The 72089-nt window shown below is 44.3% G+C and overlaps 1 protein-coding gene across 1 annotated transcript; it reads right to left on the minus strand.

Annotated features, from left to right (window-relative positions):
* Positions 1-1460: 1460 nt before the first annotated feature.
* CPEB4 (cytoplasmic polyadenylation element binding protein 4) lies at positions 1461-39607 on the minus strand. The gene is made up of 8 exons (XM_009099302.4): positions 36801-39607; positions 27962-28043; positions 11495-11668; positions 10391-10480; positions 9807-9925; positions 8870-8984; positions 8502-8683; positions 1461-5852 (listed from the first exon to the last, which is right to left on the minus strand). The coding sequence occupies exons 1-8, from the start codon at positions 37920-37922 to the stop codon at positions 5625-5627; spliced, it is 2112 nt and encodes a 703-aa protein (XP_009097550.1). The 5' UTR covers positions 37923-39607; the 3' UTR covers positions 1461-5624.
* Positions 39608-72089: the final 32482 nt, after the last annotated feature.

Consider the following 72089-nt stretch of genomic DNA (forward strand, 5'->3'; position numbering starts at 1 on the left):
TGTGAAGGGCACTGCTGGTTCCACCACCACGGCATCCAAAGCCTCAAACCTTCCATACTACAGGACCAGATTTCAAGCCTGTCACACTTGTGACAAAACATGAACACATAAATAAGCCCATGTTGTTTGAAAGACCATTTGCACTTGAAAACAATGTATTCCCAACAACCCCAGTGCAGGGAACAGAGGGATAAAGTTTCCTAGCCAAGTCAAAGCTGGAGCTGGTCAAGGGTGTCTGGTGCTGCCTGGCTGGCACTGAGGCATTCCTGACTCAATGCACCTCCAGCCACTCCTGATCCCAGCATCCCAGCTTTCTGTTCTAACAGTCACGGCAAGGGAATTGGGAATATCTGCATGGAACCACCTGCAAAGCTTCCCATTGCTAAAACCAATTGGTTTTTCAATTCCCATTGAAAAACCAATTCCCAAAGGCAGGAGCTGCTGCACGTGCACCAGGTGAAGGCAAAAGCCAGTGAAGGGATCAGCACTGGCAGAACTAATCCCATCAGAGCTGCAGGACCTGCATTCCCGGAGCACCCACACAAAGGAATGAGACTCACCATCCACTGAGCATTTGCACCACAATTCCTTCAGTGATGGCACAACTCTGGGATTCCTTAAGCACTGTTGAACAGTCCTTGAAGACCAGATCTGTAAGGTAGAAACGCTCCACAGACTTTGCAGATTTCAAGTTTAGAGATTTTAAGTTAAAGGCTGAAACGAGCAAGTTCTCTAAAATGTCAGATGCCTTCACGTGAGACAATTAAAGAGGATTCCCTGCCTGTCCCTGCCTTGCTGGGCTCTGCCCTGGCCCTGCTCTGGTTCTCTCTCTGTCCCACTGCACGGTGGTCTCTGGTCTCTCTCTGGCTGAAGGAGCTGGGATTGTTCAGCCTGGAAAAGAAAAGGATTTGGATGACCCAATTGTGGCCTTCCAGTAGCTGAAGGAAAGATGGAGAGAGACCCTTTACAAGGGATGGAGAGACAGGACACAGGGAGTGGCTTCACACTGACAGAGCAGGGATGGATGGGATGTTGGGAAGGAATCCTTCCCTGGCAGGGTGGGCAGGCCCTGGCACAGGGTGCCCAGAGCAGCTGGGGCTGCCCCTGGATCCCAGGCAGTGCCCAAGGCCAGGCTGGACAGGGCTTGGAGCCACCTGGGACAGTGGCAGGTGTCCCTGCCCGTGGCAGGGGGTGGGACTGGATGAGCTTTAAGGTCCCTTCCAGCCCAAAGCATGGTGGGGTTACCTGTGCCTCGGTGGTTCTCTCCTCACCTGCTGCATCTTCACCTCCCCAGGGAACCTTTGCTGCATTTGTGACCAGGACAGGGCAGCAGAACTTCCCCTAAAGCCCTTTTCACCCCCCAAAGCCCAACAAAATCCCCTCCCCAAGCCCCACAAGCTTCGGCCACAAAGGAACGAGTTCCTACAGGAAGCTCAAAAGAAAAAGGTTAAGGAGAAACATTGAGTTAAAAGTTTTATTCATTCAACATCTCACATTACAAATATTTAAAAATTATATGCATACTGGTATAAATAGTCATTTGCAAACTATTTAATAACATTAATTTTCACTAGCACTTCAACAAATGAACTCTTTAAAAAAAGTAACTTGTGTTATATAACTTAGAGTAGAACATACAAAAATATGAACTTAAACGTGAAAATGACTTTAATAAAAAATGAATTACCCTTATTTAAAATGCTATAATAAATACTACAACCTCCCCATACACAGTAAAAACTATATGGAAATTCAGCCAAGTAGTACAATTAACTGACATACTTAAATAACTTTTCCTTCTGATAATATGAGCAATACATTGGGGGAAAAACATATTAGGGATTAGTAAAAACTAGACACCCACTTGCTAAAAGTTTCACTTCCAAAAAATATAACAAAAAAATCTGATGAAAATTATAAAAACTAATTATACTTTAAAATTTAAAAATATAAAAAATAAAACAGTTGAATACAATATTGTCCCAATTCTTACAATGCTATCACAGTAGCTTTAAAATAAGATAATAAAATAAAGCAAATGACCAAAACGTTTTATTCCATTTTTTTTAAAAATAATCTCAAATTTACATTAGTAGAAAGATTGATTTCTGATTCTTTTCTTTAGAAACACCAGCAAGAAAGAGGATTTACTAGAACAGTAGAAAATGACATTTTTAAATGTCTGCAATTAAAAACAAAGAATTACACTGCAAAGATCTTCCAGAAGTCTGAAATAGGTATTGCACATAACTTGAAGTTAACTTGCCACAATCCATCACATTCAAGTTTTAAATCACCTTTGAACAGAAGGTTTGAACTCTTCAAAAACACAAGGGGTGAATTATCAAGTCTTTCCAACAGCATCCTTATAAAACGCTAAATTCAGTCACTGCAAGGTCGAAATTTGCATTCTGCAGAGGTCTGTGTATGGAGAAGTAGAGACTATACCAAAAAAGCACGGGGCAGTGGGGTTCCTTTACATATAAAATAATCAGAAACACTTTATTTTACATTGCAAAAATAACCATGGAATTACTCTGTCACTCCCCGGGGGAACGCCGCTGCTCATTAATGACACCCCCCCACCGGTAGCTAATTACACGTTAATGAGCCTGGGGCTACACGGTAACCCCAGAGAGCCCCGTGCCATCAGGAGGCTTGGCCAGCACTGTTGAAGCACAGAGTAATGGAGAGAATTGTTTATGCCCTGTAAATTGAAGTGTAACCAAAGGATCTGTAAACACGCTTGTCACACAATCACAAGTGAATATTAGTAGAATAACGATTTCTTACATTAGTCATGCATACTAACATTACATGCCTGCCACCTAGCAGGCTCTCTTTTATTCTTTAAATATAATTTAAAAGAGCAGACACGGTTCTGCATCAAACACCTAACACCGATTCTTTATTAATAATAAAAATGGCTAAACATTCACCAAAAACGTCTGCATTTGTGTATAATTTTTAAAAACTCAGTAAGAAGCGGTAGACAATTTTGATGGTTCTTGACTTTTAAATTTCTACACTATATTTATGCATTTAAATTTCATGGGTCTAAAGACAAGTGTCATTTGTCACTTTCATGCTTTTTCTTCTTTAATTCTCAACTTTACATATACTATTTCTTAAATTATATGTACACCAAATACCTGGTGCTGGGCTAAGATGTTTAAGCAACATGCTTTCTTTTCTCTGCAGATTCTAAAATAGCATTGCCAGTGCACAACATCCATAATTCAAAATGTATGCAGAGCACTGAAATGTATAAAAAGCAGAATATAAGAAAATAAAATTTATTAAAATTATTTATATTAAAAAATGAAGTATATGAAGATCTCTCAGTAATAAAAGTACAAAAAGCTACTCTTTGCAATATGAAAAATTGAGGTATTGCATAAAGAGATATCCCGTCAGTGAAAAGTGTGCCTAAAAATGCTCACTGTTGGAAAAACAAGATATACAAAAGTAGTGCATAACAAATATACATTATGTGCATGACAAAATAAGTTAGCTACAAAAACACTGTACCGAAATTCAGCAGGTCATGTACAAAGGGAAAAAATTATTATTCAAAGCTAGTTCTCAAACAGTGTTATTTTCTTGTAATGGAAACCCACCTCACCTGTTTGCTGGGTAGGATCGGCACAATAGCACACCCCAAGCCACCTACAAGCATTAAAAAAATGAAAGGAACATTCCAACTAGAATTATGTACTTCAGAGAAAAAAAAGTCCCTGACAATCTACACAAGAGCACTCTGCATTTGCATTACTGTTGTCAATATTTTCAGGGATTTCAGTAAAAGCAGCTCCCTTGCTATACTTGACTAATAGACAGCAAATGTCTCCATTTTGACCTTTGGAACTTGGTAAGGTATCAGTTCATTAAAGCCTGTATTGAACAGAAAAACTGCTTCTCATAAAGATAATGGGGGCTGGGGGAAAGGGATGAGGGGGGCTTTGAAGGGAGCAGATGTTTTCCAAGCAGTGCCAGGGCAAATCTTTGGTTTGGGAGACTCTCGGGTGGTCCCAGGCCCCTGGGGCCGGGCAGAGATTGCCACAGAATCACTTTGTTTGCACACTGCTACATCCTTGGTGGAGAAGTTGGCCAGGGCATTTAGTTCAAAAGTACTACAAATAAATTTTCAGAACTACTCCTTCATTCATCTGTTTCAAACTAAACCCTCTGCACCCGCTCGTCAGCGTTCGCTTGGCGTGTCCTGGGCTGATGCTTCTCAAGGCAGGGCTGAGTCCCAATAAAGCCGGCGTTAATTAGCGGTGTTGGCACTTCCACCTGCGTGTCTTTATCTCCCCACAATTAGTTCTGAAGAGCTGGGATCTGAGCTGGGATTCTTTCTACAGGAAGAGTAAGAAAGGCATCTGCACGCTTGCACCATTCCGTGCACCAAATCCGGCCGGCGGTGCAGAGCAGGGTTTGGAAACTCCTTGGGTTCATGCCTTCTGTTACAGCTAAATTTGAGGGGATCGAAAACTGACTTTACAGCCAAGATGGGAAACCAATAAGCAGCCAATTTGAGTTTGTGTGCCACAATGGAATAGCAAAACTCCAGTAAAAATCAGTGATATCCTTGAGGTATCTTTAGGTTTTCTACTTTTTCACGTCAAAATGGAGAGCAAAGGCTGGCCCCTGATGAATGTTAGTATATTAGGATATAGAGTTATATATAGCCATCAAAAATAAAATCTATATATTTATCCTTCAGGAGAGGAAATGCCAGTTCACTAGTTGTCATTACTCTAGCTTTGGTAGGATATCTAGGGCTGTAACCAGACAATTGAGTTCTCGTAAAGAAAAAAAAAGTGCACTCCCCCCTCAGTAGTAACTTTACTCAACTTTTACATTCAGGAATTCTTAAAATGTAATCATTTTGATGAAAATATAGTAAGCTCTGCCTATCTCGTTAGTAATTTGGATGTGGGTGGTAGCCAGAGGCACGGTCAGATACACACCGAGCTAAAATTTCAGCCTCAAAACCCTTAAAATAGTTTAAAAGAGAAAAACAAACAAAAAAGATCATTATTATAGTGCTGCTTCAACTTTGCTCATGCATTTCTGTTGCTTTAAACATGCTCTTTCCTGTTGGTAGGTAAATGCTAACTTCATCTGTTGCTGGAAAAATCCAAAAAACAAACAAACAAACAAAAAAAAAAAAAAAAAAAGAGAGGCAAAAACAGGCTTCCCTGGGGGAAAAGTGTCAGAACAGACTGATAGTGTTATTGTTACACGGTTATTTAATAAAAGTATTATTATGTTCTTTATTAACAATAATTTAATTAAAAAACCAAAATACTCTATTGTTTCAATTCTCTTCTCTTAATATTTTTTCTCTCCTCTAAGAAAACGTTGCAGGAAATTAAGTGTTCTCTCGGTAGTAAAGACAAGAGAATGCAACTCACTTGCAACATGTTATCGATACGAAAAGGAGTTCCCAATACAGTTTTCAATGACAAGATTCTATAAAATACCCATTATAGGTCATTCTTTCATTAGACTATTGTTAAATTACAGACTACTACAAAAGGACATGCTGTGAGTGAGGGGCAGGGGTGGGGAGGAACAGAAGAGTGCACTTAATTGGAGGCCTGCAAATGAGCGATCCTTTAGTTCCAGCGGAATGAAATATGTCTCGGGCGGTCCCCTCCCTCCTTCACCAGGGGCTTGTGGAACTCCCTGCCGGCCCGGGAATGGATAGCAGCCCAGCAATATTCACAGTAATACTGCAGACACGTCACGTTAGCACAGAAGAACGGGGCGAACTTCCCGCCGCAGCGGGCGCCCTGACACTCGTCACACAGCTGATCGTCCAAGACATATGGCTTAACTTCCACCTGCAGCCACAAAACGAGACAGTTGGTCATTCTTCAGTGCAAATTCTTAACCCCTCACCTGTGTTTTAGCAGGGCAGACAGCAGTTCTGAAGTAGGGAGTGCTAGAACCAAGATTTCCCCCTCGTGACACCTGAACGTGGCTGTTGAACACCCCAAATTCCAGGCACTCCAACACTTCCACCCCCTGTCTGATCCTTCAGAAAAACCCCAGAAATCAGTGCTGACCATCAGCCTGACACCTGCTGTCACTGATTTACAATGTATTGACTGACACCAAAACCTTGGATAATTATGGGAGTTATTTTGGTGCCCAATTAAGCTCTGTCCCTTTCAGGCAGGAATGGAAACTGTTTATACAACACTGTAACTGCTGATTAAATATGCACATGTTTCTGAATTTCCAGCGTTAAGACAATTCATTTATTTTCTAAATAAATACTTCATTTCTGTATTTTTTCCGTGGCTTAGTCCTCTCAGCAAAAGGAAATCCACCTGATCTCATTGGGATCAAATGAGAGGCTTACAATGGGACTGATGCCCTCCCACGCTTGGCATTAAGGGCCAGGTGATGGGCAAGAATTCAGAACAGCAGAAATAAATATAGGTACAAGTTCCTGCTCTGGAAGGGTTTGTGAACCTTTTCTGAAGATCACTGCGTGTGATGTTTTCACCATCATTTTCAAACACCCGGGCTGTGACTGGTGTCTCTGCTGTTATCTCTGCATCTGGCCTGGGGCTGCTCCCCTCTGCACTTCACAGGCCTCGGACACACCTCAGGCAAATAAGGACGTTCACAACTTGCTGGGTTTTTAAACCCACCCAATTTTATCACAGTCCAGATGGCACTGCAGTAGTTTGATGTCATTTTGCTTACAGGACACATAAACTGCTCAGACTGAGCACAGCAGCCTTTTTAATGACCTGTTTTTCTCCTCTTTCAGTGCTGGAGTTGCATTTCCCAAAACCCTGCCCTGCCAACTCAGTCCATTTGTACAAGAGCAGAAGCAGGCAAATATTCCTAACACCACATTCCCCATGCCCTAATCTGCTCTGCAGTGGGAGGTTGGGGATTTTTTGAGGAGTGCTGCCTTCTCCAAGTGCTAAAAGGACAAAGATGCCACACAGGCCTCCTTCATGTGGTGATTCTGCTCCGTTCCCTCTGCTCAGCCACCTTGGGTGGCCAAACTGCAGCTCAGGTGGCCTTGTCACATTAATTCTGTGACAGGGCTGGAACTGCTCCCTGAGCTGGGCACAGAGGATCTCCCAGCTCCAGGGAAAGCCTCAGTTACAGCAGTTCCATCAGGCCCACTCAGGGTGGGAACCCCAGCCACTGAACCCTTCCTGTGCATTATCTAAGGGCACACCCTTGAGCAGCACCTCCTTGCCTAATTTTACAGGAAATCCCTTCTTGTTACTGGGGGGTTTTTTTTACTAATTTTATTTTTCTTTTTGCAGAAAAACAGTATTGGAAAACTTAAAATAAATAGAACCCCAATAAAAACTAGTGTTGCTGTATTTTTACCTCCCTCATGCGCCCAATTTCTCTTATAATGAATCCTCTCTGAGCATTATCTCCCCACACAAAAACTGCACCAAAAAATGAGGAAATAGGGAGTGGGGGAAGAGAAGGAAGGGGAAATAGATTGCAAAATTTTTTTTCAGAATTTACAAGTACTTACTTAAATTTGTAGTCCCACCAGCTTCAATGGACCTATTCACCCAAGTGTCTGCTTATGCAAGCACAAGTTGCACAAGGGCAGCCCAAATTATTTGTTCAAAGCTGTACAGAACTTATTTCAGAGCCAAGATTAGAACAAAGACATTCCAATTCACAGGCCCACAGTCAAATTGTTGTTACAATTCTTCTGCTTTATAACCAAAGCAGAAGTGAAAAGATAATGGGCTAATCAGCAAGTTTGGAGGTTTTCCACTGTATTAACTTTAAAATTAAGATCAGCAGTGACAGTCATGTAGGAAAAATCCAGAGACAAAGGATGAATTACAAGAGGAGATGTGAGCATCTGAGTTTCCCTAAACTGTGGTCTGAGTATCACTGTAAATGGCAGTTACATTTTAGAGAGATGAAGAGGGCAGAAAGCGAAGTGCTGATCCATTTGGCATATTGCTCTGATTTAAAATAATAAGGAATACAATAATAAAGGAAAGAAATAAGCAAGCACAGCCTCTGCACAGGCTGTGGAGGGTGACTGCGAGGCTGCAGGGCACAGTAACAAGCTTACAAGGCATTACCAGGATGCTCTTGGACACCCAGCACACACTGGAGGGGTTCTGCCTCTTCTCCCAAAGGATGCAGAGCAGGAGTAAGAGCTGCCCCATCCTTGGCAGGCACCTCCCTCCCTGCATCTCACAAACACCCCAAATCCTTGCAGAGGGAGCATCTGAGGAGCTCAATATTCTTGGAAAAGGCCAAGGCAGCTGCCACACTTCCCACTACACTCAGCAACTCGAGAAAAGCCTTTTTCACAGTCACCTCCCACGTGCCAGCACCACCAGCTCCCCAGCACTCCGCATCCACCCCGTGCTGCATCTGAGAGGCACTAAAAATGGGATTGCCCTGGTGTAACAGTCCCAGCCCACCTCTGAGGCAGGGAGGGCGTTTGCAGAGGAGCAGGGGGGAGCAGGCCTTACCCGTTTATCAATCTCTCCGTGCTGCAGCTGGACGAAGCGGGCGCTGATAGCAGCAATGTAGCTCTGTTGGTTGGAGAACGCCACCCGCCCGGCCCCCTTGGGGTACTTCAGCTCGGGGTCGGTGTCGATGCCGGCGTAGCAAACCCCTCCGTAGAGCCGGTCCATGATCATCGCCAGCTCCACTGCAGCACAAAGCAAAACCAAACAGGGCTCTAGGCTGGCTCCTTGCTCTCAAAGCACCGCCTCAGGATGGTTTGTGGCCCCCACTGTGTCAGCACACTCAGTATTCCCTCGCTGCCAGGCTGGCTTCCCCCAGTGCTCCCCAAACCAGGCTGCACATCCAACATGCCCAGTGCTGCAGTGTGTACCTGCTCGTAAAGGCCGAGGAACACCACCAACAAAAATGGTTTTTCTTGGGTCAAGAGGCTGGGAACCATCCATAACAAAATCACTATCACTAAGGTTCCAAGGCCGGATCTGAACCTATGGACAAAAAGCCTGGTTTTTTTAACCATTCACAATTCAAAGTGTCTCAGTAATACAAATTACAACAGTGTCCTACAGAGAAGAAAACTTCTTAAACAGCTGTACCTTCTAAACTCTACTTGTTCAGCAATCAGTTCTCAAAATGAAATGCTAACGAGCTCTCTTAAGACAGACCATTTGGGGATGCTAAATTTCATCACTTCCTTGTTACCCAAATTTCTGGGGGAAAAAACCCCTCACCCTCTGCTCACACATTTACTTAATCATGACTGAGCTGTGCTGTACAACTCTCCTGGTCACACAGATCTGCACTGCTCCTCTTGTCCCAGCCTTATCTCAGTGCAGCAGGCTCCAGAGATGCCGGTTTAGCTCCTGTGCTGCTTTCTATTTGGTTACAGCTGACAAAAATTTGAAGCACAGGACTAGAGCAGAATTCTCCCCAACTTCTGACAGTCTTGTGTCAGCCCCCCAACCATTCATATATTAATAATTCACAGTTCAATGCCATAGTATGCTTTTTAGAATTTATCTGTTACATACAACACTCAGGCAATATGAATTCTACAAGTTCATCATTAGCAAGCAAAAAATACCTGTCTGGAAATACATCTTTTTTCTGATAAAAGTAAGCATTGTAACTAGACTAAAAAACTTTCTTATGTCTAGTTCAAAAGCAGTAAGTTGGTCTTTTCTCTTCTTAATTTGACACCTTAGAGAAATTTTAAAATTAACATTCTGAAGACAGAAAAACCTGCATGTTTAGAGCCCAATTTGTGATTATCACCCAGGAATTGTGCAGGCCCTGACAATTCCACCTACCGGTTTGTCTTTGATAGTGGGGCTGGAAACACAGAGATAGAGCTTTCCATCTTCTTCAATGCATGCATCAATCAGTGCCTGCACAGAGCTTTCATCTTGGAACAGCAAAAATGCATATCCTGGCCAAGGGAAAACACAAACATCACTGCTGCTGTCTGTTTGTCTACAGGACCAGAATTTAACTCAGAATTAGGTTTAACATCATGCTGCCACACAGGAAGGGAAAAGATTTAAGGTGCTCTCAGTACACATTTCCAACCCACAAGAGCTCTAGGTGATCATCTAAGGGACAAATCCTTCCCAGCTGCTGTGGAAGGCATTTAGTGCCTTTAAAAAGCTGTTACTACATGTACAACAACAGGGAGAAAGAGGGAAAATGGAATAAAGCAAAAACAGGAAGTTAAGGAAGAATTCTTTTAGTGAGTAATAACTGCAAAGCCATATTTGAAACTTCAGCAGTTTAGAACAATCCCAAGGATTAAATTCTTCTTTCCACTAAACATTGTATCACTGTCAGACCAATCTTGTGCTTTATCACAAAAAATTATTCTAAAATGCTCATCTTACTGGTTTGCAGAATTTACCTTTAGGAGGAAAATAAGATTTGCTCTCTGCCTTGTGTGGCCAGTCTACAATCAAAGGTCCAAAGCGCCGAAAACTTGCAGTGATCTCATCTGGAACAGGGGAGAAGGGAAAAGGCATGAGCTTAAAATAAACTGAACTTAAGGCATTTGAAAGACCCTGATTTCAGGTAGCTTCATCCTACAGACAATCATTCTGTGACCCTCCAGGTTCAGCACTGCAGTAAAGTGCTCAGTAGCTGATGGGGATCTTTGTGACAAGGCAGAACATCCTTATAAAACAAGACAGGCCAAAGCTCTAACTGTTCTTTCACCGATAATTGTAAATAAAAGCTCATAACCCACTAATTCTCAGGAACTGAGCCACTGCATCTATACTGTTATAATCATCAACTGCTCTCATGGGTGACATGAAATTCAGGTTACCATGTCACAGCACTGCATTAGAAGCTCTGACACAAAAAAAGTGGGGATTAAAACAATTCTGTGATTAAGAAAAAAACTTTTCAGCTTTACTGTTGCATTTCTTCTAACCACTATGCCAGCAGGCTCCTACAGACAGGACACAGATCTCTGGTGAAAGGAAGCTTCACAACACCTGCACCTGACCTTTTGATTTTATTTTAATAACGACTGCAGTGTTCTGCCACATGTATTTGTGTGATAAACCACCACAAACCTCTGGTGCCTCAGGATGCCCTGCAGAGATTCTCTCCTGTCTGGGTTCTCACCGTGCACAGGTCAGGAGCCACCACAGGACAAAAATCATTGCTGGAATCAACCTCAACTACACAGGAGCAACCAAACACAGAGCTAGGACTTGCTACCCCACACAGACCTTATAAAACTATGAGCAGCTTCTCCTGCTGCTGACTTCTGAGGCCTGTGCAATGGATTTATGAGTTTCCACAGGTGATATTGTTTAATTTTGCATTTTTGTACTTTTTATCCTGCTGAAGTCAGCTGTGGACACATTATTTTTTTCTTCGGTGGCAGAACAACACCACGGCCTTAACTCACAAGAAAGATCCATTTCCATATCAAAGCTTGGAGAACAGCCACCCCTGAGCTGGCAGACCAAAGGGGAGCCCTGGGTGGGGTTTTTACCTTCATCGATGTCCGGAGGCAGCCCCCCCACAAAGACCTTGCGGGAGTAGCGTTCCACGCGCTCCCCGTTCTGGTGGGAGAAGCAGTGGGGAGACCCCAACCCGCTGTGCAGGCTCTGATCCCCACGCCCATCGTCCAGGAACCCATCCTCCATCGGGAACAGCGAGGACTGACCTGAAGAGGGGGTTGGAAAAAAAGAAAAACAGGGAAAAAAAACCATACTAACAGAACAAAGCGCACACTGTTGGAATAATTGGGGAAAATGCACCAGTTGCTGCATCAGCAGAACTGGGAGTGATTTGCCCTCTGAATGAGCAGTTATGTTCTCGATTTCATTGCACCCTTTCAGTTTCCAGCATCATCCAGCAGCTCAAATGCTTCATTTCAGAGGAAAAGCTCCTCCTCATAACAAACCAGGATTTCTAAAGGGTGCTCGAGCTGACTGCTTTCCATAATGTTTGGTATTTCCAATGAGGTTTCTTTTTAAAAGTATAAAAAGGGAAGGGAACAGCCAATTTGGTTTTTGGGGCTCTCACAATATCAAGCCCTCTATTCCATTTTCCACTGAACAGTTTCTTCCAGGGAACAGATAAAATTTCAAGGTGAAAATGGGAAAACAAGAATTCTACCAGTTAAATATATCACACATTTAAATTACCTGATATCAAAATATATCATAAACCACCCACTAGTAAATAACAAAAATAACCCAAAGAAAACATTACACTGTCGTTTACTGCAAAGACTGAAAATTTTGTCCTCCCTACAACTTCACTTCAGTGTTACAAGAGAGTTTTGTTAATGGCCTCACTCTAAGAGAAAATGTTGTAAAATGAGAAATGTTCCCCTTGCAGTCCAGCATCTTTCTATGATAATCCTTTATCAGAGAGTTCCTTAATAATATTTCTTTCAAATAAGGTTCTTTGTTATAAATGCCACTGTATAATATCATAAGTAGAGCACAGGAGCTGTTCTCTGCCATGAATTCCCTCTTTAATTCCAATATTCAAGAGCTACACAGCAAACTGAGACTTCTATTCATTTAAGGAGCATTTTAGGAATAAATATATATATGGAGAGTAAGTAATGAGGTGTACTACAAGTTCTAGGATACATTTCCTTTTGTCTATGATGTGATACACTGTTTTTTCAGGACTCATCCCAATCTACCACAGCAATGTACTGGTGAGTTAATTTATCCTGGTTTTGCTTCCTCCCCTTGAAAGAAATTGGTTTTAAAAAGGAAAACATCTTGAAAACAGAAAATCTGACCAAGATACAGACATTTTCTGTGACAAAAATCAAACAGCTAAGAAGCTGAAAGGAAAAAAGAAAAGTAGCAAAACACACAGTCCATGGAATTTCTATGAATAAAAAATGGAAGGCTCGGTCAGGTTGCCTTATTTGAAATTTCAAGAATCTTTTACACGCCTTTAATAAAAATAACAGTCAAGTCTAATCAGGCCTCTCTCTGTAGCTGGGCAAACCTCATTCCTACTATGATAAAAATATTGTAATATTGTCTTCAACCTTGTTTTTCCCTAGGGAACTGCTGCACATGTGATTTGTTTCATCTCTTAAGACCCCAATCCTGCAGGTATTGTTGGGAGGGAGCAATTCCCAAACCTAACTCCCCTTTCCAGGCTCCTCAGCTGCTGCTGGAGAACTCCACACACACTGAACCCAGCAGGTCAGACACTCATTGTGCTCCATCAGCACCCAAAATTCCCAACATAAACTCCTCCAGCATTGGCATTCATAACACACACACACACACACACAAACACAGCAACACAGCCCCCTAGGGTCACAAACCATCCAGGTGATGTCCACTGTGATCATTTCAGCTCAGGTACTCCCTAATCCACTGAAAATGCTGATTTATGGCATGCAGACTATGTAAATGTATGTGAAACTGCTCCCTTATAAGCCCAAAGTTTGGACTTTGCCCTCTAGTAAAAACTGAATGTTATTTCTCCCATGAGACATTGTCAACATTAGAAAATTAAAGAGGAATATTGTTACCTCGCCTTCTCCCATATGTCCTTGCTGCATGTTAAATGAGAAAGAAAACAGCCTTTCAATCATTGTTATAAGGACCAAAAGACCTCGTTTTATTGCCTTTATACTGACTCAGTGATTCTCAAGGCTTTGCAGATCCAGGTCATTTAAAATAAGTGTTCACAAGCTGCCCCTCCCACCCCCCATGGCCTCCTCAGCCCAACTCTGTTACTTACTGATAAACCACGGTGACAGGAGCCTGACCAAGGGGATGTGGATACTCCAAGAGACTTTTGGAAGCAATTTTAGCCCCGAATTTGCACATTTATTTATTTATTTGAGCTATTCCTGGGGGTGTGCCTATAAGCAGATGGATCTTTCCTCATGCACCAGGCTCTCCCTGCCTTGCCAAGCTCCAGAATATTCCAACACTGCTCTCCAGCCGAGCTGGAGGAGTAGCCCTGACACAAGGAAAGGGAAAATCTGGTGTGACACTTTATGTTTTGAAATCAGGTTGCTTTGCACAACCCACGAAATCCTTGGTTCAATTCTGACTGGCAAATAACCAGCTGAAAAGCTGAAAAATCAAGGAGAAAATCGGGCCACTGAAGTTGCCTTCTGGACTCAGCAGTGTGTCCAACAGGATGGATTCTCTCACCCTAACCCAGGACACTGTGCTGGAATAATTTGTTACTCACTCATTCCTACTTTTCATGTTTCAGAAGAAATAAATTCTACCCCTACAAACAACAGCGTTTGCTGTGCTGGCTTGCAAGAACCCATTGTCAGAGCACAGCCAAACTTTCTAATCAAACTTGCACATTCTTTCTCTTTTAATCTCATTAAAATCTCTTTCTGAAAGCAGGCCAACTGTTTTCAAAACTTGGATTCTTCCTGGCAAGTGCTGTGAGAAACTCTGAGCACATCATGTGTTTGATTTTGCTTCCCCATTCAAAATTGAGGCCGGCAATTAGTTTAAGCATTTAAATATTTGTAAACCACAACAATACAGGAGTCATTTCCTCTTTCCAAATAAAAATTGTATCAATCCAATTTACTTCATGATTATTTAACATCCATAAGATCATTTCAGTCCTCTGGTAGAGACTCACAATTAACACCAAGAACACAAATTAACAAACCCTGGTCTTCAGACTGGAGCATATTCTTGAGGCAAAGGTTTTATGGGAGAATCTTAAAGGCTGAGGGCCTTTACAAGTATAGTTTTTCCATGGTAATTTTGAATTTTGAAATGCAGGCGGCTGATAGGGTCCTCAAAGGAGAAATGTAAGGAAATGACAGAGCATCAGCAATCTTGCTGTGTCCCTGCCTGAGCCCAGCAGCCTTTGCACGTTTTGGAGCACATCAAGCACTCTCAAAGCCAGAAAAATCCTGCTTGTGGTTTCTGAATTACTGACAAAACCACACAGCCTCCTTCCCTCTGTACACTCGCTGCTGGCAAAGGCACCCAGACACGACTGCACCGTGGATGTGAGAGCACAGCTCGGGCCAGGGGATCCTCACAGCCTCCCCACCTGAGGCACTCCACACAAGAGCACTTTTCTCCTTTACCAGGACAAAAAACACCCCAAAAAAGCTCAGCCACCAGCTAGGAATTATTTCCAGTGCCAAATACTAGGTTTGGAGAACCAAATACTATGATATTTTTTTCCTCTTCCTCTTCTTAATTTGCCTCTTGTTTTCAGCGTTTGCTTCACATCTAAGCCACAAAATACCAACATCTGACATTTCAAAACATTTCTGAGGAGCCACAGTTTATAAACTGGCCCAGCACAGCCCAGATACAAACTTTCTCTGCTCCCTGCATGCAGGGTTCATCACACGCCATTAATTTCACACAATGTGAAACTCTGTGAAATACAAACAGCATTGAGGCAAGGAATGCTCTCTTGGCAGGCCAGGAAGGCAGCTGAGTCCCCCCTTCTGGCTTTCAGAAATTCAGATTAAGAGAAGGCATTGCTACACCAGTACCCAGCTAAGCTGCTGCACAAATGAAGCCTTAAACTGCCACCAACACAGGAAAAGGTTTAATTTGTAGATCACAACACTTTCTCATGCTTTGCTGAGAAATGAGACAAGTGCAGCCTTGGTTTGGATTCCTCAAAGCTGCTTTTCCCTTCCCCATTTCTTCAATGCTTCAGAGAATTGCATAAAGGGCCCAAGATTTATTTATCTCTTGAGATATCTGAGCAAAATTTTGCTACAAAACCTAAAAATACAAAGTGTTCATGCAACTGGTTCAACTGCTCATTAATAACCAATGCAGAGATGTTTTGCCAATAAAATCAGCCTGAAAATTAAAATGCTATTAGCAGCTGCTTCAATTATTTTGTCCCTTCAGCCCTCCCTTTATTCTGTGTTGGAAATGAAGCCATAGAGAAAGTCAATGATCTTTTGCAAAAATCTGCTGCTTTTACTTTCATTTTAAGGAACATCAGGAATAAGCAACCCACTCAGATTTTTTTTAATCTTCTCCTCATTCGAGACATTTAATGGGCTCCTGGCCCCTTCCCTTTCTTTTCTTAAAATTCATATATTCTGTGTCTATACCTCCAATTAAATGTGTTGAGCTCTCCTCCCTCTCAGGAAGAAGCATCACAAAACCTGTCAGCACATTGGGTATAACCCCACAAACACATTCTGCTGAAAAACCCTGAAAAATGCTGCAGGGATCCTAAATCACTCAAACCCCAAACCTGCTCCAAGTTTGTGCTGCACAAAGCGTGCCCAGGTTGGGCACCTGGTTCTTGCTGATTCCAGGTGTATTTTGTATTTGTACCATCAGCAGCTGTTTGTTAAATATTTCATAAATGGAGAAAAGTCTCAGAGGCCAGATTTTCTTTTTTTTTTTTTTTTTTTTGAAGGGGTCTAATAAGGTTTTATCTATTGTTACTAACATTGGAAAGTAAATATGACAAATATCTGAGAGTTTCAGGCTTTCACTGAAACTGGAAAAGTGATCTGGGGCCAGGCTGTCTTTTGTTTCCCTTAGGACTTAACTTACAGAAACAGAAGTATCAAAGTTCCACAGGATTATTTCTAAAAGTGAGCTGGATATCCTTGAATCTACCAGAGAAAACATTTTAACTTGCCTGAATTTTACTTTTAAATTCTAGAAAAATAACTGCAGCACAATCTGTTTTAACCATTATACCAGCAGAGCTTTTTTCCTACATTTTTTACACTCAACTGTACTTTGCAATTATGTTAAGATTGCCAATGCTGTGCACAAGGCCATTAAAAACATGAACTCCAGTATTTTAGTACCTTTTCCCCCCAGTACTCTCTGAGGGCAGGCAGGGCTGGTTCTCTCTCCAGAGGGAGATTTTATCATCACTTTGTATTTCACAACACATTTCACATGGATCACATGTTTGCCACAGGTAAGAGGACATTTCACAAGAGGTTCTGTAAGGTCACCTCGAGCCCTGTTTCACCAGGCAACAAATGAAACATCTCCTTAACCAAACCAAGGGAAGAAAAGTTAAGAAAACTCTAAAGAACATCTCTATTTAATGCATATTTGGTTAAATGAGCTCTATTAAATTTAGAGAGCCAAGCAGGGATTTTGCAGAGAGCTAGATAAACTTTGTTAAATCAGAACATAGAAAATCTCATCTACCTGCATGTATTACACACATAAATATTGCTTTCCATTTAATAGAGCCTTACAATTTAATTCAGCATAAAAGCAGATAATGTCATGAAAAGTTTTGTTTGTCCTCAACTGCATAATGGGACCAGGGGGAATGGCCTCAAACTGACAGAGGGAAGGTTTAGATTAAATTTTGGGAAGAATTTAATCTTCTGTGAGGGTGGGGGGCCCTGGCACAGAGCAGCTGTGGCTGCCCCATCCCTGGAAGTGCCCAAGGCCAGGTTGGACAGGGCTTGGAGCACCCTGGCATGGTGGAAGGTGTCCCTGTCATAGCAGGGGGATGAAACTAAATTATCTTTAAAGTCCCTTCCAACCCAAACCACTCTGTGACTCTGAGGTTCTAAGGCAAGCAAAAAAAAGTTCTCCTTTTTTATGCATTCCTTGATTTCAGTTCTAAAACACAAAAGGATCAGTCACCACTTCCAGGAGTGTTAACTGAGACATTTGCATGTGTGCAGAAACGTTGCCCAGTTCAGGCACTTAATCTCATTCCAGGCAAATTATTCCAAGCACATGATGTGGAATTACTGCATGCTGACTGTGAACAACAGCCCATCCATGGCCCCAGCCCAGGACACCTGATCCAGGAGAAATTCTCTCAATACAGAATAAACTGAACAAAATGCTAACAAATCTGCACTGACAGTGAATGTATTCCATGTCAGAACTCTGCATTTTACAGTCCCAGCCATCTCTGACACTGTCAGATGAGATCCCTGTCCTAAAAATGGCTTTCCAAACCAAGCCACTAAAAGGGAACATGAGAGATTCCCTTTTTTGTGGATTTCAAATGCTACCAAACTTCAAAGAGTGAAAACTATTCCAATAATATTTTATTAATCTTAAAACAGTCCTACAAAAATGAAGCAGCTCTGTGTGTACATCTGAAGAATGTATATTTGACAGACTTTCAGCAATGTCAAAGTCAGCATGAAACCAGCAAAGAAGCCTAAATTTTGCTGCACAGTAAAACCAAGGATTAGCACCTTTGGAATTACTGATTCTGCAAAATTAAGCAGCAGAGTTGCCAAAACTTGTACTTTTCCTCTTCATTTACTTTTAAAGAAACACAATGTAAAAAGAGATTTTAAAAAACATGTTGTTAAATACAGCTCTACCTTATGTCCAAAATGTCCAAACAAATGCTGAAAAACAGGAGTACTATTGTAGATGCAAATATTATGCTTTATTTCAAGTAAAGCCAGATGCCTGAAGACAAGTATTTACCATTCCTTCTGTCAAGAACAGGAACAAAATGAAGTTTCTGTTATTCCATAGCATTCAAGTACAGGTCTGACTAGAATCTTTAATTTTCAATTCCAGGTCACTGTCACAAAACAACTGACAGACAAAAAGCAAACAGGTTTCTTTCCTTCAGAAACCCTGTGGAGAATCATCCTGCAAAATCCTTTGGTAAGTAACACTGTTTTACCTGTGATTATGTTCAATTAATTGGGTTCACATGGTAGAAAGGTAGAACCTGAGTGAGTGGCAGAAAGCAGATTCTCAGCATAAGAGCTGCAAACAGGGAGTGTTGACAACTTTGTACATCAAATAAGCAGGGCTGGAGAGGGGCTGAGAACACTGAAAGAAAAGTGTCTGTTTCCAAGGCTTGTGCAATGAGCTGCAAGGTTTTAGGGCTTTCATCTGCCTGAAGAAAATCTGCCCCACTGAGAGATTGGAACAGTGACAGCCAGGGGAGAATTACCCTTGGGGAGAAGCCCCCAAACTCTTCTCCCTTTCTGGAGACTTTCCAAAGCCACCTGGATGTGTCCCTGTGTCACCAGCTCCAGGTGAGTCTGCCTGGGCAGGGCTTGGGCTGGATGATCTCCAGAGGTCCCTTCCAGCCCCTGGGATCCCCTGATTGCCAGGCTGCAGGGGCAGGCAGGGACAGGAGGGAACATCCTGCTCCAACCCTGCCACTCCAGTTCCAAACCCACCTCTGCTCTGCCAGGAGCTCAAGGTAACTCCTGGGTTGGGCAACTGAGCCAAAAAGCCCTGGACATGCTTCCAGAATTGCTGAATCCCAGAATCATTGGGGTTGGAAAGGCCTCCAAGGCCATTGAGTCCAAGCTGTGACTGATCCCAGTTTTGTCACCCAGCCCAGAGCACTGAGTGCCACATCCAGGCCTTCCTTGGACCCCTCCAGGGATGGGCACTCCACAGCTCAAGCCTAAGGGTGAAGGGGAAATGGGATAACTCTGGAAACCCCGAGTTCAGTTTGGGGGAGGGCTTTAAACCCAGCAGCAGTGTCACTGCTTTGCTGCTCTGTCACACCAACAGGGCCCCTGGACTTAAGGGACCTCCAGACAGGATTTTCCTCCATTTCCACAACCACTTAACTACCCCTGAAATGTGACAAACCCAATTCAGTCTCCTTCATCTCAAAACTACAGAAGCTTCAAAGGTAACTTTGAAGTTTCTTTGCTATCAAACAGCAGAACACAGAGAAATCTCCTAAACCCACCTGCTCCAAATCCTAGACACAGCTCCAGCTTTGTCTACCAGGGATCAATATTTGTTCCTTAATTCCAATTATATTCCAGTGGGATACTGCAAATCAATTTAAGTGGGAGCTTTAAATATTGTATGTATTTGATTACAGCTCTTCTCCAGGATCCCCCACAGGGTGTGAGATAAGAAACCAAAAGCAGAGGAGCAAATCATGGAGCACAACCAGCAGCTGGAGACTGTATGTTAGTTGGAATTATACAGCATTTCAGGAGAGCAGGCACCCTGCTGCTCGTGGCACTGAGCTCTATTTTATATTCATGTATGACTGCTGGAGAATAGACACCAAGTTATAAAAACATCCCATCTTTTGCCTCAATACATCTTCCAGTTTATGATATGGAATAATTGGCAGCGTTTATCTTTTGAACACTTCAAGTATTACTGTATTCACTTGAAAAATAAGAAATGAAAGGCAGAGTTTGCAGCTGGGAGAAGGAAAAGGAATCAGCTTCTCAGCCACAAAACTACTTCAAACGTGGTAACTTCATTAATGACAGAATTTCTGACAGGAGGAAAGGGATGTCATATGCTAAAAATTGCTAGATAAAATTTTTCTTGTAAGTGACAAGAACAATTTATTGAACCTAGCAGAGAATTTACTGAACAACTTATGAGAAGGTGTAAAACCTTCCCAAATCTCTGCTGTCATGGTTTGTCACTGTGCTCCTGGCCTCTTTATATGCAGCATTTCCCCCCAGGAGCTCTGGTATCTGTCCACCCCATCAGCAATTGCTGCACCAGGAATTCTGTCCAGGCTTTTTCCTGGATCACCTGCCTGTGACTTGCAAGAGCTGGATTTACACTGCAAGATCTAAACCTGCAGTTCCTTAAGTACAATAATAGGTTCAAAGCAACTTATTTTTGTCTGTGGAAGGAATGATCACAAGACAGCCTGGAATGCAACACGAGGCCTTGGTTCCTTTTTTAACCATCCTCTTAATTCACTCCCAAACAAGAAGGGAACAGGAACACAAGCAAGTCAACAGAACCCATGAGGAAAGGCTGAGGAAAGTGGGATTGCTCAGCCTGGAGAAGAGAAGGATTTGGGGTGACCTAACTGTGCCTGAAGGAGCCAACAAGAAACGAGGAGAGGGACAGTTTCCAAGGGATGGAGTTCCAGGACAAGGGGGAATGTTCTCCCACTGCCAGAGGGCAGGGTCAGATGGGATACTGGGAAGGAATTGTTCCCTGGGAGGGTGGGCAGGCCCTGGCAGAGCTGGGGCTGCCCCTGGATCCAAGGCCAGGCTGGACAGGGCTTGGAGCAGCTTGGGACAGTGGGAGGTGTCCCTGCCATGGCAGGGGTGGCAGTGGATGGGCTTTAAGGTCCTTCCCAACCCATTCCATGGTCCTGTGATGAAGCACACTCAAGTCTCTGCACTGGAACGTTTCCCCATTTCTCAATTTTCCAGTGAAGAGCACAGGTAGGACACTCATTTTCCAGTAACATCTGACAAAACTGTGCTGCACACTTCCTCACACCCAATCCAAATGGGAAGAGAAAATGAAAACATTATTTTAAAGAATCCCCATTTCCCCTGCCTGGATTCAATAGTGCTGCACAGAACCAGGCACCAGCAGGATTTATAGAAGTACATATTTATCTAAGTACATATTTAATAAGTATCCCCACATTCCATGCACAGCATTTATCCTTTTCGCACACCCAATGTGAGTGCTGAGCTGGGATTCCTGCTAATGGGATTTCTGAGTAAAGCTGAAATACCACTCCCTGCACCTCATTTGACATGTGCCTGTGTGGAGGCAGCACGTCCCTGCTGCACTCACCTGACAGCCCAACCATCAACACTGCAGTGGAAAAAACCTGCCCTCACTGCTGACCAACCTGCATTCCAACACACAAAGCATTAAGCCAAGGATGGAGAAATCCACTCTAAAATGTGTTTTCAAATTCACCTCAGCAATAGTTGCTATCATTCCAGCTAATGCTGGATTAAAATAAGTGGGTACTCAATAAAAAAATTTTATCTGCATAGTGATTCTTTCTTGAACTATCTTAAATAATTGATGCAAAATTCAGATTTTAGTCACTCTTGGGTATAAGCAATGACTGCCCACGACAAAAGAAGTTATGACTTTCTTAGGATGAAATTTTTCCCTTTTACACTCACACCTCAGCACTCACCTCCTTATTTTCACTCAAAACTCATTCCCTTTCTCATTACACCCATTTCTTCTTTAACTCCACTTTTAAGAAAAGCACTTCAGGCTTTTCTTCCTGCTTCTTTCATGCCATTTCAAGGCTCACAAACATGACAGCAGAGATCATGCAAAACGTGGCTAACAAAAGACTCAAACGATTCAACATCAAGGCAAAAAGTGAACAAAGTGAGCAAAAAGCAAAAAGACAGGTAGTTTGAGCAGTTTGGGCAGGGAGACAGGAGAGTTCAGTGTCTTCTAAAACAAGGAACAGACACCACTCATGAAATACAGCTCCAAATTAAAGGCAGCTTTGAAGATGGTCCAGAATGGTCAGAGATTATCAAAGCAAGAATTTAGAAAAAAAAAAAAAAACCAAACCAAAACCTACTTGGTGGACAGTGATATTAAACAAAGCAGAAGATTAAACACACTTCTTAAAAAAAAAAGGGGGATGGAATTAATTTCACGAGGCCACAAATATAAAAAAGAAAGCAAGAAAACCTTAGAAAGGTTTTAATCAGATTAGCAAGGCTGCTGTCACGGCATTCAGAACGATTTTGTTGGCTGTACCACTTCTGAAGATCAAATCACCGAGGTAGACACGAAAATATTCAGCACTATTTCAATGTTTTGCTGTGTTTTAAAGAGCTCTGACTGCCACATCATTTACAGCACATACATTCCAAGGAAATATCTTGTCTGAGAAGTATGAGAGGCATTTAATTTTCCACCAGGCTCTGGAGATGGGACAGCATGGCAAGGGGCTGGGGAGAAATGACTGGACACAAAAACACAGGTCTGCTCCAGTGAACTGCACAGGAATCCTCACATTGATGCCCAAATTGGATTAAGATCAGAAAACCCTGGGATTTTTGTACTGCTCTGAGGTGGCAGAAAAAGGAATTTCCTGGTCTCAAAGGGTGGTTCCATCAATACCCTGTGGCTCTGTTTTGGACAGAGCACAGATCAAGGTTCCCCACCTCAAAATCCTGCAGGGGTGAAGTAAAACCAGAGTTGTTTGATGATTGTTTGATATGTGCCTTGTCAAAAGCATCATTTTATAACAGGTATTATCAGAAAGGTTCAGCTGCTCAGGAATTCTTGTCTGGCCCCATCCCCTGGAGATATTTATAGGGATTAATGGGATCCCCTCTCAGTCTTCCCTTCTCCAGACTGACCAGGCCCAGCTCCTGGAGTCTCTCCTCACTGGAGATCTTTCCTCCCTGTGTACTACCTAAAGGCCAATTCCCCCTTTTCCCCCACTTTTTTTTGCAAGTTTCAGACATGATTTTTTTCTTCCCAATCCACTTTTACCTTTCTAATCCTCACCAAATCCAGCATCTTTTCTGAAGAATTTTGTTGAAGCCACAAACCCAAATGTCCATTGAAATGACTGGAAGTTTGGGAGGTAATGAGTGTAAAATCATACATTATGTATGGCTTGTATCCCTTACTTCTGTGGCAGGTTCAAATCCAATCTGTGAATCTGATCTCAGTGTTTATTAATAGAAGATCTTAGTTCCTTCCTTGTTGCCCAGGTGATTTCATTCTCTTACAAGAGTGTTGGCTGTTTCTATACAAAAGCTGTGATAAATCCCAAATATTGAAATGCAGGCAAAATTCAAAAAACACTCCACTTAATTAAAAAATTAAATTATTGAGTATTGCCCCCAAATTTTGAATATTAGCTGCATTTGGAAAGAAAGTGGGTCCTTGCTTGTTAATATTTTAGAATATAGAATAGCAAAAGTTGTAATACTTCTACTTTAACCCACCTGAAATTAGTGGATTGCAACAGCAATGGGAACAGCTGATTTCAAATAAAATTCCCACAAAATTTCCCCCATCTCAGCTCCCTCAGCAAAGGCTGGGGTTCAGTGCTATTATACCCAGTTCTGCAATATTTTGACATAGTAAAACAATTGATTTTCCTCTGAATTAATAAGCACTCAGGTCTGCAAATGCCATCAGCCCTTCCTGGCATGAGAGGTAAAATTCAGGAAGATGCTGAGAATGAAACATTCACACAGTAACTCATCAACAGTTTCCAAAGAAAATGAAGGCAAACCTGAACAGCCTGAAAGGAAGGGTTTGTTCGTTTTATTTGAAGCTGGATACATTAAAAAATTGCAAATGAGTAACCCTTAGGTTCTGGCCAAGGAGATCAACCCCAAAGTCTGAGGTGCAACCACCACAGCAGCTATAAAAAAACCTCAGAGTCTATTATTTTTCATTTTAAAAGAGGTCAGATTTTGTCCTGGGCATATATAAAGGACCCTAAACTTCCCTAAAGACAACTGGGATTGACTCTCAGCAGGTTCTCATTAATATTCTGGATCACACAGAAAACCAAATGTCCCATTCTACTCCATTAATATAAATATCCTGCATAATCCATACAGCTTGAAAAAAAAATCAGTTCAGATTCCTATCCAGTATTCAAAAAAGCTCTCAAAACTATTTGGATCCCTTTCATCAAAGAACATTTTATAAGGTTTACATATTTTCTTCAATTTTGCCATTGTTTTCCAGGTTAATATCAAGGGGCTGATGATTTAAAAATACAGCTTGGTCTCTCTGCTTGCTCAGAGAAATCCTGAATGGTGCAACTTTGCAGCATTCTGGCTTTTCAAAATTAAAATTTAGGGCTGCTGTCCAACCTTACCCCGCTCCTAACCCTTTCCTTTTGTGCAGAAGTGTGCTCAGTTTTTCAGACTGTGTCACAGCCACAGGATTCCTGCAGACACTGAGCTGTTCACACCCAGATTTTACAGGAGTGCTTTGCAGTGCTGGAAGCAGATGTCCTGGCCTGCTGCTTTCATCTATCCCACCTTGCATCATTTCCAGGCAATAACCTGATATTCTGAACTGATGTATTGGATATTTCAGCAGCAAACCAGTCATAAAGCATTTAAAGACATTTCAGTGTCACTTAACAAGGAAATATTTAGTCAATCTACTGCTATTACAGTAATGCTCAAATTGCCATCTGGAAGACCCAGATTCAAAAATCAGCTCTGGATCCCAGGCTCAGCTCAGGGAGGCTGAGTTCATTGTAAAGAAGATGCAATTAAGTCTCCAGGGAAAGGTTTCTGCAGGCTGACATTGGCTGTGCAGCACGCAGCACACTCACTGGGCTGGATAAAAATAACATATTGAAATGGCAGCTGCTCAGCAAAGGAAGAGGATTTGAGCAGGGATAAAAATATACCTTAAAAGAAGGGGAGAAAATGGTAAAATGCCTACTCAAAACATTAAAGGTAATGCTGAGTGTACTGAATCACTCTAAGATTCACCTTTTAACCTCATGCAGAAAATATTATTTATTTCATACAGCAAGACAACCTAAGAATGTAATTATTAATGACCTAAACAAATCCAAGGCTAGCACAGCTTAATCACCTCAGTCACAAAGAACACACTATGGATGGACTTTGTTACATTTGGAAGAATTCCTACTTCTGATTTTATTACAGAATTCCCACCCTGCTGCTCTGAACATATCATTTATAGATGGAAATGATGTCCCAGAGACAGCAGGTTCCAAACTGTGACTGATGCCTATTACCCTGCCCATTCTCCCAGTTGTTTTGAAGGGGCATTTTACACAGTTCCTCTTTCTCTGGCAGTCCATGACAATATGAAGGGGGTGCTGTCAGTGTTACACACTAAACTCAAGCTGAGGCAGGATTAAAACTCTCACAAGATAGCAGTGAGACCTATTAGAACATCTGAATTATTTCCATGCCATTCTGAGCTTGCTCTCCACAGTATGTTTTATTACTGTCTTGCCCAGGCTATTTTTAAAGTCTCAAACCCAGAAGCTTTTCCTTTCTGAGAGTATCCAACTTTAGTTCAAAGCACTTGCATGCACTGATTAACCCATTTAAAATGCAAACTGAAAAACTTCTTATGGAGCTGCTGATTTAAATGCAGGTGTTTGAAACAGAAAACAAGATTTGAGCTGACAGCCATAATTTGTCCTATTTAAAGATTTCTATATCCGAGGTTTAAATAAGGATGGGGCAAGAAAAGAGAAAACATGAGACAGGATCTGTGCTAGCAGATGGAAAATAAACACAAAGGGCTCGTGACACCAGCTCCACTCCAGGCCTGATGTGGAATGTTTTGTCCCAGCAGTTTACAGTTTTTTTCCAGCTGTATCAGTTGGTTTAACTAAAGGTATTTCCTCTCCTTGCAGACCCCACCCTAGGCAGGGATGATCTCTGCAGTTAGCACGGCCCGGCGGATGCTGGGTTGAATAAAGATCCATTCCTTAAATACCCGACAGGAATTAAGTCACTGAGTGCTGTGCCAGAGCAGCACAGCCAAATTCAAGCACTGCAAACTTTTCTGGAAGCAAAGTTCATGTTCTTGCTGAGGAGATCCTTGAAAAATGAGGCTTCACAACAAAGAATTTTATGGAGAGTCACTTAAAAGTCTCATCCGGGCTTTGAGGCTTTTTTCTGTACAGTTATATAACTGTTAACTCTGAAACAGGATAATGCACAAGGAACCTAAGCAGTAACTGCCAGCCCAGGGCCTGACTGCTATCCCTGTGTCTCAGTCAGTGAGAGACAAGGCACACAGAACTTTGGAGAAGCCACAGATGACTTTGTAGAGGGGATTAACACTCAGGCTGAAGCAGGAATTAATGCGTGTCAGAACTATTTGTATTCCTTGCTGACATACTTATTCCATCACTCTTAAAACATGCTAAGCACTCAAAAAGAAATATTTCAACTGCAAAGAACCTTTTCAAAGCATTTGAACTAAACATCAAGCTGCTTTCAGAAGCACCCCTGCTTAGCTGCTGACCATAAATACATATGAAGCTGACATTGTTAAATTCAGATTTAAAGGGAGATTTTATTTGTCACCTTAGGCCAGATTTCAGAGCTGTAGCCTGGTTTGGGAGTGCCTGGCAGTTGGATAGAAGGTTTTGGGGCAAATCCCAGGTACTCAAGGAGGAACACGTTACTCTTGGTTCTATATGCAATTCTGGGGACATAGGATGTTGCCAGACAGAACATAAACCAAATAAAAGCTGTTAATACTTGTCATTAATAAAAACCCAGTCCCCATTGCATAAGGAGGGAAGGTATTTTGAGGTTTTAATTCATTTGGCATCACTTTTATCCACATCAGGCTCTCCCTGTCATTTCAGCAGAGAAATATTTTGTGGTGTTTCTCCCCACACTGAATTTCTGCACAGCTCTGGGGATGGGAAACTCGAGTTGCATTTCCAGACCACAGAGAAGGCAACAAACACAAGTTCTTGCCAGTTTATCAAAGGTTGGTCTTCTGAGCAAGAATCACTATTAAAACAAGTCAGATTTCATTACCACCACAAGCCTTGATATCAAAAGGAATTTACTTGCAGAAACCACAAGTGCAGGTTTGTTTTTTTTTAGTGGTCTCATGACTGGTAACAAAAGTGAGTGGTTAGATAAGAAGTGTGTGTGAGAATTTGACTACTCCACTCATACATGTAACCACTGAACTGCAATGGATTACTCATCCTACAGGACATGAAACTACAGCTCTCAATTGTTGACCATAAGCAGTTTTTATTCAGACAAAATTATGTGCAGACAATACTTTGAATACTTTGTAAGGTGAGGTATTTCCAAAGCACGACTACCTTTGCCAAAAAAACAAAAGGAAAAAAAGAGATAAATCCCAAATCACTTCAATCTCCCTTTTCCTTTCCCAATGGTTCCAAAAATGTAAAAAAAGACTAAATACTCTGTTTTTCTCAAAAGGACATGGATAAACCTTATTCTTTCCCAAGACAGAAAAAACTATGACTTCATCAAGAAAACCCTGTTAGGCAAAAAGTTACTTCTTGCTGAGCTGCACAGGATTCCTGAAGTTGATCAAAACCCCTGGGAAATAACAAGAAGTCAGCCTGTGTTTGTGTTCTGCACTGCTTGGGACAAGCAGAGACACCCTCAGTGCTCCTGTGCTGAAACTGCTTCATTCACACAACCAAAAAAAGCCATCAGGTGCACAAGAGAAATTCACTTTTCCTACCCAAAACTGCAGTCTCTTAGTCTCAGTAAGCCCCTCTCCCCAGCTGTTTGCTGCAGGAAATAGTCTCTGTCTAAATTTACCTTTCAGTGAATCATTTTCAGCCCTCATTATGTCAATTAGGGAGTTCTCCAGTGAGTGCATGTCAAAAGTCCTCGTGCGATCCTGCAAGGAAACACAAACGGAGCCAGCGTTAATCACGAGCACCTCAAACACAAAAATCTCCAATTTCTTCTACATAACCACAGCAGAATTAAGCAAAAACACTATACTAAAGGATAGAGAAATATAATAAATTTACTCTGATAGAGGAATATTAAAAATTACAATATTATTAAATATGAATCTGATCTATAATAATTTAATCATAACCAATGAAGTCTAACACCAACTATTTCTCCTTCCTATTAACCAAAGCCATCATTTTACACATGTCCAGGTCAGACTTTCTCAACCAAACAATAAATTCCACATAGTACAAATCTGATGTGATGGAAGCAAAACACAATGTAAAATACCCTGGCACTGCTTTAATGTCATTGGAAAATTCAAAGTAACTGAAATTTCTTGTAATTTCTGAAATCTTTACAGTAAGGTAAAAGTATAGTTAAAAGATTCCAAAAGAAGACAAAAATCACTCTAATTCCCAATATTATTCACATATCCACGCTTTCTGTGTATTTATACATTTGGACTTGGATAGAATTTTATACGATTACATTAATCCACCCTGATTTTAATTTTTTTCTGTCCAAGAAGCTCTCTACCATCAGCTTTAGAGATTTTATTTCATTCCTGTTCTAAGGAATCCCCTCTGAACTGAGCTCAAGCACTGGGAAGTTTCTGTTCAAACAAGAAAGAGAAATTTTGGACATTTTTGCTCTTGACTCCTTCTCCACAACTCTTGTTATTCCATCACTGACTGTGTTTTTTGTCCCTAACACTGGCTGTGAAGCTGAAATTTCTCCAAAGCACACAGATCCAGCTTGGAGTATTTTTAAAGGCAGTGGTGAGTTATAAAGTGCTTTATTTCAGTGCTGAAGCAGCAGTGATTGTGCATTGCAAGGGCTGTTCCTGATTTCACTGATCCCTCATTCTGGACTTTAAATACCTCAAACTATTCCAAGAGCAGGAACTCACCACCTCCTGATCCATTTCCAAGTTGTAAATTACATTCTGATCACTAAAAAATACCATTTTTCAATCGAATTTCCTGGTATTTTTCCTCTCTTCAGAACAGTTTATTACTGAGACAGAACAGGCCACGTATTCCAACCCGGATGTGCTGTGTCTCAAATAGCATTAAAAAGGCCAGAGTTTGGAACCAGTTCCTTTATTAAGTCTAGCAAATATCAAATTTGCTATAAAAAGCACAGCACTGCCCTGTCTCCCCACAGGATTGATTTCCGTGGTCATTTCTATTACAAGATAATTGAGGCACCTTAGAGAAAATACCAGGAACATTCAAATCCTTAAATTTTGTGCTTTTCTTTCATACATTTCCTACATTTTTCTGCCTGTCCTAGCAGATTTAATGTATTGGTTTGGCTTAAACATGGCTACTTCTTACCTATTTCAAACTATTTACATTAAAATCCCTTAGCAGCAGTGAGTACAAGCCCTCAGGTTTTGGATCCATTAGGATCCAACAGTTGAGTAACTCAGGAATGGATATTAAAAGACAACCTCTGCATTTCCAGCAGTCCTCAAAAAATGACCAAAAAAAGCCTAAAACACAGGTGGGAGCATTTACTGCAAAGCTGATGTCCCCCAGCAGCTTCTCCTTCCTGAATTCTTGTGTTAACCTCAAGCCCACCCCATGAACAGCTACAAAACTCGAATTTCACAAAGTGCAGAACCTCAGTAATTCCAAATCTTTGTGGAATTGTGGCACTTCACATTTCAGTTGTGTGAGAGACACAAAGGAAGTGACCCAGGCCAAGTAATTCCCAGTTTATTGAGCTGAGCACCTGAGCCTGAAGCAACTCTCTCCTCTCTAAAATATCTTTGTTATGTTGGCTGAGCTGGAGTAACAAAGGGCTTGCTGCAATGCTCATTTTTAATATTGAGAACAGAAAACTTAATCATTTGAAGGGAAAAATGGAATTGAACTGGTTGGCTCACAAGGAAGTGCATTCTCCAATGCAAGCTTTTGGTGCTGAGGAATTTATTTTCCTTTTCAAGTGAACCACAAGCTGTCCCTTGTCCCTAAGCTGCAAATCACACTGCAAACATTTTAAAACACAACCCTGCACAGTGAGACAAAAGATTGACTGCTGATATTTCCCTCCCAGAAAAAGGAGGAATGGCTGAAATTTGGGATAGATAAGGAAGACTCTTTACATCCACCCAGTGAAAAGATGTCAGGCCTAAATCAAGACCAGCCAAGGTGCCAAGCTCAGCTGGGTCACAGGTTTGCACAGTGCTTATTATTTAAAACAATCCATTTATTTAGTTGATTATTTGCCCTGACAGGCTGCACATTACTAGAGAAGGCCACTATTAGTAGTTTTGAGAATTTTTATACAAATTAAAGTCCTTTTTATAGTGAAGCTCCTTTGAAAACAGCCACACAGATTTCATCAGTCTTATCTTGCAAGACATTTTACCAGAACCACATCTGAAATATATCCATTTATTATGCACCTAAAGGAAAAATAAAGGCTGGTGGAGGTTAGTGGGAGTGGCCAAACCCCTGAAGGAATGTGTAACTCTGCATTTCATCCCAAAATCTCTAATCAAAAAATAGTTCCAATAATCTGTCTAAATAATAGCTAATCCAGCTAATAGCTCTAATAATTAATCCAAAAATAGCTCTAATAATCAAGATATTTATCACAAACTAGTAGCTAAATGTGAGCTTTTTTTAGATACATATTACTTATAAAGCACATAAACCACACTGAACTTAGGAAAAAAAAATATTTCCTTTAAAACATTTTGTGTAGAGAGAATTAATACCAATATGGTGATGGTTTTAATGAAGCAATTCACAAACTTACAGTGCTTTGGAGCTGGATTGCTGCTTTACACTTATTTATTGATAAAGAAAACATACAGGGGGGATGACTACCCTGGACTAAAGCAGAGTAGCCTGATATTATTTACCTGGGTTCCAAAAGAACTTGGCTTTACACAAGTTTGTTTAGGGTGTCTAAAATGTTGCTTTATCAGAGGGCTCAAAGGCCATACAGGTTTTTTTACCCTTGGGAAACAGAACTGAAGCATACAGACATCAGGTAAACACGAGGCCACAATAAAAACTTTAAAAAAGAAAACCCAAACAAACAAAACACAAAGCAAATTAAACAAACTAAAGCAAAAAAAAACAACCAAAAAGAAAGAAATCAACCTGCAGTCTTAATAGATGACTATGTTGAAAATTTCAGCCAACATCCCCGGAGAGATTCATTAAACAGAATTTGAAATAAGCAGAGCTGTTTGCACAATGTACAAGAGGTGACAGCCTGCAGATCTGGTGAAAAATGAGTTCTTGAGCCTGTAAATGTCTACAATAACAACAAACCATTTGTGAACTCTACCCTGGCCATCGCTGCCTACAAAACAATTAAATTCTAACCCCTATTCCAACTTTATTTTTAATTCCTATTTATATTTCATCCCTAAAAAAAAGTCACTTGGTGCATAACCTGTATGATACACACTGGGTCATCCTCCCATGCAAAAGAAATTCCATGGGAATTTTTCCTGCACAGGAAGATCATACTTTGAATTTTAAAAATCCCATACATTCATTGTCCTGCACATCAGAAAAATGCACATTTAATGTAACGATTAACTCTTTATAAAGTCACTATATTTAGTCTGCACCCACAGCATTACCATCATCTGAATAATTTAATTAAGATGCCAGAACCTGAGAGCACTTCCCAGAACAGGCCTCCCAGTGGTAAATCCCAAATTGCACCAAAAATCAAGGTTTGAACACTTGCTGGTAGCTAAGGCTGGGCCTGATCTCTTAAAATGAGGTTGATCTGAAGTCCAAGGCCTCAATAATAATGCAAAAGATGTCATTGCATTAAGCAATTCATTGCTCAGCATTTATGGAGTAGGTGTAGTTGTAAAAGTGGGCCTTGTTTTAAGACATTTAAATCTTTGTCCAACCAGAGCATTTGTGCAAATCTAAAACCTCACAGCTACATTTGTACCCTAATTACAGGAGAAGCCTGAAACTTCCTGAAACCCTGCTCCCATTTCCCACAACTCCAAAGCCACGTGTCTCAGGCCCAGGAGAGCCAGTATCACAAATTTATCATCATAAATACAAGTTCCACATTTCTCTTTCAATTGCAACACAAATTTGAACTGGATTTTGCTTCTGGGGAAGCTTCTCCTCCTTCCCAGCACCCTGCAAGTGCTGTATTCCAGCTCCCAGTCCAGTATCCAGTGAATTAAAGGCTTTGAATAAACAGGTTTTTCCTGAAAGGATGTTGCTGTATTCTGCCCAGATCATCTTTTATAGCTTCACCAGGGAACAACAAGAAAGAGCTGGAAAAACGAAGTGGCACGAAACACAAAGTTTAGTCCAACTTTTTAAGTGTTAGAAATGACAAACCTTTACTGGAAATGTTTGTAACATGTGTGATTCTATTTTAACTGCACATTAAGTTTATCATGCATCTTCCACAATGATTTTCCCCAATATCTTGCATTCTCACTCTTTGCTGGGCTGCAACTTTCAAAGCAAAATGTTAATAAGAGTACTCCTTTTAATCTTAGGAAAAAGACAAACATAATTCAAATAGCTTCTTAACAAAAGCTCTCTTTAAACAGAAACCCTGAGGTCAAAAACACCCAGGAGGGCCAAAGCCCAAGTATGAACGTCAGTAGTAAATTTATAAAACAAGAACAGTGTTAACTTCCACAGCACTTAACTTGTGCATGTCATACCACATTAGAGTGCTGCTAATCCCACAGATCAGTAGCTGTGGGGAACAGCACACAAAACACTAATTACTGCACAGCTGATGGAGTTACACAAAAATGGGGGAATGGGTTTAAAAACCCAGCTTCAAGGATTTGCTCTGTTTTCAAATGATGCCTTGAAATTATTGGGAATAATTGCTGTTGCTAGAATAAAAAAACATTAAATTCTGCAAAACAAATAAGCTCTTTTTATGCAGCCAACCATCGTGAGTTCTGAAAAGGTTCCTTAAACCCAAATATTAAAACAAAGAGGAAGGGTAAAGAAATTAATTTGCAAGATCCCTTCAAGAGGATAGTTTGGCAAACTCACTCAAGAGGCTATTTTTTTAATTCCAGCTCCCTGTGAATTTGTTTAATGCACTTATTAAATCAGGCCATTTCTATGGGCAAACAAATGCTGACGTAGAGGTCGGAATTCAAACACGTTTTGTAATCACGAATGTGTTTTCTCAAACATTCCATATCTGCCCGGGGGAAGAGCAAGTCTCCCTGGCACAGGCCCTGGCTGGATTTGGAAGGGGTTATATACCTGGAAACCAGCCACTGGGGAAGAAAGGAAAAAACATTTTGAGCAAGTGGATACAATGAGCTGCTCTCATGTACAAAATTCTTTGAAACGGGCAGTTATTTTCGAGCCTGATTCTGGGAAGAAACACAAATTCCTTTTAAGCATTTTTACAGAAAGCTGAGCACTATTGCTTCACTTGCTTGTGCCTTCAGAGAGCCATTTAAAAAAACATCATCACGCACTGAAGATGAGATCTGGAAAGCTGGAAATGCCTATCAAAGCAAGATTTATGCATTGCATAACAGGCAGGATGTTCCACTCATGAGGAAGTGCAAGTACACAGCCAAAGGAAAGCCAAAACAATCTTGAAGGCAGCGCTGCCGTGAAACGCAATTACTGAGCACCAAGTTTGTCAGGGCTGCTGGGAGGGAAGGACAAGGAATTATTCTTAAAAATCACTAACTTGGTAAGGTGCCACAGTCACACTCAAAGCATTTTCATATATTAATTCTCATGCAAGGCTGTGAGAGCCAAAAGACTTTGTTTTTTGCTTTTTAATTTGAATTCAGGAACCATTTTTTCATTTGGAGACCATTTCCTTTTCAAACGAACACACAAAGAACAATGGCTTTTCTCTTTTCAAAAGATCTTTGAAGGGGGGAGCCTGCCCAGTGGCTAAAGCACAACATCAAAACTTAATTTCATTAACAGATCTGGTTAAGTCTTCTCTGACCTTGCTGCCAGTTCCATTCCTGCAAGAGGTTCCTCCAGACAGTGTCGTGTGGGAATTGCAGGAGACAGGATTCCAAATGCAAACCACTTAGAGCAGAGAGCACAGGGTTTGCGTGCAGCTCTCAGTGCCAAGGCAAGGCATCATCAAATTGCAAGGTTATCAAACTGATCACCACAGTATTTTCCTTTCATCTGCACCATTTGGAGCACCCATTTCATCCCATGGGATGGGCAGGGATGTTTGAAGGGAGCAGGAGTTCACGTCAGTGGCTTACAGGGAAATTATGTGATGCCATCCTCTCCACAGAGGAAAAGAGCTCTTAGTCCTGGTCACCCCAAGATTTCCATCAAAACACAGCCAGAATCCTGTGTGCCACCAGGCTCTGGAATAGACACAACCTCTGAGGAAAAGAAAAAAGAAAGCGATCCCCAAATATTTGCAATTGCTGGTTTACATTTTGCCTTCTAAAGAAACTCATTTTCACTAGATTGCAGCACCACTTGTTAATGATTTAAGCAGCAAAACATAAATATTAAATGAAAGGGATTGTTGTATCAAATTACTCCATTATGTTGCTGCAGCAAAGACAGCTTTCAATTATTTCCTAAACAGGAATCTAAGAAGATTCCAGTAACAAAATAGCCTTGTCCAGCACATGATTGCATCAGCAAGGATACTTCAGGGGCAGAGAGGGAGAGAAAGAGAGAGAGAGAGATGCATGAACACAAATATGTAATAAGCAAAATTCTGCTTTGAGTCAGGAATAGAATCAGCATAGTCAAGGAAAAAAAAAAAAAGACATCAAAGGTCAAATTTTACATCATTTGTTTCCAGTGATTCAAAAATTCACTGTGCTTTTAACTCTCAGCTAAAGTGACCAAAAGAGCAAAAGATTTTCCACAAAAAAAAAAAAAAAAAAAAAAAAAAAGTTGTCCAAGATGGCTTCAAAATTAATCAGCATCTTTCTAGGGCTGCAGTGCTGAAGTCCTGCCCTGCTGCCCTGCCCTTTTCCTCACAGAAGTGATGGTTACAGAGAGCACTTCCCTCCACACTTTCCTTTTCTTGGCATGAAGGAGTGTCAGACTTGGTCTTGACATGTACAGCTTCATCAGAGTGTTTATGTAAACAGACACCAACATGCTACACCAAAGTGATTTCTTTACCATGATCAAACTACGTGTGTCTGCTATTCTGTGTCTGGAACACCATCCAGAAGTCAAGGTTGACTTTGCCAGTTTCCTGAAATTTCCTTGATGCCAATCCAAGCACATTGCTCTGCCTGTGTATATATTTGGGGCTTACACACAGCAGCAAGGACACACTTGATCTCATTCTGTCACTCTCAACATCAGCTACGTGTCAGGGTACAGAGTGAATCAAACCGTGAGCCAAGGCTCGCTGCAGTGAGGCTGAAAAAAGACCAGCTCCAGCTGGGTCCCTTTTTCTAATGGTTTCACTGGATAAATTGAGTATGCTGGACACAGCTTCATTATATTCATTATAAATCCTGACATTAAAATTAATTATTACTCTGCTTTCTAAATTTGGAAGGGCTCTACCTGATAGTGAACCAGTCAGTAGCACTGCAGTAGAAAAAAAAGGCTCTGAAGGAAAGTTATTGCCAGCAGCTGCTGTGCTGTCAGCAGGGCCTGCACACCACCAAAACCCTGCAGTCTGCAAAGAACCCAACTATCCCCACATCCACAAAGTCACTGTTAAATGTATTTCTGTTTCTTTCCATCACGAGACACATTGCACAGTTTGTATCTTTGAAATTGTATTTAAGTAGGTCACCCCGGTTCTTGCAGCACGGCAAGAAATACTGCAATCACGTTGAGAATTTTACTTTTGCCCTCATTTGAAGAGCTTGAAAAACAACCCTGGAAATGTAAAAGAACTCTTGGGTCTTTTAATTCACCCTAAAGGAGTTTACAAAAGGCACACACACATAAAAGCTGGGTTTAACTGGTGGTCAGATGAAAAGAAGGGGACTTCTGGTGTAATTCCTACTGCAAATTAGGTTCAACATTATACAGTTCCTTTCAAATTCATAACAAGTCAGCCCAGAAGGACAGGCTGAGCTGCCAGACAACCTGCCTCCTGCCAGGAGAAGGCCACAGCAAAATATAGGAGACCACCAACTGATCTCATCCACATCTATTTTTAGTGCTGATTTAATGGCCTGTAACCAAAATTTGCTGCCATTCCTGAGGAGAGCAAACTGCACTGATTACCATTATTTGTAGAAAGCAAAGTTTCCCCCAAAAATGCTACTAAAATTATGTTGCACTGCAAGCCCATGTGATACTGTAAAACCAAATAAAATCACTCCATACTTTTCCTCAGATGTGGTACATTGCTGAATGCCTTCAAAGGCCTCAGATCTCTCATACTCCACCAGGCACTTTTTTTTCCTTTTTCCTCTTTGTTGAAATACTTGTCAGTGAATTTCTCCATTGGCTATTTCTGCATGTAAGTGTTATGCTGAAGCAAAGTGGCCAATACAGATGGCTGGTGTGCAACAGATATTTATGACCATCACTGTTAAAAAAAACCCCATGAATCACAGCTTGGAGGATCATTCCCACTAGGACATTTTGAGTTAGCCATATGGTTTTTTTCAGTTGCAAGCACAGAAATCCTACAACCAGGGCATTTTAATGCTCTTTGGGGAGGTTTGGTTTTTTGTCTTTTTTTCTTTTTTTTTTTTATGGATACAACAGAGAGCGCTCACCTGAAAAGGAAAAATGTTGTCAGCTCTGTTCAAGCTGTCATCCATCCAGGATTTGGGAGCAAAGGCTGAGCTGGGTCGTGCATACTTCTGCAGCTGGATATGATTACTTGCAAAATTCTTCTTTAAGGGCGAGATGGAGTTCAAGGGGGTGATCCCTCCGTTCAGTCCCCGGCGGTGGTCTCGGCCCTGGGACCCTCCCCAGCCGCCGTAGCCGCCGCCGCCGGGGCTCCAGGAGGACGGGGTGGGCGATGGGCTTTGGTAGCTGCTCCACGGAGAAGGTGGCTTGTTAAGATTATTGGCCAAATGAGGCAACTGATTAAAAGCAGCATTTCTGTGTGTGAATGGAGGTGGGTGAGGACTTGCAGGAGACCTCCTCTGTTGCTGATGCTGATTGTGATGATGCTGGAAATGGGGGTGATGAGGGTGGTGCTGAGAGAGGGGTCCGATCTGGGGGGAAAAGCTACCACCAAAGCCAGGGCTGACGTGATGGGGGAAATTCTGAAACAGCAGAGCACCATTATTAGCTGAGGCAGTAGGGACCCCTCCCTGGTGGAAAAAACTTGCATCTTCATTGATTATTGTAGAAGAAGAAGGAGCAATAGCTGCAGACCAGTTACTAAAACCAGTCAGAGAAGATGCGGTGGATGTCAAGGGCTGTGTCGAAGTACCGAGCCCCGAAGCCTCTTGGTAATCGAATCCTGTTAAAACCGGCGATTCTATTCTTATTTTCTCCTTCCCATTGCCATTCTCTGAAGAATTATCGCCCTGGTTTTCTTCAGTTTTAGCTTTCTCGGGTTCAGAGAGCATGCCTGCTTCCTGACTTTGACCAGGGGAGAGCTGCTGTTTTTCTAGGGACTCTTGCTTTTCCTGTTGCTGAGTTTTAGATTTTTCTGACCCCAGAATCTCATCCTGAATATTATGGGCAGCTGGAGCAGGAAAGAGCCAAGCTGACCCAGCACTACTGCCATTGGCAGCTGTGTTATTATTTATAAAAGCAGCAGGGCTGGGGGTTGCATTTTGATGATGGTGTGGAGGCTGCAGATGTGGATGAAATCTGACTGGAAAAGCTGACTTATTTCCAGTGTTGTTTTGCACTAACACTCCAAACCCGTAATCCCCCATTTATTATATTTAGGGTTTGAATCCTCCCTGTAAGAACAAGTTGATGTTTAGTGTTTAGCTTGTCCTCTTGTGAGGCAAGATTAGCAAGTATCCTGGTTTTCGCTAGATATTCCAGTGTCTCCCTCCACGCTAATTATTTCAGATTTGGATAAAGATGTTTAATTTTTTTTCTTTTTTTCTTTTCTTTTTGCAAAAGATAGATCTCTTCAACTATTTCAACGTGTCAATTTGTGTCCGTTTCCTTCCTTTGGTCAGGAGGAAGGGAAAAATAAATCTTTGGTTCACAAAATAAGAGGTTTCCTTTTTCTAAAGGAAATGCACAGCAATGAGAGAATAAGCTTCTGGGAAATAAGGATAAAGAGATTCTAACTATCCTGTTTTTTTCCTCCTCAGCAGCCTTGACTCGCCCATAAATGAGTTAAGAGGGAAGGAAAAAAAAAAATACAATGACGTCTGGTCCCTCAACCCCTTGGCAGCAAAAAATAGATTTAAATCTGGAATAATTTAATACATCTCTATAATCTAATATATATTTGTGTCCTGTTCAAAAAGAGTCTTTGCTGTGGACAAGGGAAAAATTTACCTCAGGATCTCAGCATTCAGAAGGGTGAAGAATGGGGGAGTGAGTTGCAAAAGAGGCTTTATCCCGTGCTGCTGGGTTTAACCTATTATATTTAGCAATAATATACACCGTGTGTGTGCGTGTGTGGTTGTTTAAAGGGGTAAGATCTTATCTCAGGAAATCAGTATTCTCTGTGTGTTGGGTGGGGAGTGAGTTGTGCAGGAGAAGGGTGGATTCTTGATGCTGCTCCTTCTGGGCTGGGTTTCTGAGCTCGCCAGACTCGCTTCTTATTTATGATCCAATATTTGCGTGTCCTTCATATGAGTCCTGACTGTCCGCGAAGGAAGGTTTTCATCTCAGAAATCAGCGTTCACCGTTCGGGAAAGGGAAGGGAGGGGACAGCGAGTTGTGCAGGAGGAAGGGGAAGGAGGTTTTTTTCTCGCTCTCTGCTGTCGAGAGGGTGTTTTGTGGTGCGGGGCTCGCCTCCTTCCCCGGGAATCGCGGCTCCCTCAGCCCAGCGAGCCCCCGGAATGCGCTCCCTCCTCAGGCACTCGGCATCCAGCGGGGCCGGGCTGTGGGTGCCCCGCGCGTCCCCCGCCCTCGCTCGAGCCGGGCAAGGCAGGAGGGGTTTTACCTCAGCAGCGCAGCAGCCTCCGGCAGGGAGGGGAAGGCGCGGCCGGCCGGGCTCCTCTCTCCCCCATGGAAGGTGTTTAAGCGGCTCTCCCGGGTCGCCCGGCGGGGTCGGGGCAGGCTCTGTCTCGGAGCGCAGCGCTCGGGGCTCCGGCGGCGGCTCGGGGCGCTCCCTGCCCTGCGGCGGCTCGGCTGGGCTGCGGCCGGGCCGTGCCCCTCATGTACCGGCCGCACCGGGGGGGTCTCCGCGGGCTCGATGCTGCGGGGAGCTGGAAGGACGAGGCGATCGACAGCTTTCGGTAGCCGGCGACGTGTCCCCGGCGCGCAGCCCCCGCTGCCGCCACCTCGTTTTGCGTCTTTTTCCGTGTGTTTTTTCTGCCGCCTTCCCCGCCCCCCACCCCCCCGGCGGCCGCCGCAGCCGGTGCCTCGCTGGTCCCCGCGCGGCCGCTGCCCAGCCCGTGCCGCCCGGACCGAGCGGCCGCACCAAATGACAACCAGCTGGCGGGGGCCGCGCGGCGCTTCCGGGGCGGTGGCGGCCGCGCCCCCGGCCCGCCCCCGGCACCGGCTCCGGCTCCGCCCGGCGCCGCGCCGCCATCTTTGGTGCGGGCAGGGACTCCCCGGCAGCGGCGGCCGCCCTGGGGCTGGGCGCGCACTGCTCGCGGCGCCGCCGCCATCTTAGGTGTGGGCGGGAGGTCAGGCGGATGCCGGCGGCGCCGCCATCTTGGAGTGAGGAGCGCGGCGGCCGCCATGTTTGTGCAGGGCAGGGCGTCACCTGTCACTGTCGGAGCCCGGTGCCACAGACAGCGGCCGCGCTCGGCAGCGACCCGTCAAGAGCTTCTCATTGCACCCCCTGCCATGGCAGGGACACCTTCCGCCGTCCCAGGTTGCTCCGAGCCCCGTCCAACGCGACCTTGGACACCTCCAGGGATGGGGCAGCCACAGCTTCTCTGGGCAGCCTGTGCCAGGGCCTCACCACCCTCACAGGAAAGAATTTCGTCCATACGTGCAACCTAAGTAGTTCAAGGGCAAGCATCAAAAAGTCTGTTCACTACAGATCTGGTTTATGCACTACTTCATTTTGGGGATGGGCGCTGTATTTGCGCACCGACAGATGAGAGCGTTCAAATGAAAATACAGTTTAAAATGTAATATCAAAATATAGTGACATCAAAATAACTATATGTAGGTTCACCATTAAAAAAATCAAATTTAAAAGGAAACATGCAGAGACATTTCCTCAAAAGTTTTCTCTTAGTAGAGGGCTGTTTTTGCTCCAAGACTTCTTCTCAGACACAACTGTAATTTGGAGGATACTTTTACCAAACCAAGTATTTCCCAACAATTTTATTAAATAAACCTTTTTCTTCACGATCACAGACACCTGGTTTCTATGTGTGAAAACGGCCTTGTTTACATACAGTGAAAACATCATTGTGAAAATGCGATGGCTGGCTTATAATTTCCCCTTTTGTTTACTGTTTGGAAATTCTGTGAGCTCATCTGATAGTGGGCATTATTTTCCTCTGCATTTTTCTAGTGATAATGTTGTTATCATCATCTTATGGCTCAGGGTTAACAGGCACTTCTGTCCAGATGCCACGGAGCTGGCTCCAGCAGCAGATTGCTGTTCCACGAATACTTTGAGAAAGACAAAGTCTATGGCCTTTATTTAATTTCAAGCACACCCTTGCAGTGCATTAGGGTAGATGCAGATGCACTGGAGTGATACGAGCAGAATTTCTAAAATCTGACTTGAATCACTTTGCCTGACAAACATCGTTTGCTGAAACCATAGGAGGTTCAAGGGCCAGGGCTGTGATGGTTCAGCTGCCCAGCAGGATTTGTGGCTGTTTCTTCAACCTCGTTGACAAAAAATGTCTGACCAAGATGCAGGGATTGCAGGCATTATTTACGAAGAAGAATAAATTACTGAAGAAAGTCAGGGTTGTCTATAAATAAGTGGATTTAACCACCTGTGAGGAAATTCTCACTGTAGTGGCTGGATGATGTAAAGAAAGTCTCAAAGAATACAGAGGAACGACAGTGTCACAGAATCTCAGATGGTTTGTGTTGAAAGAGACTTAAAGATCATCCAGTTCCAACCCCTGCCATAGCAGGGACACCTTCCAGTAGACCAGGTTGCTCCAGTTTTTTAAATCACTCAAGCTGTAAGCTCAAATCCCTGTAGAGTCAAATTAACCCCTTTATCACAGTGATTTTGCAGTAGCTTATGCCATGACCTAACTTTTGGACAAAATTTGAAACATAAGATTCAAATAACTAGAAAGCCTTCATTACAACAGTAAATATTCAAGACTTTTGAAATGGGAAGGAAAGGGGAGAGTTCTCTCAGTAGCATTTGCTCACACACACTGGTGAGATTCATGCCCGAATTTTCTGCCACATTCTCCAAATTGGTCCCTGCAGCTCAGTCCTGACGTATCCAACACTTTTCACCTGCAAGAGGTTTCAGTCTGAATGACACTTGAAGTACTTTAAGTCATCACAGTACCTTTTGCTAATCACCATCAGCATCTAATGGATTCATTTCTGGAAGCACTTTAACTCTTCTGGGCTCCTTGGAGGAGAGGATTCCTCTGGCCACTCCAGCTGCCATCATTAGGCAGTTTAGCTGACGACTGCCAATGGCTCTGTGCTCTACCCAGGCTCCCCTCAGCACCAATCTCCAGGATCACAAACCCCTTAACAACCTCTTCACTGCGAGACTAAACCCCAAGTGGGAACGTATTGCTCTCCTCTGAGGATTAGATTTCTTAGCCTGTTTTTATTCTGCCACTCTTGCTGTGAATGTCACATAATAAATGCTTGACTGTGACTCAGGTCACAGGAAAAACTGAGTGTGGCTGAACTGGTGTAGAGACATCCATGAGCTTGCTTTTGCTCAGTCAGAAACAATCATAGAATCACAGAATCACCAGGTTGGACGAGACCTTCAAGATCTTTGAGTCCAACCCAGCCCCAACACCCCAACTAAACCCTGGCACCCAGTGCCACATCCAGGCTTTGTTAAACACACCCAGGGATGGGGACTCCACCACCTCCCTGGGCAGCCATTCCAGAACTTTATCACCCTTTCTGTAAAAAACTTCTTCCCGATATCCAACCTGTATTTCCCTTGGTGCAGCTTGAGACTGTGTGCTCTGGTTCTGTCAGTGCTGCTGGAGAAAGAGCCCAGCCAGCCCCAGCTGAGCACAGGCACCTTTCAGGAGCTGTAGAGAGTGATAAGGTCACCCTGAGGTCTGTGGTTTGCTCAGCCTTTCAGTGCCCCGCGTCCAGTGAAACACAGCACAGGGGAACATCTTCAGTTTTGTCAGGTGTACTCAAAAGGCCGTGTGCCTCACAAGAGGTGGATTTCTAATGATAATTTAGGAGGATAAGCTCACAGATAAACTGAACCTGAAAGTGAGTGGGATCCCCAGGAAGCAGCTCTCCAGCTCAGTCACACGGCTCATCCTGGCAGAGCAGATGTGCCATTTGTGATACGCTCCCAGTGTTATCAAATCAAGGTCCCATTGAGTGAAGAAGTGAAAGGACTTGCAGAGCTGAGAAGGAACTCCTTGTGAAAATGCCTTGCCAGCAACCCTCTCTTATTTAAATCAAAGCACTGCCAGCTCTCAGGCATCTGCTGGTTGCAGCTGTCACGGTGTCATCCGGAGGGAAAGGTGAGCCCTCGGTGACTCAACACCCGAACATCAAACACTGACACTGCTCGCGCTGCAGAAACATCAGATTGCTGCATCTGTTTCACACTGTTGGTGGGGAAACACAGAATGCCAGTCTCATTTAAGTCATCTTCTGCCTTAGAAGAAAAGGAGCAGAAAGAGGATAAGAACCTCTTTTCTAAAAGCAAAATTATTAGCTGTTTCTTATGTCTCAAAAACCGCAACTGATATTTTCTCGAATGTCAAAAGACCTATTAGGATGTTCAGATCTCCAGTTTTATACTAAACATTGTTGCTGTATCTTGCCTACCCAACAGCATATTAACACAGTTCAGTAAATCAAATTTAAAGTCAAAATTAACCCTATACTTACAGCACAGGGATTTTAGGAAGAGTGTATATTAAAATTCAAAGGGATTGTTTATGGGGTTGTTAGTCACTCAGATATTCCTCTACATTCCTTTAGGTCTGGTCTATCATTGAAGACACAGGACTTGCTCACATTCAATGGTAATAAAAGCAGCCAACAGACCTGAAAAGCTGCATCAACATTTTATCCTAAACAATTGCTCCAGGAAGGCTGAACTAAAAACCCCAGGCAAGCTGTCAGTAGCTAATATTAGCCTACACATACAGAAAACTTTTTAATTCCAGAGCAATTTCCAAAGGCTGCAGAAAATGTTCTCTAGACTGCAGAGAAACCCAACAGTTCATTTTTGTGCTGATGCAGCTGCAACTGCTGTTTGCTAGATCCTATCTCAGCTTGGTCATTGCAATATCAAAGTATGATTTTATAAACCTTTTAACTCTTGTGTAAAGCACATTATACATGCTAACGGCTTCATTTGACTAAGCTGGCTTCGTCATTTTGCTGCAGCTGGGTGAAGGTACTATATATTGATATACCCTCATATGTTAAGCAACCCTTTAATGGAATACATTGCCTTGGAGTCTTTAGTTTTTATGAAAAAAATCCTTGTCACTGCCCAGAGAATTATTTTGTGTGCAGTAATTATGTAATATTAATGAACAGTATTACATACAACTATTTTCTAGCCCTATTCTTTGTATGGCATGTACTTTAGAATGACCTGACACTGCAAAAATGCCTCTAGCTTCCATGGCTCATGTAAAATACAATAAATACATAAATAATTGAGAAGAGGAAATAGGTAGTGTTGCAAAGGCTGTGGTTTTCTTACCACTGCACTTCAAAATCCGTCAATGTGACCTTTACAAATGTGCTTTTCTTCTCTCATTTAAGAATTCTTCCTTGAGCTGGACAAAAAAAAGTCCACACAGACAGAGAGTTTCAAATTTGAAAACTCTCTTTGTAATCTTATTTCTGAAATGTCGAAGGAAAGAAGCACCCAGGGGATGAGCTAGGACAGCGTGTTCAGGGACACCACCAGAGGCACATGGAGAGCCATGGCCATCCAGTGAATTCCATGGGAAGGAAGCTGTTTATCCCTTGGAGACTAAGCTTCTCAGTCTCTTGGGGTTTGGAAGTTTCCCCCCCCCCACTTCTCAAATAAATAACTGCTTATTTAATTCCTCTTAATAAAGGAGGAATGCAGGGTTGTGTCATGGGCCAATTCGTCAGGGTTTGCAAAGTACGCTGGTGCCGAGGATAATTTTTACTGCAACTCGGTGACACCTTCATTTCTCAAAGTAAGATTTCATAGCCTGCTCATTTACAAAGTGGGCTAGTGCCTTTGGGTATTTGGGAAGGGCAAAAAGACAAATTGAAAAGCATCAAATCATTTAATTTCAAAGTGCATTAAGCGCACGCCTTCCAATTTTCTGACTAAAATGTTCGTTGGCTTTTTCCAAAGAGGTTTATATTCAGGGCACAGAAATAGTTTGTGGATTTGAGATTCCTGAAATACTTAACAACGTTATTCAGGGGAAGAAAACACAGGCTTCTTGTCCTAAAAAACCCAGATTCACGTGCAAAGTGTTAATGAACCCAAGTGACAGCTTAAGAATAAAAATAGCATAACCCTCCCTTCCACCCAAATGGTAGCTAATCAAACATTTTCTAGAGCAGAATTTCTGACTAGTCTGGTATATAATAATAAAAAACAAGCAAAAAGAACAATATTAGGAGTCCAATTCGGAGAGATCAAAATGAGGTTGGCCTTGTTTTCCACCTGGGAGCCAGAGTACCTCCAGCCCCTGGATCTCCTTTCTCCTTTTGGAGCATTGCTTGCTGGAATTTGTAGTCTCCAGGCTGCATCTCCATTATTAAACAGGAGAGCAGTGGTAATCTGCTCCATTTCAGGCAAATTAAGTGCAGCTCTTTGGCTCCTGGCACATTCCCAACGCGGCCCTGTGATGAGCATAATTCCACAAAATCCATAAGATTCAGAGCCCATGGCTTCCACTGTTCCCCTCCCCGTGCCTTGCAGGTGATGGGAGGTCCTTTGCTGGGGTCCTTGAAGGGGACAAAGGTATTCTGGATGAGTTTAATGAATATTGGGTTTCTGTGTGCTGAGGGGAGCAGTTCAGGAGAGACTTCAGTTTTCCCTTGGAGTTCCTTACCTGATGGGTTTCGTGTCACATTTCTGCTGGTGAGGGAAGGGGGGATGTTGCATATTCAGTGTTTCCCTCCTCGTGCCTTGCAGGGGGAACAGGGTGTGTTTCCTCAGAATAGAATGAACTCGTGCTTTCCAATTTTTCCCCATGTTAGGAAATAGGTCCTGTCTCATTACTGGTGACAGCACATATTGGTAGGTCATAGAGCAAAGGGAGAGCCTTGCGTAGAACAGCTGGGGCCCAGAGCCAGAAATCTCATTAAAGTAAGCTGCTGCTATTTCCAGCCTGTAATAGAGCTTTGGAGCTTGATTATATTCAGTGAAAGCAGGTCATTACAAACACACTGCTTTTTGCATATTATCTAAATTGAAATAATAATATGTTCTCTCCTTTCATGTGCTATATTGATAAATCCCAACTTATGAATGAAACATGTTGATTAGTTAGTTAAAAATAATTAGTTCCATATTATGCCTCCAAGTTTAAGGCTTGATTAGTGCAAACAAATAACTTTTCTTGATAATAAGTCATTTACAGAGTATTCTCTTAAGTGGAGCACACAGGCATAAAAATAATCTGCAGCAGTAAATTGTGTTATTTGTTCTCTCTTTCCTCTTTGACTTCAATTGTAGCAGTGCTTTTAGAACTTGAGAGACACAATTTCTATATGCAGATTCTGATCTCAACAGCAACTGCTGCAGTGCTGCTCTGGTGTTATTTGATGGAGGTGGCAGAGCACCAGATAAGAATGTGACCCATAAATGTTCTTTGATTCAGCCTTTCTGGCCACATAGCTCCAAAAGAAGAACAATTATTTTTTCCAGTGACTGAGAATATCGCTCTGCTATTAACTTCCATTTAAATATTCTGATATTTGCATCAGAAGTGAGCTAATGAGTGGGTTTCCTGAGCAGTGGAAGTTCTTTTGAAGCAAAACAAAACCCTGCATGAACATTTTTTTCTAGTCATCAGTTCATTGAAGCCAGCACTATTCAACAATGTTCAAAAAGCTTAAACCTCTTCCTGAATATGAACATTTTCCTGAATGAAGGCTTAGGGCCATCATAAAGTCATTTCTTTTTTAGCTCCCCATAGGGTTTTTCTCACATAGGCCAAAGATGGGTCCAAAACTGTGCACAGGAGACACCCCTTAAAGAAAGGCTCTGCCTTGATAGGATTATGGGATAAATACTGCAATAAAATTAGATAACATCCTGATAAAAAGCCTCGACTCTGTTGATACTGCTGTCTGTGCTGCTGCTCCCACCTACAGAGCCTCTCTGATGGAAAGTTATGGCTCTCAATTATCACTGCGAAAATCCAGTCCTATTTTGGGAGTGCTCATAACTTGGAGCAGTCATCGAGGTGTGGGAGTTTGATGGTGTTGTTGGAGGATAACATCCTCGGTGCTGAGGCGCCGAGGCACGACGAGCGCGGCAGGCACATCACACACCTCTGTGGAGCTCTTCTGTGAAACTCTTCCCTTCCTGCTTGACAGGAAAACTTGCAAAGCCTGGGAAGAGGACCAGACCTGTGCTTCCAGGCTGCCAGGAAGGGAATTAACCCAATGGCAGCAGTTGTGGTCTCAGCAGATGACAAGACCGCTGGTTTTCCGACTCCACGTAATCAGCAGACAGCCATGAGGTGGACAAGGCTAAATCTCTACTCTTTTGTGAAAGAACTGAGGTGACTTACTGGTTAAAAACTGCTCAATCCTTCCCAGTCCTCTCAGAGGGCACTTACTGAGAAATGGTAATGGTTTACAGTCTCAGAGTGCTTTTAGAGCACTCAGTGTCAGAAAAAATGGCATTAACCCACTCCCTTCCCCATATTCTGGACCTGTTTCTCAATGCTAATCAGGAATAATTTCACTGAAGTGAAGAGAGTTATACAAGACTTATGTGAAAGTGAAATCAAATCCATGTATCATACATTTAAGATTCCTGGCAAAATATGCTCTATTTACTTGAGGAAATTAAAACATTTCAGAGTCTGGATGATTTAGGAGCTATGTTCTTGCTTCCTAGAAATTAGAACAGTACCTCATGTAATCAATAAATGTATAAAACTGCCTGAAATGCAAGCATTGCAGAGGTCAGGAGTGGAAAAAACACAGCTGAAATCACTTTACATGACATACTGGAAAAGCAACATTATTTTTACCAACAGCACAAGAAAGCCATTGCAAATGGCAAGAAAATGATTGAATGCTATGGCAAAGAGCACTTGTTTGATAAAGTCAAATTTGCCACTTCCATGGCAACTAAAACACAAAATTAGACTGTTCAGAGAAGCACTTTGGTTCCAACCTCCTTTGAACTTTAAGAAATCTGGGGAAAAAGCCCTTGGGTTGGGCCCATCTGTGTGGGAAACACCACGCTGCATCCCCAGCACACCAGCAGAGTTATTTTCACATCAGATCACAGGCACCAGGCAGGGTGGGCTGTGTTCTCTGGAATAGAAATTACTCATTTCCACACGAAGCCTTTCCAGTGTCTTCCACAAGAAGTGGCTCCATTAAGACCAACAAAAGTGCTGATTCTGCAGAAGAGATGCTGCAAATCCTCCAGGAGAGCTCTAGGACAGAAATGGGCTCTTAAATGTGTGGAGAGTCACTCAGCTGCCACCCTCAAACGTGAAAGAGCTGCTTGAGGAGGAAGCACAGAATATCCTGAGCTGGAAGGGATTCACAAGGATCATCCCAGGGATCTCCTGTCCCTGCACAGACCCCCCAGAATTCCACTCTGGAGCTCTGTCCAAGCCCTCCTGGAGCTCTGGCAGCCTTAGAGCTGTGCCCATTTCCCAGGGAGCCTGGGTAGTGCCAGCACCCTCTGGGGGAAGAACCTTTCCCAAAATCCAGCCTGACCCTGCCCTGGCACTGCTTCAGCCCTTCCCTGGGTCCTGTCCCTGTCCCAGGGAGCAGAGATCAGAGCTGCCCCTGCTCTGCCCCTCAGGAACAAGTCGCAGGTTGGATGAAACTTGGAGGTAAATAAGAAATTGATGGAATCATCCTGGACTTTGGAAGCACAAATAAGCAGCACATAGTTTTGTGACTCAGGCAGATCACTATACCAGCACCTGGGCAGCTGCAGGAGTAGAAGGAGTTTGCTGGAAAGAGGAACAAACCCTCCTCTGTGCTGCCCCTTCCCCCTGGGTTACAATACACCAAGGCTTGTGATGCTTGGCCAAAGAATGGAGAAACCCAGGAGTGACTCTGGACAACCCTTGCTGGTGATCCTGAGTCACTGGCTCATGCTAAAGTCAGACCTGCAGTCAGATGTGGGCAGTGCAATGGGGACTTTGCCATCGGTGCTTTATGCCTGAATGTTGCATCACAAATGCTTCTGAAGGCATTAAAAGACATTTCAGTGAACATCCAGTGAGGGGAATCGACCCCTGCAGGGCCAGGCTCAGTTTTGAATGGTTTGGCTTTTTGGCTTGTCACACGTTCCCAGTCTCCAAACCTTTGCATTGTAACGTGGTGTGCCGTAAATATCGGTAATGGAAGGGATTACATCAGCCACCCTCATGCTGCCAACCTCAATATTAAACTCTGCTGCAGCAAGGAGCCCTGCCCAGAGGACTATGACAACTATTCAGCTCCATTTATATTAGAATACAAAGTACAGAATAAACCCACAGCGTTTCTGGCAACTGATACTACGTGTCAGATAAGAATGGCACAGGGGAGAACAATGCCAGAGCACTGAAGTTCCTTCTTAGATTAAGAGCTGAGGATATTCGATATGTGCCCTTCCAGAATGTGCTGTAGGTCAAGCATTTTTTATTTTGATTTTTTTTAAATAGTCAACCCCCACTACTTAAGCAAAAGCAAAATGTAGTTTCTTATTTCTGCACCCACTGACTCTGTTCAGGGTGTTTTGGCTGCAACAAGGGAGAGAGAGGGATCTGGTTGGATTTTAATGCATTTTCACCTAATTTCAGATACTCAAAAGACACTGGTTTAAATGCTTAAAATTATGTTTGACATTTCCTGGCAGTTTCTCTTCGCTCATTCAGCTGCACATTGACTGTACTGCCCTCACTGCAATTTCAAATTTGCTTGAGGTTTTTTGGGCCAAATAAAATCCCATTCTTCTGAGATAAGCCAACATTAATTTCCAGGGAGTTTGACCAGAATTATTGTCCCCCTGTTAGACTGTTCATCAGAACTTATTCTTTTCCAACCTTCATAGTGAATACTCTTGGAAAAGACAGCTCAAAGATTTAGGTAGCAAGTGTGAAATAATTAGACTCAGTGGAACACAGGGTTCTAAAGAGTGGAAGGCATGATTCAGCATTTCATCTTTTCAGTTTTAATGATTTGTTGTTTGTTTTTTGCAGATCTTCAAGGGAAAAACTGGACTGACTTCTCTGCGTGGGACTTAGAGATCCTGGAACTGGAAAGATAAAGGAGTTGGCAAGAACTTGCTTTATCCACCATGCTGCTCTCTGACTGCTGCTGGCCCCACAGAGATGGCTTCATTCCATCAGTATTTATTGCATAGAATTTGCAAACAGCTCGTTGAGATGCTCTAAAAGACGCAATAAAAACCCAGAAAATATGAATGCTCAAAAAATGGCGTTGTCTGCTGTAGGAATATGGAACCAGATCCCCAGGTTCTGTGCCTTTATTTCAGAGAAGGAGCTGGCTATTGTTTCTATTTAAAATTGGTTGCCATGGTGGTTTCATCCGGGCTTTTGCCCTGATGAAAATTGTTTGTATCAGTGACGCAGCAGCGCTGGCAACCCAGTGTTTGCATCTACCTCCAACAGAGCAGCAAGTGAGGAGCTGGAACCTGGCACATCACCTGTGCAACCCCAGACAGGTTCCATAAACACCCAGGGACCCCTGGCTGTCACACCTGAGGGCAAGTGGGCCACCAGCCACCCCGCAGGTGGTTTGAGTGCCTGCAGCTCCTGAGGCTGCAGAGACCTCAGACAAAATGGAAATGCTGCAGTGAAAGCCCAAGGCCAGGGGGATCTTCCCCCAGGTGTGACCCTGATGCGAGGTTTGGATTTTGCAGAACCACCTGGAATTTCTGGGAAGTTTCAGCTCTCATGTTTTGAAAGTGATGGGAAGCCCTGCCTGACATTCAGATCTGCTGATACAAGAGTCTCTCCCATTTTCTTATGAGCCTCAATCATTAGCCTCCTTATGTCACAGTGATCCCATTAATTAGGTGAGTGGCAGCCACCAGGACACTCAGAAATGTCTATGAACAATACAGGTTAAAAAAGGAACCCTTCATGTGCATTTATTTCCAGTGACAGTTCAACTTCTGGCCCAAACTCAAGGGTCCTGCAGGACTTCACTCTGCTTCCCACTTGGTGCTGATTCTGTAGGGCACATTCACAGGGACAAGCCCAGGACAGTCTGAGATCTCAAAGGGACTTTTAGGCTTAAATCTTTCTCTTTAATGAAAAAAGGTCTTTTGGAATACTAAACCTCCTGCAAGGGCCAGAGGGGGTTAATGCTCCTCCCTGCATTGTCTGTCACACTATACCATGCACAGAACAGCAGCAGATTTCCTAGCTGGAGCAGTGCTGGCTAAACTGATTTAGATCTGGAATGTGAGTACCAGTCCCTTCTCTTCACCTTTATTGGGAAATCCTCCTTTCCAGCAGATGTGGTGAGTGGGGGAGGAGGAACCCGAGAGCAGCTGTGAACAATGAACAAGGACCAAACGTTCTCAGCAGGAAAGAGAAGCTGGCAGTGCCAAGAGCACGATGGCAGCTCGAGCTGTGCAGAGCAGAGTGCTCGGGGTGCCAGCTCTGTATTCCTCCCTAATTTGCAAATGGAACAGCCAGGCAGTCTGTCCATCCAGCACAGAGATTGTATTTCAGCTGATGTGCCTGCAGTGCCCACTCTGTGAGCTGGAAGTGAAACATCTGCTGAGTAAGAAATTATTAAAGGCCAGCAAGAGCCTCGCTGGCTTTTGGTGCTGTCGGTGCAAACGTTATCGATAATGGAGCAGCTTTTCCAGGAACACAATCAGGAGAGAGCAGGCTGTGTTAGCACCTCGCTGCTCCACTCAGTGTTCCAGGAAGGCAGCTCTCCACAGAGGCAATGCTGTGCTGTTCCTTTATTCCAGAGGCTCGGGATGTCAGAGCTGAGGCAGTGCTCTGTGTGATGCATCGCCTCCCCCCACAAGCTCACAGGCTTAAAAGCATCACAGGCTCAAAATTGGGACTATTTTAGAAGGGATTGGTGTGTCTGCAGCAGCCTGCAGCCCAGGGGATTCCTTGGAGGGAGAGCTGAGGGTCTTGCACTGTCCTGTGAACCTGCAGTGCTGACTTTGGAAAGGGGAGAGCTGCAGGTCAGAGCTTCGCCCCATCACTATCAGAATTTGGCAAGAGTCAGATCAGAGCACCTGGATACTCCAGCCAGGAGCTTTGTATAAAACTGAGACACAGAAAGCTCCCTGTTAAAAGCTGGCACCCCAAGGATGGGGGAAGCCAAGTGACTTTATGTTTGTACTCCTGCTGCAGAAGACATCTTTCTCTTAAACCCTTTCAATCAATACACCACTCTAAAAAAGGCCAACCTGTGATAAATGCAGAAAAATATCAGCATATGAGAGGAAAATATCAGAGGTTGCACTTGGTTAGGCCTCTCCTAGATGTGCAATCTGCATGGTAGAAGCTGAGAGCTGTGCTCTCCTGGCAGCAGTTTTTTTGTGGGACAGAATTTCATCCCTTACCATGGATCTTGTGGGTTGCTCTGAAGGCATAAAGGGGATAGGAACTGTGCCCTGCAAGGCTCTGCTGCCCTGGCACACTTTGGGTAAGGCCCTGGCCCCTTCTGAAGCTCAGCCTTATCACTAAACTGCAATCAGGAGAGGCAAGAGAGATTTCTGCAGTAAATATTGTATCAGGCAGTCTGGGCTGCTTCAAATGAGAGCAGCTCATAAGGAGCTACTAAATATAAAATCATCCTCAGGGCAGCTCCAGTTTGAGCCAGGGCATGTCAGCCCTCAGAGAAGCACAGAATCTCTGGGATGTAAATAAGACAAAGGCAGGGTGAGGGGGAAAATGAGAAGCTTACAATTGAAATTCTGAAAAATAAATGGAAATTGTGCCATGCAAAGGGAGAGGACCAAAAAACCCAACCACCAGGAACTTGAAATGTCCAGTATCTGCAGTTCCAGTTAGAAATTTCATTGTCCTCTGCCACAGCTTCACACAAATCATCCTACACACCATGGTGGCTTCTCTACCTTGGAGGACCTTCCAGCTCGTCCTAACCCTTCTCTCCCCTCTGTTTTCTCCAGACCATTCCTTCCCCTGTGCTTGTACATAACCCACAGCGTATTGATGTCCCCAGAGCCTCTAGCAGTAAGCAGAAATGCAATAATTGAATGTTTGAGCAGCAGAAGTGAGTTTTCCATTGCTGCAGACTGAACTCCACCTCCTGAAAGGCAGAAGATGTTCTCTGTGGGTTTCCTGTTCTGTGGATGGCAGATCTGAACCCAGCTTTACACTTGCCATGGGTGAAACGAGGTCTGATGGAGGTGCAAGGGAAGCAGATCCAAAATCCTCCCAAGATAGACAGGGAATCTGCTGGGGTCATGTTCCTGCTGGATGTTATTGAACTAGTTCAGTGATCCAAAACTAGATCTGAACTTTGCTGCCCTGGCCTATATCTGAGGGAGATAAAAGCTGCTATCTATATCCTTGGGGCCATTTCTGAGCTGTATTGTGTTTCCAGGTTATGTTACCCACAGCTGACTCTGCTGACTTCCTGCATCTGATTCATTCCTCACTTTTATCCACCTTTTCAGAGTACAGCTAATTCCAAAACACAGGGAAATCAACAATTATCAGTAAATTTAACGAGGTGGCAGCAGGACACCCTGACTGGCAGTTAATCCTACGAGCCAGACCATGCTGACAGCTTGGCAAATACCTTTGCTAAGCTTCAGTGTCAACACAATTTTATATTTTGGAGGCAGCTCCTCTCTTGAAGGGCACTTGGGGTTGGTGTCCTGGTGCTTTTTGAGCACTCTATTCCAAAGGCATGTCTCTGAGATGTTTTCCAAGTTCTCACCATACCTGGGTCAAGACCACTGCATGTAAATTAATTTTCATTCCGACAATAATCTTTTAATCACAGCATTAAAAGCATCAGCTTAAAAGAAAGGGGAAGAAAAAGAAAAAAAACCCAAACATTTTCTACAGTACAACACTAGTAAGGAAAAATAGCCACATCCCAATCTGTTACAGGCCAGCCCAATTTGCCCTGTGATTTTATCATCTCCTGCTCTATCAGTTCTGATCTATCAGATCACTTTTGTACACACATCTTCTAAATGGCTGTTTACCCCTGCAGCAGGTGCTTCAGTCTTTTATCCCTGGCACCCTATGAAAAACGAGCAAGGAAATGAAGCAGGACACATCTGACAAGCTGGAGTGGAGGGAGATTATGTGAGCACCTCAACAGGAGCTGGGAATTTAATCTGTCTGGGTATCAACTGCATTCAAGCCTCTAAACATCTTTTACTGCCTTGACCCAATTGACTTGGACACAGTTCACCCAATAAATCTGTAGCAAAGTAATTCAAATGTCCCCAGGTCATCTGCTGGCACCCAGAAGAACAAACTGAGGGTTTGGGATCCTAATAAATGGTTCTTCAGGACAGTAGAGGTGTTACATCTGACCTGCTGGGCCAGCAAAAACCCACTTCTTGTGCAACCTTGACTTAATTCTGGCAGCTTTCCTGAGGCTTCTCCTACTCCTGCAGGCTGTGGGCTGAAATTCATCCAAGCTCTGTAGATCTTCGAGCCAAACTCTTGCTCTTTGTGCAAAATGTGTTGCAACAGTCAAACCCTGCTGAACTCCAGCAACTGGGCAGGGAATTGCAGCACTGGCTGTTGGGATTGGTGATGGGCTGTGTTCCCTGTGCTGAAAACAGCAACTCCAACCTGCAGAGCATGGAGCAGTTGTTGCTGGGAGGCTTCAGAGCTGCTCTCTGAAGTTCTCCTCCAATGATGGGTTGCTTTGTTTGGATTTTTAAGCAATTTTGGGAGCTAACTACAGCTGGATCAGAATCACCAAAAAAGGGAATTGGATTTGGTGACCCTCCATCTCCTGAGAGTAGTATTTTCTGGGCACAAAACAACTATTTGAATCTGTCTCTGAAAGACTCAAGCATGAAAAACAGGAGGTTTGGCACTATTTGTTTGCACTAAGATTGGAGCTGAGTATCTCAGTCCACAATGGATGGGGCACACACACAATATACACTTCTATCTTCATTAAAGCCACAGCTGTATACAAATATATTTACAGAGTATACAAACACACCTGGTTTTGCATTCAGGTGTGTGGTTTAGCTGTCAGAAAACTCCCAAGAGAACCAGGCACAACCCAATCTTTCATAGACCCTGGTCACCAAAATTATATCAGTTTACACTTTTGAATGTCTCAATCACAACTCAGATTGTTTGTCAACGCATAAATTACCCTAATTTTTAATCTGAATTCCTCAGAAAGTCCCTTTCTATCCTTCTGGTTGGACAGAAGGACCTGAGGACCTCTCTGTTTCACAGACAGATTAAAAATGGGTGAAAACAGATCCAGCAAATTGGTTTGCTCAGGATCTTTGCTGAAGGGAAGGCACAAACTTCTTTGCTGCAGTCCAGATCTGGGGCTTTTACCCAGATAGTTTCTATACAGTCTTATGGGAGAGAAGGCACTGCCCTTTTTCCTCTTAAAACTCAATTGTTTCCTTATTGACAGCTTTTACAGCTGAGTTATGAGTGTTATGAGCATGATGGCAAAAGGAGGGAAGATTGGATTGACTTTGGAGAAATGCATAAATTTCAATAAAGCCAAGACACCCACTGGCAAGAGAGAGATCAGAAAGGCCATGAAAGTATGCACACACACAAATATTTAAATTATATCAGCTAAAAGCAGAGTTGTCACTTAAAGCCCATGCTCAGTGACTGCACAAAGTCCCTTGGCACTGTGAAGAGAAGTTGACATCTTTCCTAGAGTCCAGCTAGTCTGAGAGCCACTCATTTAAAGTAGATTTTTTAGCCCCATTGTCACAGTAAATCATCAGGATGAATGGAAAATGTGTTTAAACGTGGTAAACAGTGATGAATCACCAAATCTGCTGCCTGGCTGAGATGGATCACCCCTCACATGGGATCTGCTCCTCCTGCCTCTGGCTGAGGTGCTGCTGGTTCTCCCTGAGAGTTCAATAAAACCACAGCTTTTCCCGAGTACCTTCAAGAGTAATTTGTATATTTGATTCATGTTTCAGGAGTGGAAAAATCATTAAGGCCCATTAAAGGAATAGAATTGAAAGGCACAGTGCAGGGAGGGGGAAAACTCGATGGCTGCAGCTGGGTTGGAAGAGAGGGAGGAACCTGTGGGTTACCCTGCATAAAGCAGCACATTTTTAGTGTGGCTGAAGCATCTGCCTGTGACAGAGATGCTCTCACTGAGGACAGAGAGAAACGTTCATCAACAGAACAAAAGACCTTGGAGCATCCCTCCCCAGCCCTTTATTTGCTGAGAGTGTAAGCCATGAATGATGAGAGCGCCGAGGGTTAAAGTGAAAATAAAAAATCCCTCTCCAGGAAAACACACGAGGAAAGGGCAGCTAAATCTCTGACAGATGAGAATGCTCTCGGGGTGTCAGCAACAGGAGTTCTGATTTACACTATCTGGAGGGAGAGATAAGGACTCCACAGCACAGCAGCATCTAATAAATGATGCCTGCAGCACAATAACGAGAGTGAGCTCTTCATTTTATTTATTTATTTCGCAGTTAATTTAGTGTTCCTGAAAGCCAGGGCTTTTTTTATACCTCTGGTCACTGACAGTACAGCCAAGTCCTCCCTCACTCACAGCTCTGTCAAAAGACACATTATAAATAACTGGAGATGAGGATCTCCCCCCCTGACCTGTGGGATCCAGCACTTGAAAAGAAAGATGAGCAGCAGTGGCAGGCACAGCACAGCCCTGCAGGTCTCCCAGCCCTGCCTGCCTCAGACCTGGCTCCAAAGAAGGAGCAGCAGCCACGGGGATGTGCTGAGCACCTGGTGCACAGAGCCAGCAGCTCCTGCTGTCACACTGATCTCATTTCCATGTCTGGGGTCTGCTGCAAGGGCTTGAAGTGAAGGCTCGAAACAAGATGATCAGATAAAAGCTAAGTTTAGAAAAACAGCTCCTTCATTCTCACCTCACCCCCCCAGTGGGATAAAAACCAGCTGCTAGTTTGGGGGACAAGTCAGAAAGCCACCCAAAGCCCTGATTTAGGGTCGTTCCCCTGCTTTGCAGGAAGGATTGCTGCGTGGCAATGATTTCAGTGCACTTGCTCAGAACAAGAGGTGTTGCAAACACCTACTTTGTTTTTGCTGCTGCTTCCATATTCCTCATTCCCTGCAGTCTGTCCCTGGCTCATTAGTCATGTTGGGGCAATGATAAGGTGGAGAATGATTACATAGTTGGCTCAGACTTTTCCCTTCCTAGTACAGAGTGTGCTTGGATCCCTCCTGGGTGGAGACTGACCTGAATGCCTTCTTTAAGCCATGCACATGCAAGCCTGGAGTGTAATGATTTCCACTTTGCTATGTACCTGTTCCTGTTCCCATTCCCAGGGCCCTGCTTTCCAAACAGGATGGTCCTGATTCAGGCCCTGCAGTTGGCTTTGCTGATTTGAGTGAAAAAGCTGCAGATCCACATTGAGACAACTCAGCTTTTCTCTGCTGTCTTTAGAAAAAGCTTTATTCTGTGCATTCCTCACCTGTTATTACGTGTAGAGAATTCATGACTGAGTGTGTTGTGACAGTCCCCTGAGGAATATTGCCTCTGGGAATAACTTTCTGAGCTCTTCACAAAGTGTTCTGTGAGTGACTGCCTTAGGAGATGCTCAGTGGGGAGGTTCTGGGTTTGTCTCTCTGTCTTTTATTAGGACAGGGGTGGGTTTTACCCACCTCAATACAGGTAACCCCTACCCTGAGCCAGGCCAGGGCTCACTTCACTGGGTGACAGCACAGGACAACTGTCCTCAGAGGCCAAGAACCCATGGCTGTGCTCAGTCCTTCCCCCCACACCTTCTCTCCTGGTGTGCTTTTATTTTGCAGAAGGCACTAATGTCCCTTCTTTACCAGTCTGAGCCTCAGCTTCCTCCTCGTCCCTGTCTTTGACTCACCCTGACGTGGAATCCACGTCATTTCTCCTGCCACGTGCTCCAGTTCAGCCTTTCCTCTATTCCCACACTCCCAAACACAAACTGCCTGCTGCCTTGCCTGCAGCCAACCCCTCCTTTGTGCCCCAACTCCACCAGAATTACCTGTTCAAAGCCACCCCACCGTTCCTCCTGTTGCTCCACAGCCTCCCACTGCTGACGCCCTCCCATCCAGGCATTTCGCATGCAGTGCTGATGAAAAAGCAGGTGGAAGATGCAGGCTGAGGAGAGGGGGAAGCTTTGGGCAGTGAAACACAGCTCTGCTGGCTGCAGGGGCTGCCTCAGCCCTGCCAAGGCCCCGCTGCTCCTGCCCCGAGCTCTGCACAGCCCTGAGCTCTCCCTGCTCTGCCGGTTCCCAGCTCCCACAGCTGTCAAAACACTCCTGCAGGGAAAGCAGTGCTCTCCCCCACCTGCCTCTGGCCCTGCCCACGTGGCTTTCGTGCCTTAGTCCTTCCTGAAACCTCTCCTGCTGCTTTGCACCTCTGTGCAGAGCACCCTGCTCTGCCCCAGCCTGGCCAGGTCTGCCCCACTCGGGTCTGTGCCCACTTCTGACACCTCTGTGGATGTGGCAGTGCCACAGAGCTCCAGAGATGACACACAGCTCCACTTGGCCTGCTCTCCGCCAGCTTTGTTTCTTTGCCACATCAGTTTCAGTGCCCCCAAACCCTTACACTGTTGCCAAACACCAGGGAAGGTCTGAGCCCTGCAGACCAAGGGGTGAACCCACTTGCTGCTGAGGCATCCATCCATCCTTTCCACTGAAATACATAAAAAACAAGGAACTAACATATTCCAGGCATTAAATCAGCCACCCAAAGTCATCATCAACTTATTCTGCTTTTAAGTCCCTTAGTGATAAAAGGAACCTCGACAGAGATGTTTCAGAGCTGCTTTGGGATTTAGATTAATCTAATTTGGGGGTTTGGGCACCTACACATCTTAAAATCCCAAGCTAAACTGATTTTTTATGTGGGAGAAGATGCTGCTTCCCAAAGCAAAGGGAAGTGCTTGCCTTGAAGCCAGAATCCACAAAGTCAAAAAGGCTGGAGGGGACTGGAGGAGAAGGAGGGGAGGCACATTCCCACTGGAAAATGCTATTGATCCTTTGGCCTGACAGCACTAGCCAGCAATGCTGCAACATGAACTAACCTGCCCACCAAAGCAAAGCACTCAGCAATTTGTAAAAATCCCCTCCAGAACGTAAAGAACAAGACCACAAATGCTATTTAAGGTTTGCAGGTTTCCTTGGGCAATGAAAGAAGCAGAAGGCTGATTAATCTCTGATTTGTTCCCCTGCAGGAGAACAAACACATCCCCTGTGCTCACACACTGCTCGCTGCTGTTGGGTTTGTCAGTGCAGAGAACGTGCAGAGAGAGGGGGAGAGGGAGGAAAACATTTTTCCTACCAGGAGGAACATTCCCTCAGCTGAAGGCACAGTTCTCATCCCAGCAGGATGAGCTTGGGGGAACATCCTGACTTGGATGCATTTTGGGAGAGGAAGGGATCATCTCTGATAAATAAAATAAAAACAAAACCCTGATAAAACTTCTTGTTTTCTTTCTCAGAGCTAGAACTCACAAGTTGTGTTCTGAAATGCTGAAGAGGCAAATTCTGCTGGTGCAGAGGAGCCAGTAATAGGATTTGGGATTGTAATGTACCAGATAGAGACTGAAATAAGACTGAAATTTCTGCCTGCTCCCAGAAAAACCCTCTGGAGAATGATTGGAAAGCATTTCCATCTGACAGGCTGGCACTGAGCCTCTGGCCAGCCAGGACTCAGCTCTGGGGCAGCAACTGAGGAGCACTGGGCAGCACAGGGGAGGAAAACTGCAGGAAAGGGAGAATTCCTCAGACCTTCAATGGTGTGACTTGAAATGGGAAGAAAGACAATGCTGGACAACTCCTGGCTTCCCAGGGAAGTAGCTCAAATCACTTACTATTATTACTATTATTACTATTATTACTATTATTATTATTATTATTATTATTATTATTATTATTATTATTATTATTATTATTATTATTATTATTATTATTATTGTAATAAACAGAGCCCAGTGTACCTTGGGAATGAAGGAGGCTCCATTGGGCTCTGGTGCATCAGCACTTCCCAACCAAAATGTGGCAAGGATGGATGAGAGGAGTGGGTCCAGACAGATCAGGCATGGGAGTTTTCAGATGGCTGACAATTCTGTAAACACAAATGAGTAATTTTGTTTGATTTTTTTAGAAGTTATAAAGAGGCAGCTTGGCACTGGGCAAAAAAATGTTTCCCGCTGGACTTTGTAATAACCAAACTCCAGAACATTTTTAAATGAAGAGTCAGCCTCAATCAAAACAAAGACTAAAAAACAAATGAAAAAAAGAAAAAAAATGTGTTTGAAATGTCAGTTGAAATGGTCTGGACATTTTTGTGCCTTTTTCAAAATTAAGCCAAAATGGTGTTGTGGAAAGTCTTGTCCCTCCAAATTTTATTTTCTTGCAAGAAGGAACAACCAGGCTGGAGGCAAAGCATCTTATCCCACTCCCTGCAAATTTCACAAGCCTGGCTGTCTAGGTGACATGGCAGCTGCCAAACCACTGCTGAGGTTCTCAGTGCACTGCTGGGCTGAGGAGGATTTTGAGGAAGAATGTGGAAAGGGAGAGGGAATCCTTGAAATACAAGCACCCTGCTGGCCTGTCACACATGGGCTGTGAGACCTGGGCAAGAGAAGCCCTTTTCTCCCTCCATTTGAAACAACCCCTGCATGAGCAGTGCTTTTGTCCATTATTCAAAACCATTTCACAAGCTATTTACTTTTCACCCTCTAATTATTATTATTTGATATTCAGGTGTCGGCTGGAATTCATCCCTGGCTCTGTAACGTGAGAAATAAAACTGCTGGGGAGTTTTCCCTCCGTGAAAAACTCCCCAAATCAAGTTTGTTCCTCTGCAAGCCCTTGCCAACGTGAGCTCAGTATTTCCACCTGTGCAAGCACTTCGTGGCTGTGTGGGAATGCCTGGAGAAGGCCTTTGAAGAGGGGCAGATCCGACTGGAATTTCAGTTCTAATTAATTGCTGTAGAAAATGTCACTGCTATTATTCAGCCAGCTGTACTCTTATGTCATGTTTGCCTGAAACAAAGTTCTCCCGTGCTCTGGAATGAATCATAATATTGAAGATGAATACTCAGCAGTGACATTCCCCAGCAGCTGGAGCTTGGGATGAGCTCCACAGACCTGGATGTGCTTTGGTTTGAGCCATTCCTGAGCTCCTTCCCTGCTCAGAGGCAGCTCCCAGCCCACCTTCCCAGGGATGAGCCTCTCTGTACCCTCTGTGTTGGGAATTGAGCTGCCCTGGTGGGACCCAAGAGTCTGCCAGCTGAAGGAAGGGTTGGTAGGGCTGTAAATCACCTCAGCTTCCTGCTGGTCTCAGAGCTGACAGAGATCAGGCTGCTGCAAGCTGAAGAAGCTGACCAAGGTGGGAAGAGGTGTATGATCAGCTTAAGCTGCAATTAAAGTTCTTTTTTTAAAAAAAATTAAATTATTATTATTTTAATATCCCTTTGCAGAGCAGGTTCCTCTCTGCTCTCTCCTTTGAGTTGAACCTTCCACCACTCCCATGGCTGCCAACACCCACTGGTGAGGAGCACTGCAGAGAAATCTAATCAGAGAGGAGATCAACTCATTACCCTGAGAAGTAAACGTGTCTCTCAGACAAAGCAGCAATTTTCTCTGAGTCATTGCAGCATCCCTGAGTGTATCCAAAACAATCAAAAGCTGGCTAAACCAGTCCATTTGTAGCAGAGCCATCACCTTCTTTCCTCCTGCAAAGTCCCAAGGAGAAGCCATGCTCTGCTTGCCTTGCTCCTGGCCAGAAAACCTTTGATAATTAATAATTCAGAGAAATCCCATACTCTGGGCATTCCTGTTTCCTCCTTGCTACAGGAATTGAGGAGAAGGGACATTTTTAAATCCTGGCCCGAGTGGTGAAGGGCTGGGAGTGGTGGATGGGGCTGAGCAGCCGGGGCTGTGCGAGCCCCGGGAGGAGCAGGAGCAGGAGCAGGAGCAGGAGCAGGAGCAGGAGCAGGAGCAGGAGCAGGAGCAGCGTTACCATAGAAATGAGGAGCTGCCTGCACAGCCCTGGTTTGGCACAGAACATCCCTGCCTCAGCCCGGGCTCTGGCCAGGCTGGGCAGCCTCAGGGTGTGCAGGGCTCCTGGGGCACCTGGGGGAGCTGGCACTGAGCTCTGGAAATGGTCTGGGAGCTTTGGGAGGGAGCAGAAGTGCTGGCTCTGGTGCCATCCAGCAAACAGGGCTTGGAGATGCTGGGGATGGAGGAGGATGGAGACCAACAGCTGAACACCAGAGCAGAGCAGGGCTGAGAGCTGTAAATTCCTGCCTTGGGAGCACAGGATCACTGGCTGCAGGTGGAAGAGGGGAGGTGGTGCCATGAGTTGGGATCACGGAGTGGTTTGGGTTGGGAGGACCTTAAAGCTCATCCAGTGCCACCCCCTGCCATGGGCAGGGACACCTCCCACTGTCCCAGGTTGCTCCAAGTCCTGTCCAACCTGGCCTGGAAGGTTTTCCTGGGGATTTGCCAGCCTGTGATGCAGCTGGGAGCCTCTGCTGTTCTTAGGGTGGGCTACATCAATAATTCAGCCTCCTCTACACCAGGGTTGGGGCAGCACCACTGCCCCAGAGGTACAAACCCTTTCTCTTTGTACTTCACAGGAGCAGAAGCCCAGCCAGTGTTTCCTCACAGCCCTCCCCAGGGGATGGCTGGGTTCACACCCCCAGCAATTTTCCTGCAAGCCTTGTGGAATTTGGTATTTTCCATGAAGCCTAAACTGCTGGACTCTTCTCATTAACTAAAACTCTTAGCTTTCATTTTTTCCTAGATACCATGACTGCAAAGAAAAGCTTAAAAACATGACCCTTAAGCCTCATAAATCTGAAGTTAAATGATTTCATTTTTAAGCTCAGCCCAAACATTCCTATTAAAAAAAATTAAAAAGAGAAAGAGAGAAGCTAAGGCTCATGACATTTTTTAACCAGAAGGTTTTCATTTTTTGCAGGAGAAGCTGGGGGCTACAGAGCTAAGTGTTGGTGTTTCAACATTCCGAATACATATATGTGTCACACACAAAAATAAACATAATGCAATCTACATAACAGATATTGCAGGTCTGACCTTGCTAGGGTTCCTGACAGAGAATTTATTGTCAAGACATGGTCTCCCCTTGGCCTTTGTGAACACTGCCAGCAGAATGGGGCATTCTTGGAGAGAGCAGAGGAGCTAAAATCATAAACATTCATGACACAGCCAGCACAAACAAGCCTATAAACAAACCTACCTGAATGCTAACAGCTTTCAGTCAAGAAAAATTATAGTTGACCACTGGCCAGCAAGGGGCTGTGGAAAACAGCCCTGTGTGACCCCCCAGGCTGAGACCCTCTCCCAGCACATGAGCAGGGAGCAGGCTCCAGGACGTGGTTGTGTCCCTCTGGATGCTGCCCCAGTAAATGATCTTCCTTGATCAAGCCTTAATCCAATAAGGAAGACACAATAAGAATGGAAATGTCAATTGCAGTTGAGAAATTTGACCTGCTGGTCATAGAAGCAGCTTAATTGAGTTAGAGCTCCTGGTTGGAGTCAAAGGGATGCTCGTGGTAGTGAGACTGCAGGCAGCTGTGTGAGGGGAAGGAGAAGGGGAGGGAAAGAGGGATCTGACCCACAAGTGAGAAGCTGCAGGGTCAGAGGCAGGACAGACACCTCTGGTTGCTATTCCTGCTTTGGGGCCAGCCCCATTAGCTGCAGGAGCACCCCAGGCTTGGGGAGCATTCTCCATGGAGAGCTCTGCTGGCACTGATTGAGGCTCAGGCCAGCAGAGTTTGGATGGAAAAGCTGCAGCTCAGAGAGGTCATTTGGTCACTGGGGAGCCCTTGGAGCAGAGCCCTCCTGACCTGGCACCTCTTTGCTCCAGCTGCCACGTGCTGGCTTTGGGGGCAGCGTGGGAGCACAAGCACTCACAAGTCAAATCCTCAAATCCTCTCCTCTCCCAGTGCAAATTAAACCCAAGTTTTCCTGCTTTCAGCTCTGTGTGTAGTCTTTAGGCTTGGTTGTGCACATTTCCTGCTGCCTTAAAGGTGTGGTTAACACCCTGTGAAAGGCTTGGAGTGTTTAAGCCTTGACACGGCCCTGGCAGACCAAGAATTTCAGTGTATAAAACCCCAAAACCAGGGGGTGAACTCGAGGCCAGACTGATTTGGTCTTACACAATTGTCTAGAGGTACTAAAGGCTGGCCTCCATGCCAAAACCTTTGGTTTCTCTCAATCACTGAGACTTTTCAGAGTTTTAACTGTTCCTTGGCACGGCGACTCTTGTAACACTCAGTTTTCAAGTGTTTATAAACAGCCCTTCAAAACCACCTGCAATTAAGTAAGCAAGTTTTCACACTTACAGGTCCAGATCTCTGTTTTGCATTTTGATGTGGTCTCAACAAAACAGTCTCAGAAAATGTGAGTGCCAGGGACAAAGCAGAGTTTTGTCTCAGCCTGCTGCTCAGCACTCGGGTCTGCACTCCTGGATCAGATGCAGCTCTAGAAAGCAGAATGTCCAACTCTACATTAAATCAAGGGAGCTGGAGGAAAGCTGCTTTTTGATGCTAAAGGAAAAGGATGGAAAAAAAGGATAAAAATACTTATTTCAAAGCCAAGAAAATAATGGCAGCAGAGCATGGTAAGCAGTGAAAAACATGCCTGAGAAAGTTCTGGGATTCCAAGACATGGCTTCCACCCAAGAATGCTACAAGCATGGCACAAGCAAACCCAGATAAAGACATTTTTATACAGCCCCTCTAAACAAAAATTAACAGAAGGAGCTGAACTAGAAAACGTTCACATGTACTCCAGAGCAGATGGACTGCAAGGCTCTGAAACAGAAGGGCTCACCCACAGAAGTTTCTCCCCTTCCTTGGAGTACAACAAAAGCAGTGTTTGTGGATCTGGATGTGCTTGTGTTCTCCTACCTCTGTGAGGCTCAGAGCCTCAGCACACAGTGGGGGTTTAACTCCTGGGCTGAGTGCTGCCAGGCTGTGCCCGTGGCTCAGAGTGTCCCTCCAGCCTGAGGGTCAGGCCAAGGTGTTCTGTAGGACCCAAGGGGGGACCCTGCCCTGCCCAGGATGGGGGCAGAGGGACTCTGCCAGCTGAGCCTAAGTCGTCCTGGCACATAGAGCTGCAAAGCAGGGGTTTAGATCCAATAACCATTGGTATCTGGAGCTGAAATCACACTTCAAACCATTCAGAGAGAGCTGGGCCATTGCTGTGCAGCCCAGTTGGGAGGGAGGCACAGCCAGGTTCTGAACACTGTTGCACAATGATGCTGCTCTGGGGCTCTTTTTGAATGAAAACTTGTTTTTTCATTCAAAAAGGCTCCCCACCAACAGGATTCTGTTGACCTGGAGAGCAACCTTGTGAAGTGAAAACTTACCATGACACAGATGATATAAACCAGTGTTATGTATCTTCCTGGGAGGACAGATGGGATGTGAAACATCCAAACTTCTCTGGGAAGCTGCCTGGATTTTTATCTTTCCATATAATTTAATTGCAAGAGATTAGGTAACATGCAGACTTGTGTTTTGGAAACCCCAAAATCCTGCATGAATACAGTCAGCTCTGGGCACCTCAGTCTTGTAACCAGCCAAGTTCTGAGCAGGTGAATGAAACATCAGGGCTGGGTGTGAGCAGGCAGGACCCTCACTGGGGGTAGGAAAGTCTGGATTCCTGAGGGATGGAGGAGCTGGATTTGGGGATTGCAGGGAGAGCAGGAACTGGTAGATACAGATCTATTGAACAGGTTCTTCCAGCCCAGCCTGAGTGCCAGGACAGCTGGCATTTCTGTGTGGAACAGCACAGCCCTGAGTGACAAGGAGTGGCTGGATGAATGAAAGGCTGCAGCAGGAGCAATCATTTAGGAGCCCGTTTAACACACAATGGCTTTCAGGGCTGTAAATACCTACACAGCTTCTGGTCATGGGGCCAGAAAGCCTCGGTGGGGCTGGGCCAGGCACTGCAGCAGCTCTGCTGCCCCAAAAGGGCTGCAGGAGGCACACGAGGCTGAGCAGCCCAGGGTCACATCAGGGACCCTCACCCAGGTCACCCCTGTGAGCTCTTTGCACCTCAGGTCAGCAAAAGGCCCTGGGGGAAGGGAAATGCATTTTCCAATATTCAGATACTCCAGAGGAGAAGTGATTGTCAAAAGAAATAACTTTCATGGTTTGGGGTGGAAGGGACCTTTAAGATCATCCCATCCCACCCCCTGCCATAGCAGGGACACCTTCCACTGTCCCAGGTGTCCCCAAGCCCCATCCAACCTGGCCTTGGACACTTCCAGGGGTCCAGGGGCAGCCACAGCTGCTCTGGGCACCTGTGCCAGGGCCTGCCCACCCTGCCAGGGAAGGATTCCTTCCCCCTCTCCCATCCAGACCTGTTCTCTGTCAGTCTGAAGCCATTCCATTATTGCACAGCTCAGCACGGGCTGTAAGGCTCACCTGGAGCATGATCCACCCTGCCTGTCCCTGGGGATGCTGGAGGCACCTTCCCAGTGCCTCCCCAGCCCCCAGGGATTCCCAGTGCCATCCACCTGCAGAAATCAGGGATTCACTGCTGGGAAGCTGAGCACAACTGGTCCAGCTCCACACAGCAGGCCTGACTGGAACACGGCAAGAATTCTCCCCTGCAGGGACTTTTAAGCAACTGCCAATAATTTCCCAGGCTCCTGGTGCCAGAAATGAATGAATGAATAAATAAATAAATAAATAAACAAACAGGGAAGGGGGGACATGCAAATGGAGAGGACACATAAAACTGCCAAACCAAATTCAGGACACAAATGAAAAAAAGGAGGAAGGAAAAAAAAATCCTCCCAAAAAAAAAAACCCAAAAAGGGGGGGAATTGAGAAGAGCACAGTCTAGCCAGTAACACTTTCCAGTGCCATCCATAGCTGAGCCCAGAACAGTAATTCCTTGTTTGCAGGCTCCTCTGTAAGAAGCTAAATGTGATTGCAACTGAAGTACATTGATTAACCCAAAATAACTTTCCCTCAATTTGCTGGCTGCTCAGGAATACTCAGGAGAGCTGCTTTTGTTCTGAACTAGTCACTCAGGAGCTCTGGCTCCAGTCCTTGTGCATCTATTGAAACTGAGTGAACCAGAAAAACGCCAGGAACTGCACAAGGACACATAGTACAGTTTAATTAGTTTAGAGAGAGGAATTTATTTTTTTTTCCAAGCATTACTTGGGCAAATTGTTGTTGTTGTCACCGTCCTTTTTTCTTTTTTTTTTTTCCCTCTTTTTCATGGTCTTGTTAAAATAATTTCATGGTTGCAGTTTTTGTTCCTGTGCTTAGCAAAGCAAACTGTAGCAGTCAGAGGCCTGAGGGGGAGGGCTGGGACAGGCTCCCTCTTCCTCCAAAAAAAAAAAAAAAGGGGGGAAAAAAAAAAAGTAGTGCAGCATTTTATCACGCTGCTTGCAAAATGATGCGTTTAAAGGGCAGAATTGTCAATGTCAGATGCGAGGCTGAGGTACCTATTAATAAACAGCCTCTGCATAGGAAATTCTTTGCAGACTTTAATCAGGAATTTTCCATAGTAACGCCGTGTTCCTGCAGTTAGCTCGGTGACAGCGGTTTAAATTCCACCCAGTGGACTTTGCATTCGCCTTTGAAAATAGAAATAATACATGGGAGAGCACAGGTGCTTCGTTCCCTGATGAACAAACATTTCATGAGGGCTTTCTGTTCCCCCGCTTTCCTCCCTGTACCTATGTGTGAGCTGAAAGGGGGAGTTAATTTTAGAATGACTGAAAGATCTGGAACCAAACCCAGCCTCAAATTCAAGTTCATCTTCAGAGCTGTTATTATCATGAGAGTTGATCTGAGAGATCCTTCCAAAAAACGATGGAAATCTCATCAATCACTCCTCTGAGTCCCACAATATCATCTGTCAAATCTTGCAGAAGTGGCTGTTGTCTTGAGGTTTTGGCCACATCCAGACAAGGAAATAAGCAACTTCTGCTTTGGGACTGGAGTGAGAAAATCACATCTCAAGACTCTTTAGAAAATGTCTCCCTTTGACCCCAACTCCAACAGCTGCAGGGTTTTCTCCATCTCCAGTTCAGCCCTTCTCCATCTCCAGCTCACTGGGAGTGCTGGAGGTGGAAGAGGAAAATGCCTGCTCCTCTCCTGCCCTGTTCTCCTCATTCCCTTATCACTTCCAGTTCCTTCAGGCCAGCTTCCCACACCTCTGTGAGTGCTTTCCTTTACCCACTCCTGAGCAGGACTGTCCTGGTGGGGCCAAACCTTCCCTGGCTGTGAGAGACAGGAGATGGAGGGAGGGATGGATGGATGGACGGACGGACGGACGGACGGACGGACGGATGGATGGATGGATGGATGGATGGATGGATGGATGGATGGATGGATGGATGGATGGATGGATGGATGGATGGATGGATGGATGATGGATGGATGGATGGATGGATGGATGGATGGATGGATGGATGGATGATGGATGGATGGACGGACGGACGGACAGATAGATAATAAATAGATAACCCTCCCTGGGTTCTGCAGTGCAGTCCCAGTCCATCTGAGGCTGAAGCCTCCTCTGGTATTACCTGTCAATCCCAATAATTACCTTCCCTGCCACCTACTGCCACACTGAGTCCGAAAAACTCATCCCCCCAGTGCCTCAGGCGCATCCCCCAAGTGACCCACCTTGTCCCAAAGGCATTCTGTTTGCCACATGGGGTCCCTGACTCCTTTCCTCCTGAGTTCTTTGTGTTAGAAGCTATGCATGCTGCAGGATAAATAAAAGATTTAATAACCTATTACTCCAAGGAGCGATGTCTTTCCACTTTACTCCGTTTTTTCAAATTTATAGACCAAAGCCAACTGCAGGGGATTTATACTTCAGCCACAATTTGCTTGAGGCTGAAAGAAGACACTAAGGAGATCTCACTGCCTGTTCAGCCCACTCATGTACTTTTCTCTGCATGCTACATCCACTTTGGAAGCACTGCTGAGGAGAAGAAACTGGGCTGGGTGAACACCTGGCCTGATCCAAACTGCTCCATGCTCTCAGGATTTTGCTCTCTGCCATAGCAACAAAAAGCTGGAAAACCAACCAATGTGGAAAGCATGGAACTCTACCCAAAGTGCTGAAAAAAAATGACACCTGTAGGAAATGTTACAATAAATAATCCCAAATCATGTGCCTTCTCTCACATGACAGTATCAGTGCCTTTGCAAACCAGGCTGGAAATAACAGCTATTGAGGCAGCCTAATGGAAATGCAATGTGCTTCCCATGGCTTTTATTTCTTTTTTCAGGAGCAAGGATTAACAAATTCAGCAGCAAACCCAGACCCCACGTTCAGCAAAACTTCCACGAGCAGCTTAAGGAGTGATTGATGGGTAATTTTCCAGATCTCAACAATAATAAGAACAGCAGCAAACATGAAAGGGTGCAGCAGCATTTTTGTGGAGCAGCGTTGGGTGGCTCAGCGTGCCATTGTGACGATTGTCTCTCATCAATGGAGCCCTTTGGAATCAAATGCAGGTATTTACTCGAACCCAACACACAGCCCAGTGTTTGTCTAGCTCCCAGTCTGCCTGTGTCAGCTAATGCTGTGTTTGGAAGAGGTTTCTGACTCTGACAAAGAAATGGATAACCAGACATTTCCTCATCGTGCCATCTGAAAATCTGGGGGAGAGGCTCTGTGCTGCCCAGAAAATGGAGCTGGCCCCTGAGTCCCAGCAAATCCACAGAGCTGGGATCCCAGGGCAGGCTCAGGTTTTCAGCAGTGCAAAGCAGAGAGGGCAGGCTGATGATTTTCAGTGCTTGGCTCTAGGTCTGCTTTTCACTCCTGGCGCCTGTGGGAACAGCACCAGACGAGGAGGTCAGGACAGGGACCTCCTCTTAAAATAACGACTGTGAGACTCTCAAGGCTCTTCTCCTCACAAAGAGGGATGAATGTCTCCTCTCTCTGAGCACACTGACGTGCCCAAGGTCACATCCTGGGGGACAGAGCCCAGTTACTCCTGAGGAGATGCCTGAGCCAGCTTCATGTGACACACTGCACCAGTGCCCCGTGTCCCCTGCCCAGGGAAGCAGAGATAAAGCCCAGCCACAGTTCCTGACATCGATTAGCCCGGCATTACCACGTAATGATGGTTATTATTGCCTGGAGCCTGATAAGGTCAGCATCTCACTGCACTTGTGAGGCATTTTTGGACTCTGCTACAAGCAGACAGTTTGTAAAATAAAATAAAAAAATCCGTAAAAAAATGCACATCCCTTGCACTTCCTAAGTGAAATCAAATTGGGGTGAAAGCCTGCCTCGTTCCATCAGTTGTCACTTGGTTTTTAAGCTCTGCATTAAACCAGCATTTCAGCAAGTTGGGAGAGTGGTATGAACCCGGAATCAGAAGCTGTGGAATCCTTTGTATTTGTACAGCCTCTGCCAAAAGTGCTTTATTAGCAGGTCACAAAGTCTCATAGGCTGGAATTTCTGCAGTAAATTGCATTCAGGCCGAGCTCACAAATCATTAGCCATGCAATCTTGTTTATCCTGCTAGGACATGGAGTTTGTCCTGTTACAAAATCAAAGCAGCAAGGTTGAATGGTTCTGAGTGAAAAGCCTGATGGGTGAACAAGACTCTCTGAGGAGAGATGAGGGGGCTGGAGGGACAGTCCCTGAGTGCAAACACAGCCAGGAGGCAGCACATGAAGGGTCCTGTGGAAGAGAGATCCCCTGAGCAGCCAGAGAGCACACCAGTGTCACTGGGGCCCTGCTGTTTATTCTGGGGAGTTTGCTGTGGACACCAGCAGCCCCTGAAAAAGGCCAAGAGCAGTTTTTGTTCTTCCACTGATGCACGTGATTAGGATGTGCACAAAAAGTTCCCTGGGAAATCACAGCAGCTCCAGGCTGGGGAGCTCTGCCTGGTGGGTGCAAGCACACAGAACTGATTTATGGAGAGGGCGACTGCATTAGCAAAAGCTCCTTAATTAATATTATTTAAAAGACAAAGAGATATTCTATATTTTCCTTTCCATGTGACAAGTCACCAGACTTTGCTCTGCAGGGCTGAGGGGTGACCACAGCGAGCACAACTTGACCTGACCCTGCAGCTTATGGGGTCTGCCCAGGCCCTCTGGGGCTGTGGTGCTGCTCAGAAGGGCAGGATCCACACAAGGAGGGGTCTTTGGAATCAGGCAAGGCAGACTGAAAGAGCTGGGGACAAAAGCATAAGGTCCCCAAAGAGCTCTTTTCCCTCCTGATGGTCCCTGGGATGGGCAGTGGCCAGACAGAGCTTCCTTGGGTTTGGGTGAAACTTTGAAAAAAAAAAAAGCTTTAGAGAAGCTTTTGCTCCTCCAAAACAGCTTCTATCATTTACTGTCAAACACTTCATTGCCAGTTTTTTGGGGAAGTTGAAGATCCCACCTGGAGCACTCAATTCTCCATACCCTGCCCATACCCTCCAATTCACCCTCTGCAGCACAGGGCTGGACTTTGGCCACTTCTTCATTCAGAGCCAAAGTCCAGCCCCTGGGCTTGCTGAGAGCCAGTGCAGCACAAAACAGAACTCCAGGAGCTCTCAGAACCCTCTCGGATATGTGAGCCAGAAGTGCCCTCTGCCCCAGTCACCTGCTCAAGACCAGTAACATTCTCCATTTAAAGCTTCTTTTGAAGCTGATTGTCCTGTGAGCAGCCCCGAGATTCTGCCAGCACCATCAGCCACCACAGATCATCAAAGCACCCAATTTGCAAACAATTCAGAGGCTAAAATGTCCTTGCTGCTATTCAGCAAACTCCTCTGCCTATCAGCTGAATCTGGAAAGCGTCTTTGGCTTGGGAGAGAGCAGCGAGGAGGACTAAAGGTTGATTTGGCACATGGTTTTAGTCACCAAATTAATTTTGCCTTCCAAGACAATGTTTTAGAAGCTCAGGCTAACTTTGCAGAACCCAGAAAATCACCAAGGCGACGCTAAATGTCAAGGCTGGCTAAAAGCAACCGAGGCACTGCAGCACTGCACACACGTGAGAAGGGCTGTGCCACCTCTGCAGCCTGGCAGCAGGGAGAGCTGCCCCTCCTGCTCAGCAATTGCACACAACACACTCTGCCCTCAACAAGAAACAGCCAGGAGTGCCATGGTGCTGCCTGTGCATTCCCTACAGCTGGCAGAGGGTCAGCAATGGGCTCCAGCTGCAAAGTGTAATCAGAAAACAGTTCCATTTCCTAAGAAAAGTCAGCATTTTTCAGTGTACATTGGCATTCCCAGAGTAAGAAAAGCCTTGTGCTCCTTCCCATTTGGTAGAATATTGTTTATGTTGCATTGCCATTCCCTTCTCTGAGTGCCTGGGAAGGGCTTTGCATTTAGATGAGCTCGTTCAGGAACTTATTCTGTGGTACCCACCAAGTTCAGTACACAAAGTACATAGTCTGATTTTACAGCACTTGAACTAAAGTGACAGATTTTATTTGTTTTCTAATGGCAGACA

This window comes from Serinus canaria, chromosome 13, assembly GCF_022539315.1.
Source record: "Serinus canaria isolate serCan28SL12 chromosome 13, serCan2020, whole genome shotgun sequence".
Classification (NCBI taxonomy): domain Eukaryota; kingdom Metazoa; phylum Chordata; class Aves; order Passeriformes; family Fringillidae; genus Serinus; species Serinus canaria.

Bases quoted from the DNA above. Each gene is read 5' to 3' on its own strand.
- CPEB4 (XM_009099302.4), bottom strand. From the start codon at position 37,922: ATGGGGGATTACGGGTTTGGAGTGTTAGTGCAAAACAACACTGGAAAT. The intron at 10,481-11,494 runs GTAAAAACCCCA...CCCCTGTTCCAG, and splicing joins GCCTCCGGACATCGATGAAG to ATGAGATCACTGCAAGTTTT. The intron at 9,926-10,390 runs GTAAATTCTGCA...TCCCTTGGCCAG, and splicing joins ATCTTATTTTCCTCCTAAAG to GATATGCATTTTTGCTGTTC.